We start from the raw sequence: 52,500 nt of genomic DNA, 5'->3' as shown, positions 1-52,500 counted from the left end.
TTGGGGGCCCATGTTTAATTTCCCCACGGCACACCTGACCATGTCTCATGGCACACTAGTCGAAAAACACTGCTCCAGAGGATGCTTCAATTAATAACCTGCCCCTCAAAAATGTCCACGGAGGGCTGAAAAACTTAACATTTAAACTTCTTTATGTCCCCCCCAAAAAACAAGCATTGAACAAAACAAAAGTGGGGGGGACATGATCAAAACATTTAAATATATCAAAGGGTTAAATAAGGTTCAGGAGGGAAGTGTTTTTAATAGGAAAGTGAACACAAGAACAAGGGGACACAATCTGAAGTTAGTTGAGGGAAAGATCAAAAGCAACGTGAGAAAATATTATTTTACTGAAAGAGTAGTAGATGCTTGGAACAAACTTCCAGCAGACGTGGTTGGTAAATCCACAGCAACTGAATTTAAACATGCCTGGGATAAACATATATCCATCCTAAGATAAAATACAGAAAATAGTATAAGGGCAGACTAGATAGACCATGAGGTCTTTTTCTGCCGTCAGTCTTCTATGTTTCTAAGTGTAGAAAATTGTATTGAATTGAATATGTACTTTATTTAACCAAGGATGATTAGATACACATGGGATTTGTCTCTGGTACAAAAGCCATCTGGTTTCCTTTTCCCATTTGATTATATTTTGTTAAAACTAATCGATCTGCAACACCAGGTTGCATTACAAATATCACACGTGCCTGGCCTATAGGCAAATAGCCCAGGTAGTTGTTTGCTGTGTTTCTATACTGTAAAACACATAATGAGGCTACTGGATTGGTTGAATACAGGGGTGGGTTGCTGCTACTGGGGCTCTGTGCATGCAGCAATGGCAGGCAGCAGCCGGTGTGCCCAGGTGTGTGGCTCCAGTAGGTTTCGCAACCGGCGAGATAGCCACATTTTTTGCCATTTTTTGCTTCTGCATTAGCAAAGAAATAGGGGGAAATCACCCAAATTTCACGTGCACGAGCGTCCTCATGCGAGCAAGATTTGGGCAAAAATCGCTGGATTTTTTGCTTCTGCGCATGCCTGGAAGCAAAAAGGCAGCAATTTTCACCCAAATCCCGCTTGCACGAGGATGGTTGCGTGAGATTTCAGTTGCAGTCGTTTTTCGCGGGGGATGTGTTCCAAGACCACCCGGGAAAAATGAATTTAAATATGTCAAAGGGTTAAATAGGGTTCAGGAGGGAAGTGTTTTTAATAGGAAAGTGAACACAAGAACAAGGGGACACAATCTGAGATTAGTTGGGGGAAAGATCAAGGGCAACATGAGAAAATATTATTTTACTGAAAGAGTAGTAGATCCTTGGAACAAACTTCCAGCAGATGTGGTCGGTAAATCCACAGTAACCGAATTTAAACATGCCTGGGATAAACATATATCCATTGTAAGATAAAATACAGGAAATAGTATAAGGGCAGACTAGATGGACCATGAGGTCTTTTTCTGCCGTCAGTCTTCTATGTTTCTATATCTTTTTATGTTCTTTCTTTAATAGAGTACAGTAGTACTGTAGAAGAATTTTATGACTTTTTAATGGATTTAAAATTTTTAATAGATTTAATCTCCTTTTGAAAACCTGTGAAGTAGCGAATCTGTGAAAGATGAACCGCGAAGTAGCGATGGATTACTGTATGTATTGTTTTTGTAACCAAAAGAATCCCTTTCTCTTTTAAACCAACAGAGGAGATTATTACTCCAAAATACATCAAAAACTCTTTCAGGCTGAACATACAGGTAAAACTCAAAAAATTAGAATATCGTGCAAAAATTCGTTTATTTCAGTAATGCAACTTAAAAGGTGAAACTAATATATGAAGGAGACTCATTACATGCAAAGCAAGATAGTTCAAGCTGTGATTTTTCATAATTGTGATGATTATGGGGTACAGCTGGTCCCAATCCCATGTCAGGAGTTAGTACCTCCTGAGATAATATTACAATGCAGGAAAAATGGTCTGTAACTATGGCAATGGCTGATGTAAGCAATATTTAGTGTGTAACCATAGGTTTCCCAATTGAGTTGCAACTTGATTGGTTGAGAATTATATAAAAGAAAGAAACACCTTTGCATGTGTTCTGTCTGGGTGCCCCCAGACTTCAACACCAACTGGAAAAAGCAGCCAGACACGCTGGTAAAAGCAAAAGCACTTTATAGTTTGAAAAATAAACACAGAGAAAAACCTGTTCTTCCCAACAGGCAGGCTATGAGGCTTCACAGCAAAGTCCTGACGGCCAGACAATACAGCAGACTTCTTGCTGGCACACACACCACTGTAGAGAATAAGCCCCCACGCCTTTTTCCCCAAGGTTTCAGCCTTCAAGGCCACAAGTCAGAATCAGAGACGCCAAAGATCACAGCCAGGTCCCAGGACTCCCAAAGATAATACTCCACAATACAGGAAGGGTGGGTCTGCCTTTTCAGCCTTTCTGGGGAGAACCACACCCAAACCCAGCTGTTACCTATTTAGGACTGGAAGTACCTGGCTAATTGTCCCCTTCGTTGTTCTGCTCTTCTCTGCCTGTGATCGATGATGGCTTGAGCATTTTCATCTAAGGACTCCAGGCTGCTTGCTGGGGAGAGCTCCACCCCGGGGGACTCTGGCTGTTCTCCCTCTCCCTCGGCCTGATATTCCTCCTCCCCTTCTGCCTGGGCCTCCTCCTCCTCCTCCTGTTCCTCATCCTCCCCCTCTGAGCAGGGAGCCGGCAGAGGTTCAGCCGTTCCCTGAGGAGCCTCAGACGGAATCACAACAGTATGGGTGTGATAGATGTGGTCATTGTAGTGGTTGTGGACGTTATGTAGTACAGTAGTTACATATAGTTGTATGATAGTGTTGAAGATGGTTTGTTATATTGGTTAATAGCTAAAGAGTTTGTAACATCGAGTAAAACTGATAGTTTATTTAAAGAAACATTTTTGCTAAAAAGAAAAGTAAAATATATTTCTTACAAGAAAGCCTGTTGCAGTGTTTTCTTTCTTTGAAGAATTCAGTTACTTATAGTTTTTAATCTGTGGCTAGTTGGCTACCATCCGCGTTCGTAACACTTAACATCCCAATCTCAGAAAATTAGAATATTGTGAACCGGTCCTCAAAGTATCCCACTCTAATCAGCTAATTAAGCCATAATACCTGCAAAGGGTTCCTGGGCCTTTAAATAATCTTTCAGTCTGTTTCAGTAGGAATCACAATCATGGGAAAGACTGCTGACCTAACAGTTGTGCAGAAAACCATCATTGACACTCTCCGAAGCCTCAAAAGGTACTTGCAAACAAAGCTGGATGTTCCCAAAGTGCTGTATCAAAGCACATCAATAGAAAGTTGTGTGGAAGGGAAAAGTGTGGAAGAAAAAGGTGCACAAGCAGCAGGGATGACCGCAGCCTGGAGAGGATTGTCAAGAATAGGCCATTCAAAAGTGTTGGGGACTTTCACAAGGAGTGGACTGAGGCTGAAGTCAGTGCATCAAGAGCCACCACAAACAGACAAATCCTGGACATGGGCTTCAAATGATGTATTCCTTTTCTCAAGCCAACAAACAACGTCAGAAGCTTCTTACCTGGGCTAAAGAAACACATAGAAACATAGAAGATTGACGGCAGAAAAAGACCTCATGAATGATCCATCTAGTCTGCCCTTATACTATTTTTTGTATTTTATTTTAGGATGGATATATGTTTATCCCAGGCATGTTTAAATTCAGTTACTGTGGATTTACCAACCACGTCTGCTGGAAGTTTGTTCCAAGGATCTACTACTCTTTCAGTAAGATAATATTTTCTCATGTTGCTTTTGATCTTTCCCCCAACTAACTTCAGACTGTGTCCCCTTGCTCTTGTGTTCACTTTCCTATTAAAAACACTTCCCTCCTGGACCTTATTTAACCCTTTATGAGTCTCAATGTTTGTTGTTCTCCTCAAAGATGAGAGAACCCATTGAGTTTCCACTCAATTGTGGGGAAAGACTCCAGAAAGCAAAAAAACTCTGATATATTTATCACACAAAATGATTTCCAAATATATATTGTTTTGGCTTTGGCTTGTGCAGGTGCGTCATTAAAGCAACATAACTGATTTGAAAACATGTTGAGGGAGCGATACACAGCTATACACAGTCACAATGAAAATATGTACAGAATCCACTGCCCTCATGATTCATGTACAGTATATTTATATAGTAACATCAATGAAACATAACGTATTATGTTAAGAGAATAAGCATCTGATTTCTTTTGTTTATATCTTGCTTTATTCCTGTGTAGGAGGCACGCATAAAGTTCCCACCTCCTATTTTCTCTACAACGGCAGCCCTGTAATCTTAATCTTAAAGCTGTCAAGGTTGAGAAGCTAGCATTTCTGAATCTTCACACCTTGAAGTTGCATGGGCCAACTCCCCAAATTCCTCAGCCAGCATGCCAGGTAGGGAATTCTGGGAGTTGCAGTCCACACAATGTAAAGTTGCTGAGTGAAACACTGGGCTTGAAGACTTGCCCCAAGGCAGTGATGGCGAACCTTTTTTTCTTGGGTGTCGAAAGAGCGTGCGCGGGTGCTATCGTGCATGCGAGAGAACCCATACTCATAATTCAATGCCTGGGGAGGGCAAAAACAGCTTCCCCTACCCTCCAGAGGCCCTCTGGAGGCCAGAAATGGCCTGTTTTCCAATTTCTGGTAGGCTCGTGTTTCACCCTCCTCACGCTCTAAAAGCTTCCCTGGAGCCGGGGAAAGGGTAGAAGCGTCCTCCCCCATCCCCCTGGAGGTTTCTGGAAGCCAAAAAAGCACTCCTAGAGCCTCTGTGGGAGCCAAAAATCAGCTGACCAGCACACACACGCACGTTGGAACTGAGCTAGGGCAACGGCTTGCGTGCCAACAGATATGGCTCCATGTGCTACCTGTGGCACTTTCTTTTTCTTTCTTTCTTTCTTTCTTTCTTTCTTTCTTTCTTTCTTTCTTTACTTACTTACTTACTTACTTACTTACTTACTTACTTACTTACTAATTTATCTATCTATCTATCTATCTATCTATCTATCTATCTATCTATCTATCTATCTATCTATCTATCTATCTATCTATTTATTGGATTTGTATGCTGCCCCTCTCCGAAGACTCGGGGCGGCTAACAACAATGATAAAAACAGCATGTAACAATCTAATCCAATAGTAAAATAACTAAAAACAACCTTATTATAAAAAGCAAACATACATACAGACATACCATGCATAAAATTGTAAAGGCCTAGGGGGAAAGAATTTCTCAGTTCCCCCATGCCTGACAGCAGAGGTGGGTTTTAAGAAGTTTACGAAAGGCAAGGAGGGTGGGGGCAATTCTGATCTCTGGGGGGAGTTGGTTCCAAAGGGCCGGGGCCGCCACAGAGAAGGCTCTTCCCCTGGGTCCCGCCCAACGACATTGTTTAGTTGACGGGACCCGGAGAAGGCTCACTCTGTGGGACCTAACTGGTCGCTGGGATTCATGCAGCAGAAGGCGGTCCCTGAGATAATCTGGTCCGGTGCCATGAAGGGCTTTATAGGTCAAAACCAACACTTTGAATTGTGACTGGAAACTGATCGGCAGCCGATGCAGACTGCGGAGTTTTGGTGTAACATGGACATATTTGGGGAAGCCCATGATTGCTCTCGCAGCTGCATTCTGCACGATCTGAAGTTTCCGAACACTTTTCAAAGGTAGCCCCATGTAGAGAGCGTTACAGTAGTCGAGCCTCGAGGTGATGAGGGCATGAGTGACTGTGAGCAGTGACTCCTGGTCCAAATATGGCTGCAACTGGTGCACCAGGCGAACCTGGGCAAACGCCGCCCTCGCCAAAGCTGAAAGATGTTTCTCTAATGTGAGCTGTGGATCGAGGAGGACGCCCAAGTTGCGGACCCTCTCTGAGGGAGTCAATGACTCCCCCCCCCCAGGGTGATGGACGCCATAGGTTCGCCATCACTGCCCTAAGCCATAATTTTCTGTCCTTGTCTGGGAATTAAGGTATTCACACATCTTAAAGCTGTCAAGGTTGAGAAACAGTCCTCTCAGCAAAACATGGGTGTTCGAAAGGAGCCATATTGCCAGCACTTGTAGAAGGCCTGTGAGAGTCAGATGGCAGACCCACAACGGCACTCTGGGCAACTGGAGCAGGAGGGCAGGTAGTGGGGGAAATATGTATGAGCCAATCATGCAAAGCCAGAATCACGTGGTTGCCCAAACAAAGTCTTGGCTCCAAACCAACTGCTCCTAGAGCCAATCTTATATTAAGCTACAGGTAATCCTTATGAACCCAACTGGGACCAGACTTTCCATTGCTAAACAAGACGATTGTAACATAAGCCATATCCAATTTTTAATGACTTTTTTTGGTCACAGTTGTTAAGAGAATCATCGTAGTTGTTTGGCGAATCACAGTTGCTAAGTGCCTGACGTTTGATCACACAACCACAGCAGGGGTAGATTGCTTGTACCACTGCTACTGGTGCGCTCTGCGCGTAAGTTTGAGTGTCCTGTGTGCATGCCCCAGCGTGCTTTGGCTTTTGCGTCTGTGCATGCGCAGGAAGCAAAATTTCACCAAGAGATGTGTGCACAAATGAGATTTTGGGGATTTTTATGCTTCCACATGTGCGCAGAAGCAAAAATATCAGCAAAATCTCACATGCATGCGCGTCCCCCGTAAGACTTTGCTTCCTGCGCATGTGCAGAAGCAAAAACATGCTGGGACTTTTTTTGCTTCTGTGCATACACAGAAGCGAAACCTCATGTGGGAACATGTGCACAGGTGTCGGGCATGCACGCAGCCCAGCCAGCCTCCGAAACCCATTAAAAAGTCCTAACGGACTTTTGCACCAGGTATGAATGGGATTGGTGATCTGTTAGGACTTTTTAATGGGTTCCGGAGGCCGGCCGAGCTGCGTGCATGCCTGATACCTGTGCACATGTTCCCACACGAGGTTTCGCTTCTATGTATGTGCAGAAGCAAAAAAAGGGGCAAAAATTGCCGAAACCTCATCCGCGCAAGTGTCCTTGCATGAGATAACACTTTGGGCACATGCGCAGAAGCGAAATCTCATGTGAAGGTGTGCACACATGTGTCAGGTATGTACGTGCGCACGCCAGCCTCAGGATCCCATACCAGTAGAAAAAAGTAAATGGAGCCCTTTGCTGGGTGGGACGCACCTGGATGCGCCTTGCAAGACATACAAAGCTGCACAAGCAGCTCATCTTTTGCTACCAGTGTGGCGTCCTTTACCGGTAGGAATCCACTACTGATTAATCACAGAGATTCTGCAACTCTTAACGACCTCAGTAAGATGGAAGGCTGAGTCAATGTTGAGCCTGGTGAGATTTGAACTGTCAAATTGCAGGCAGCCAGCAGTCCACAGAAGTAGCCTGCAGTACCGCACTTTAACCACTGCACAACTGTGGCTCAGTAGGTTGTGAGTGTGCGTGGTGGGGGTATGATTGCCATGGAAAGACATAATAGAGATCCAATTAGGGGGCTGTTGGTGCATCTGTAGGTGTTATGAAGTTCAAGGGGTGAGATGAGGGCCAGGCACATCTGCAGAGGGTGGAGGAGGAGGAGGGGGCCCAGGTGGGGCAGGGGGAATGTGGTGGGTGTCATAGCGGCTCCCTTGGAAAGGCTCCTGGCGCTGCTCCTCTTGACTCTCAGATGGATCATGGCGCCAACGCTTGAAGCTGTCGAAAATAAAGAAACTGGCTTGAGTAGGGAAACAGCTGCATGTTAATTTATTTCTTTGATGGACCACCCTGAGTTTTCAGAAGCAAAAAATGGCCGAAATCTCTCTCCTGCGTGCATCCCCTCGCAACCATGTGCAGAAGCAAAAACATGCTGAGACATGGGCACATGCACGCAAGATAACCAAAACTGTGTGTGCAGCACATTGATTGCTACCAACAGTGTTCACTGTAACCTGCGCGTGCGCACACACGAACCCCAAAATACCCACCCATGCACCCTTTTCCACTGGCGCGCACTCCCCATCCCCATGCCAGCCCACAGGGGGGGGGCCCCCACCGGCAGTAGAAGGAAAGGGAGCCGCGGCCGCCCCAGCTTCCCCACCGTGCCTCCAGCCCCCTTGCGCCCCTGGCCTCTCGGCGCTGCCCCCCGCCTTCCCGATCCGCCCCCTCTCCTCCTCCAAAGAAAAGCGCGGAGGCTGCCTGCTTGAGCCTCTCGTTGCTGCATGCAGCTTCGCCCTGCCTGTCATCCTGGGCGAAGCGCTGTGTGAGGGAGTCAGGAAGGTCCTCCTGCCCCCCCCAGCCGAAAACACAATGGAGGTCTGCCACCACCAGCTTGAGCCTCCCGTTGCTCCACCCCGCTCCGCCCTGCCTGTCATCCTGGACCTCCATTGTGTTTTCAGGGGGGAGCGGCGGGAAAGCCCTCTGCCGGCCAGGAAAGCCGGCTTTCTGGGAAAGCAGCATGCCTTTCAGACACGCTGCTTTCCTGCACCTCTTTCCTGGGGGGGGAAGTGGCCTCCTTCCCCCTTCTGCCCAGGAAAGAGTTGCAGGAAAGCAGCGCATTTTAAAAGCGCGCTGCTTTCCCGGAAAGCCAGCTTTCCTGGCCGGCATAGGGCTTTCCCGGGCAGCTGGCTTGAGCCTGGTGCCGGTCAGCAAAGCCGGCTGCCCGCCGGAGATGTGGAGAGAAAGAAGGAGGGAGGGAGGGAAGGAAGGGAGGGAAAAGTGAACGAGAGGGAAAGAGAAAGGGAGGAAGAGAGGAAGGAAGGAAGAGATAAATATAAAGGGAGAGAGGAAGAAAGAGAGGGAGGGGAAGAGGGGAAGGAAGGAAAAGAGAGAGAGAAAGAGAAAAAAGTGGAAGGAAGAGAGAAGGAAAGAAAGGAAGAGAGAGAGAGAGAGAAGATAGGAAGGAAGAGAGAGAGAGTGAGAGAGCAAGAAAGAAAGAGTGAGAAAGAGGAGAGAGGAAGGAAGAGAGTGAGAGAGAGTGTGAGAGAGGAAGAAAGCAAGAGAGTGAGGAGTGGAAGGAAGAGAGAGAGAAATGATAGAATAAAGGGGAGAAAAAAAGAGAAATGAGAAAATGATTGAGGCAGAGAATTACAGGAAAGAGAGAGAAACAGAGAGAGAAGTGACTCTTGATTTAAAGCATATGGTAAAAGCAGTTAAATAATAACAGAGAAAAAAAAACCCAGCCCTCACCTGTTTTAATTAATAGTTATGTTTTTGGATTTGCTGGTTGTTTTAGTTTTAATAGTAATAGAGTTTTGTTTTTTTTATTATTACTTTCTTTTAATAAAAAGAAGGGATTTATTTATTTATTCATTCATCCATTTATTTATTTATTCATTCATTCATTCATTCATTCATTTATTTATTTATACTTCTATGCCACCCAGTCCCAAGGGGACTGCTGCTCAGACACTATACTTTTCCGCCCACCCCGAAAAAAAATTAGAGGGAACATTGGCTACCAATACACCATCCTTTACCATACCAGTAGCAGCCCACTACTGACCTGAGGGTAGAACAAGAAACAATGTATGGAAACTGTTAGTATACTGTATGTAACTATGTTGGGTGTTGCATATATAAAGGAGCCAACAAATGTCAGTTTAAAACTGTACCTTTAAGAAATATTTGCTGGTTGGCCATAAGAGGGAGCCAACGCCTTTCCTCTTAGTGGGAGTTCTTTACTAGAGAGAGAGATATTTACTTTGTTTATTTGGACTGTGTAACTACCATTGCTTGTTTTGCCTATCTGTAAATAATAATATTGTTCTATTTTGTACTAAGTCTGATTCATTGACTGACTAACCCACATTGCTACATTAACTCTACGTAAAGTTTGTTGAAGGTTTATTACCTAGACATTCTAACAGAAACTAATGAAAGAGAGAAGCGATCTAGAAGCAAGTAGCAACTTCCTGATAGAACCATTCATTGGTGAAATGGCTTGCCTCTAGTGGAGGCAACATTGGAGGTTTTTAAAGAAAGAATATTGAAAAGAAGGGTTTTTAGGAAAATATTGGACAACCATTTGTTTGAAACCGCATCAGGTCTGCTGCTTGAGCAGGGATTTTGGACTAGAACAGGGGTCTCCAACCTTGGCAATTTCAAGACTTGTGGACTTTAATTCCCATAATTCCTCAGCCAGCTTTGCTGGCTAAAGAATTCTGGGAGTTGCCATCCATAAGTGTTGGTTATGACCTATAAAGCCCTTCATGGCACCGGACTGCCTTCTGCCGCACGAATCCCAGCGACCAGTTAGGTCCCACAGAGTGGGCCTTCTCTGGGTTCCGTCAACTAAACAATGATGTTTGGTGGGACCCAAGGGAAGAGCCTTCTCTGTGGCGGCCCCGGCCCTTTGGAACCAACTCCCCCAGAGATTAGAATTGCCCCCATCCTCCTTGCCTTTCGTAAGCTTCTTAAAACCCACCTTTGCTCTCAGGCATGGGGGAACTGAGATATTCTTTCCCCTTAGGCCTTGCAATTTACGCATGGTATGTTTGTATGTATGTTTGGTTTTATAATAAGGTTTTTTTTAGTTGTTTAGTATTGGATTGTTACATGCTGTTTTTTATCACTGTTGTTAGCCGCCCCGAGTCTACGGAGAGGGATGGCATACAAATCCAATAAATAATAATAATAATAATAATAATAATAATAATAATAATAATAAGTCTTAAAGTTTCCAAAGTTGGAGACCCCTGGAGTAGAAGACTTGCAAGGTCACTTCCAGCTCGATTATTCTATTAAGCAAAGTCAGATAAGAGAAATCTCAGCCCACAACGAAGGAATTCAGGTGGAGAAAATGCTTCGGGCTTGACCCTCTGTAGTTCTCGTTATGATAAAGGAAGGAAGGGGAGAGATTTTCAAACTTGCAAGATTCTGCTATTGTAGAATAATAATAAAGGTAGCTTTAGTATTCATCCATTTAGTTTTTCAAACCTGATCTCCTTTCAAAGACTGATCTTTGGGCTTTCTGAAAAATTCAAAGTTTTCTGTATACAGGTATGTCTTTGCCACCATCTGGTGGTCAGCTGGATCTCTACAGCTCAGATATGTTGCCTTGCTCACATGAAAGGTGGGGAGGAAGGAAGGAGCCAGAAGAAAACAGCTCTCTGGGCTTCCCAGAGTGCTGGTGGACCTCCCCTGCCCTCATTATGTTTCTGTCAATGTTTTCAGCATCGTTTTTACCCTTCGGCCTTGCCTACTGTTTAAGGATTTCCTACACCTCATTTGTCTCTGGGTATTGATAGGATGATCACCTGTCCTTTGCCACACCAAGGTTCTAGGTGTGGGTTCTACTGTGGTTGGATTGCAGACAGGTCCTCTGGCAATAAACTTCGAGCCAGATGGACCGGATCCATCAGGGCATGGTCAGCCTGTGTGGCTGTCAGAGGACAATGAGGAGGAGGGAGAGATAGAATGTGAGAGTCCTGCAGAGGCTATAGAACAATGATGATGAACCTTTTTGTTCCTCCGGAGCCAAAAGAGCACCTGTGCACATGCCCACACTCATTATTCAATGCCTGAGAAGGGCAAAAACAGCTTCCCTTGCCCCCCGGAGGCCCGCTGGAGGCTGGAAACAGCCTGTTTTCCAGGGGGCCCAGTAGGCCTGTGTTTCACCCTCTCCAGACTCAAAGGCTTCCCTGGAGCCGGGGGGAGTAAAAATGCCCTCCCCCATCCTCCCTGGAGGCTCTCTACAAACCAAAAATGCCCTCCCAGAGCCTCTGTGTGAGCCAAAAATCAGCTGGCCAGCACGCACATGCACGTTGGAGCTGAGCTAGGGTGACTCGCACAGCAGATATGGCTCCGCATGCCATCGGTGGCACCCATGCCATAGGTTCGCCATCACTGCTATAGAACCCCCACTGGGGCTTTGGCTGGGTCTGACAAGGAAGAGGAGATGAGGGATCCTATCCTGGATACAGGAGTGAGAAGGATGCTGGGGAGGCAAGAGCAGTTGCGCAGACTCAGAAGGAGGAAGTGAGCACAGCTGGGCACAGTCTGTAATCCCAGGGTGTATATAAGGGGGAGGAGTTGGGAGGTCCCCTTTGCAGAAAGTCAACATTTGATCCTTCGAAGGAAAAGAGCATGTTCAGAGTTTTTGTCTGTTGTTCAAACCTACCTTGTGACAGTTCTGGACAATTCTAAGGTTAAAGTCTGCTGTGAATAATTCTGTTTTTGAAGCATCGCTTATCAACTCTGCCTCCCATTCTGAACTTTGGCAGTTGAAGGACATTCCTTTGTTATAATTTGTGTTTTGCAACAAACTATATTGTAAATAGACTCTTTCATTTTGAAACCTTGTGTCTGAGCCTTAATTGGAGGTTAATTAATGGTCGGTTGCTGTGTAAGACAAAACAGGTACTAGTGGTGGGTTGCTACCAGTTTGCACTGGTTTGGGTGAACTGGTAGCAGCAGCAGCAGTGGGAGGCTCTGCCCAGCTACCCCAATGCCATCACAGATGATCTGCGCATGCGCACACATAGTATAGCAAAGGTAAGTGAAAACCCATTACTGGTGGATACTTACCATTCATAACAGACGGTGCTCAGGAAGCCAATGGTGACGACTCCACAGAGAGCGGAAAGAATGACAGTGATGACAATCATGTCTCCACTACGTCGTCCAGGCCAAGTGTCTATTGTTTTCCAGACTTCAGCTGAGAAGAATGATAATATATAACACTATTCATTAATGATATCACTATCTGATATCTGGGGGAGGGGGAAGCAATAACATATGTCTGGACATAATTATGTAAAGGATCCAGATCGTGCAATATGCCTGGCACAAGTTACATAATCCGTGTATGTGAAGGCTGATGCATTGATGTGATCGTGGCTTTTATCTAACCAATGTACCTCTATTCAAACTATTGGTTTTATTTTCTTTCCAATTGGCTGTATTAGTTTGTTTGTTAGCTTAGGGCAGAGGTCCCCAACCTTTTTAGCACCAGGGACCGGCTTTAAGTTAGACGAGTTTTCCACGGCCCGGGGGGGGGGCTTTGGTCATATGGGGGTGGGGTTATGGAGGGGTGGAGCTTAGTGACGCAGCCCTCCACACTTCTCCACAGGGCGGGGAGAATCAGGAGGCTCCTTTGGCGGCTGGGGGCTGCCTGGCTTTGTGATTTTGGCTGGGGGGGGGGGGAGTTAGGAAGGTCCTACTTCTCCCCCCCCAGCCAAAAATTCAAAGCCTATCTGCTGGATACGGGCGATGAGTGGGACAGAGCGGCGCGGAAGCCTCTTGCAGCAGCTGCCACAGCCACCGGCTTCGGCGCCGTTCGTCCCGCCCATCGCCCGTATCCAGCAGAAGCTGCTGCCCGAGTGCTCTTGGCCGGCGGGATTTAAAGTGCTGGGGTGGGGGGTGTCCCAGCGGGAGGCGAAGCACTGGGGTGGGGGGGCTGTCAGGACACCCCCACCCCAGCACTTTGAATCCCGCCGGCCAAGAGCACTCGGGCAGCAGCTTCTGCTGGATACGGGCGATGGGCGGGACGAACGGCGCCGAAGCCGGTGGCTGTGGCAGCTGCTGCAAGAGGCTTCCGCGCCGCTCTGTCCCACTCATCGCCCGTATCCAGCAGATAGGCTTTGAATTTTTGGCTGGGGGGGGAGAAGTAGGACCTTCCTAACTCCCCCCCCAGCCAAAATCACAAAGCCAGGCAGCCCCCAGCCGCCAAAGGAGCCTCCTGATTCTCCCCGCCCTGTGGAGAAGTGTGGAGGGCTGCGTCACCGCCCGACGCCCCACCCCGTCCTGCATAATGTTCTCTGCCGGGAGGGCAGCGCCGCCGCGGACCGGCTGAAAACCCCCAACGGCCCGGTCCTGGTCCGCGGACCGGCGGTTGGGGACCTCTGGCTTAGGGTCTTCCTTTTGTTCCTGGGATCAGGTGGCTTACGTACATAAAACAGAATAGCTGTTTTAGCTTGGGTGAAAAATTTCAGCTGCAGTGAATGCCTGGCCGACTGGGAGCAAATTTGGACTAGAAATATTAAATTAACTAAATCAACAGCTTACAAAGAGAACCAATATTAAATGTTTTATTGGTGGAATTTGGCCCTAAAAAGATTGGCGAAAATATATCCAAATTGTAATCGGAAATATTGGAAATGTAAAAAAGAGCAGGACACCTTCTTCCATTTATGGTGGCTACATCCCAAAGTGAAAAAGTGTTGGCGGAAACTCCAAAAATAGCTACAGGAAATAATAGACACCGTAATTAAATTCATACCGGAATTCTTCTTGTTAGGCATTATTATAAAACCGTATTCTAAACATTTGAAATATTTAATATTACATATACTTTACTCCCTGTAGTAACAGCCGCAAGAATTGCCTACGCACAAAGATGGAAAGACCCACAGATACCCGTTGAAAAGGAGATGATTAAAAAAAATGACTGTGCAGAGATTGACCAATTAACGATGGAATTAAAGGATCAAAAGGACTCGGATGTCTACTCTAATTGGACAAAATGGTATAAATGGATACAAAAAAGAAATTAAAAACAGCAGTAAGAGATGGACGGAAAAAGAAAATATTAAAAAAGATTGTGTATATAATATATAAATATATAATATATTGATATGAATGTAAATATAGGGATGCCAACTCACTTGAAAATATTAAGATGTAAATGTTTAAAAAATTCAATAAAACGTGCGCACATACTAGATAAATGGTCAAAGCAATGGAAACTGCAGTTTAATGTTTCCAAATGTAAAATAATGCACTTGGGGAAAAGGAATCCACAATCTGAGTATTGTATTGGCAGTTAGCAAATACTTCAGAAGAAAAGGATTTAGGAGTAGTGATTTCTGACAGTCTCAAAATGGGTGAACAGTGCAGTCAGGCAGTAGGGAAAGCAAGTAGGATGCTTGGCTGCATAGCTAGAGGTATAACAAGCAGGAAGAGGGAGATTATGATCCCGCTATATAGAATGCTGGTGACACCACATTTGGAATACAGTGGTCCCTCGACTTGCGCGTTCTCGATTAGCGCGAAACGCTGCAACGCGGTTTTTCAAAAAATATTATTTAAAAAATAAAATATTAAAATATTATTTAAAAAAAAAAATTTTTTTTTTAAATTTTTTTTTATTCTGTTCCCTGAATGGAGACCGCCGGCCGCTCAATCGGGCCGGCAGGGAACAGAATGGAGCCTTCCGCGGCGGGGCTGGTAAGGGGGGGAGCCGAGGGGGGAGCCGAGCCCAGCCCCGTGGCATTCGCTTTCCTCCCGCCGGCAGCCGACTGATCGTGGGCTCCTTCGCAACCTCGGAGAGCTTCCTGGTTTTCGTGAGCTTTCATGCCCCGGAAGCTCTCCGAGGTTGCGAAGGAGCCCACAATCAGTCTCGGCTGCGGGTGGGAGGAAGGCGAATCCCCCGTGGGCTCCGTTACATTTTCCGCTGCCAGCCAGGCCATGCTGGCGGCAGCGGAACAATCGCTGGGTGGAAGGCGTGCTCGGCTCTGCCGCTCCAGCCGCTTTCGGCCGAGCCTCCCCGGCCAAGCAGCCAGGGAAGTCGAGCCAGGCGTGGCGGCGGCAGCGCTGCTTCTCCGGTCGCCCGGTCCTCTCCTGCCTCCTGCGCCGATGTTCCCCGCTGCGACGGAAGGCAGTCGCTTGGCTAGGGAGGCTCGGCCGAAAGCGGCTGGAGCGGCAGAGCCGAGCACGCCTTCCACCCAGGGAGTCCTGCCCTTTCATCCCCGCCGACCACAGGGGCGAGGGGTGGGGATGAAGGGGCAGGACTTCCCGGGCGGAAGGCGTGCTCGGCTCTGCCGCTCCAGCCGCTTTCGGCCGAGCCTCCCTAGCCAAGCGACTGCCTTCCGTCGCAGCGGGGAACATCGGCGCAGGAGGCAGAAGAGGACCGGGCGACCGGAGAAGCAGCGCTGCCGCCGCCACGCCTGGCTCGACTTCCCTGGCTGCTCGGCCGAAAGGGGCTGGAGCGGCAGAGCCGAGCATGCCTTCCGCCCGGGAAGTCCTGCCCCTTCATCCCCACCCCTCGCCCCTGTGGCCGGCTCATCCAGGGGGGCGTGTGTGGACTGGCAAGCGGCAAGCGGGAAGACCAAGGGAAGGTTCCTTCAGCCGCCCAACACCTGATCCGCTCCGCAGCGCGGCAGCAGCGAGGAGCCGAAGATGGGGTTTCCCCTTTGCCTTTACCCCATCTTCGGCTCCTCGCTGCTTCCGCGCTGCGGAGCAGATCAGCTGTTGGGCGGCTGAAGGAATCTTCCCTTGGTCTTCCCCACCGCCCACACGCAAACTCCACCATCTGCGCATGTGCGGCCATGAAAAAAATGGCGCACATGCGCAGATGGTGGTTTTACTTCCGCATCCAATATAACGCGGAAATCGGTTAGCGCGGGAGGTCTTGGAACGTAACCCCCGCGCTAACCGAGAGATCACTGTACTGTGTTCAGTTCTGGAGACCTCACCTACAAAAAGATATTGACAAAATTGAATAGGTCCAAAGACAGGCTACAAGAATGGTGGAAGGTCTTAAGCATAAAACAGATCAGGAAAGACTTAATGAACTCAATCTGTATAGTCTGGAGGACAGAAGGAAAAGGGGGGACATGATCGAAACATTTAAATATATTAAAGGGTTAAATAAGGTCCAGGAGGGAAGTGTTTTTAATAGGAAAGTGAACACAAGAACAAGGGGACACAATCTGTAGTTAGTTGGGGGAAAGATCAAAAGCAACATGAGAAAATATTATTTTACTGAAAGAGTAGTACAGTGATCCCCCGCTCGTTGCGAGGGTTCCGTTCCAGGACCCCCCGCAACGAGCGGGTTTTCGCGAAGTAGCGCTGCGGAAGTAAAAACAGCATCTGCGCATGTGCAGATGGTGTTTTTACTTCCGCAGCGCTAGCGAGGAGCCGAAGATTGGGGGCGGCGCGGGTGTTTTAAAACGTCCCCGCCGACATGGAGGGCTCGCTAGCACCCCCCTAACCCGGGTTGGGGGTTCGGGGGTGTGCTAGCGAGCCCCCCATGTCGGCGGGGACGTTTTAAAACACCCGCGCGACTTTCCAATGGGTCCCGAAGACAACGCGTTTGTTTTCGGGACTCATTGGAAAGTCACGCGGGTGTTTTAAAACGTCCCCGCCGGCATGGGGGGCTTCCTAGCAGCCCCCCAAACCTGGGTTGGGGGTCCGGGGGGTGCTGTCAAGCCCCCCATGCCGGTGGCGACGTTTTAAAACAGCCGTGCCGCCCCCTATCTTCGGCTCCTCGCTAGCGGGCAGGCAGGCGGCTCCTCGCTAGCGGGCAGGCAGGTGAGAGCTAGCGCCAGCGAACGGCTTGTCCGCGCTCGCTCTGGCCGCTTTCGAGCTGAGTCCTGAAGCGAATTCGCTTCAGGACTCAGCTCCAAAGCGGCGAGAATGAACGGTGTGGGCGGGTGAAGGGCGGGCGGCAGCGAGGAGTTTGCGTGGGCGGTGGGGAAACTCCTTGCTGATGCCCGCTGCTCGCCCTCCCGCCAGCAAGAGGGGGAAGACCCAGGGAAGCCGCCCAGCAGCTGATCTGCCGGGCACCATCTACGCATGCGTGCCCATAGAAAAAAGGGCACGCATGCGCAGATGGTGTTTTGACTTCCGGGTTGAAAAATCGCGAATTACCCTGTTCGCAATGGTCGGGGACGCAATAACCGGGGGATCACTGTAGATCCTTGGAACAAACTTCCAGCAGACATGGTAGATAAATCCACAGTAACTGAATTTAAACATGCCTGGGATAAACATATATCCATCCTAAGATAAAATACAGAAAATAGTATAAGGGCAGACTAGATGGACCATGAGGTCTTTTTCTGCCGTCAGTCTTCTATGTTTCTATGTTTCTATAAAACAGAATAACTGGCCATGATGACAAAAAATGAACAGAGTGCATGTGGTGATTTCACAGTTCAAACCCCGCCCCACCCCTCCCAGGAGTCCCCACATGGCCCATTTTGGATGCAGGTAGGGGCAGGGGCAGAGGCTCAGGGAGGGAGAAAAACAGGCCTACTGTAAATTCCGGAAGGCCTGAAATGGGCCCATTTCCAGCCTCCAGAGCCTGGGGAGGCCATTTTCACCCTCCTGGAAGTTCAAGGAAATCCTCCAGAACTTGGGCAAGGCAAAAATGACCTGCCCATTCTGCTGCAGGAGGCCAACTAGGCAGTGTTGGTTATGACCTATAAAGCCCTTCATGGCACCGGGCCAGAATATCTCAGGGACCGCCTTCTGCCGCACGAATCCCATCGACCAGTTAGGTCCCACAGAGTGGGTCTTCTCCGGGTCCCGTCAACCAAACAATGTCACTTGGCGGGACCCAGAGGAAGAGCCTTCTCTGTGGCGGCCCCGACCCTCTGGAACCAACTCCCCCCAGAGATTAGAATTGCCCCCGCCCTCCTTGCCTTTCGTAAGCTGCTTAAAACCCACCTCTGCCGCCAGGCATGGGGGAACTAAGATACACTTTCCCTCTAGGCCTTCACAATTTTATGTATGGTATGTTTGTATGTATGATTGGTTTTTATATAATGGGTTTTTAACTGTTTTTTTAGTATTGGATTTTGTTGTACTGTTTTACTGCTGTTGTTAGCCGCCCCAGTCTGCGGAGAGGGGCGGCATACAAATCCAATTAATAATAATAATAATAATAATAATAATAATAATAATAATAATGCTCATCATGACCACACCCATCCAACAACCGGGCAGAAAACCCCTTGCTAACATTTTTGAAGCCCACCCCTCGTTTCCCAGGTCCACAAAACGTTACAATACCATACATTTCTCAGCTTCTTAATGGCAGCCAAGTTCCTCTTCTTGCATACCTTTAGTCAGCCAGATTGGAGAAGACCACCTTGTTTCTGCTTTTGAACCCGAGGAGTTCATGGCGAGGAATTTTACTCTGAAAAATATAAAGTGAAATTAAAATACAGGAGGAAGGAATGGAAAGAAATATCAAATCGAATAGAATAGAATTTTATTGGCCAAGTGTGATTGGACACACAGGGAATTTGTCTTGGTGCACATGCTCTCAGTGTACATAAAAGAAAAAGATACATTTGTCAAGAATCATTTGGAACAACACTTAAAATGATTGTCATAGGGGTCAAATAAGCAATGAAGAAACAATCAATATTATTAAAAATCTTAGGATACAAGCAACAAGTTACAGTCATACAGTCCTAAGTGGGAGGAAAAGGGTGATAGGAATGATGAGAAAAACTAGTAGAATAGAAGTGCAGATTTAGTAAAAAGTCTGACAGTGTTGAGGGAATGTTTTTTTAGTAGAGTGATAGCGTTTGGGGAAAAACTGTTCTTGTGTCTAGTTGTCTTGGTGTGCAGTGCTCTGTAGCAACGTTTTAAGGGTAGGAGTCAAAACAGTTTGTGTCCAGGATGCGAGGGGTCAGTAAATATTTTCCCCACCCTCTTTTTGACTCGTGCAGTATACAGGTCCTCAATGGAAGGCAGGTTGGCAGCAACACTCCGCAATCTGCATTGGTTGCCGATCAGTTTCCGGTCACAATTCAAAGTGTTGGTTATGACCTATAAAGCCCTTCATGGCACCGGACCAGATTACATCAGGGACTGCCTTCTGCTGCACGAATCCCAGCGACCAGTTAGGTCCCACAGAGTGGATCTTCTCCGGGTCCCGTCAACTAAACAATGTCGCCTGGCGGGACCCAGGGGAAGAGCCTTCTCTGTGGCAGCCCCGACCCTCTGGAACCAACTCCCCCCAGAGATTAGAACTGCCCCCACCCTCCTTGCCTTTCGTAAACAACTTAAAACCCACCTCTGCCGCCAGGCATGGGGGAATTGAGATCCTCTTTCCCCCTAGGCCTTTACAATTCTATGCATGGTATGTATGTATGTATGTATGTATGTTTGGTTTTTATATTAATTGATTTTTAATCATCAATACCAAATTACTATTGTACACTGTTTTATTGTCGCTGTTAGCCGCCCCGAGTCTCTGGAGAGGGGCGGCATACAAATCCAATAAATAAATAAATAAAATAAATAAATTGTTTTTTCTGCAGTTCTGATTCTCCTCTGAAGTCTGTGTCGGTCCTGTTGGGTTCAAGCACCAAACCAGACAGTTATAGAGGTGCAGATGACAGTGACATTGTCAGTGCCTTTCAGCTCAATTAATGATCGGGTGTATCCTCACAGTTTAGTCTGTGAAGATGTTGGACATAATGGTGAATGAACAAAACAGGGAGGTTCCGATAGCTCCAGAAAGAGAACAGGTGACCAATCTATTTTGGGCTGCTTTGATTGTGACCATCATGAATGAAAAGGTGCAAAATCTTCTTTAAGCTATCAGCTTAATATTAATAAAGTTAATGATAATTTCAATAATAACAATAACAATAACAATAACAATTAGATAGATAGATAGGTAGGTAGGTAGGTAGGTGATAGGTAGGTAGGTAGGTAGATGGTAGATAGGTAGGTAGGTAGGTACGTACGTACGTAGGTAGGTAGATGATAGATAGATTAGATAGGTAGGTAGGTAGGTAAGTAGGTAGGTAGATGATAGATAGATTAGATAGATAGGTAGGTAGGTAGGTAGGTAAGTAGGTAGGTAGATGATAGATAGATTAGATAGGTAGGTAGGTAAGTAGGTAGGTAGATGATAGATAGATTAGATAGATAGGTAGGTAGGTAGGTAGGTAGGTAGATGATAGATAGATTAGATAGGTAGGTAGGTAGGTAAGTAGGTAGGTAGATGATAGATAGATTAGATAGGTAGGTAGGTAGGTAAGTAGGTAGATGATAGATAGATAGATTGGTAGGTAGGTAGGTAGATGATAGGTAGATAGATAGATAGATAGATAGATAGATAGATAGATAGGTAGGTAGGTAAGTAGGTAGATGATAGATAGATTGGTAGGTAGGTAGGTAGATGATAGGTAGGTAGATAGATAGATAGATAGATAGATAGATAGATAGATAGATAGATAGATAGATAGATAGATAGATAGATAGATAGATAGAGAAACAAAACAAAACAAGATTTTGGAACTCAATACACCTCACGATTGAGGAAAAGAAAAAAGTGTGGATCATTGATGTTGACATACCAGGTGACAATCAAATTGATGAAATCAAGAAAAACCTAGCTGATAGCAGGATCATAAAATCGAACTACAACAACTCTGGCATAAACCAGTATAGGTGGTCCCAATAGTAATCAGCACATTGGGTGCTGTGCCAAAACACCTCAGCTGGCATTTGAAAACAGTAAACATAGACAAAATCACAATCTGTCAGTTGCAAAAGGCCACCATACTTGGATCTGTGCGCATTATACGAAACTACATTACATAGTCCTAGATGTTTGTCAAGTGTTCGACTTGTGATATTGTGATATGAAATACAGCATATAAATCTCGTTTGTTGTGTATTACTTTTTTTGGTGAAAATAATAATAATAATAATAATAATAATAATAATAACAACAACAACAACAACAATAATAATAATAACAACAACAACAACAACAATAAATAATTGCAGTAAATATTTTACAATCTTTATTCAACAATGGAATTGTTCTGTAAGTCTTGCTTGAAGGCAAATCTTGTCCTTTTGGAAGTACAGTAAAGTAATATTGGCCCCTTTCCAAGATTCTGATCGAATGATTGATTCATAAAGGTGAGACTACGTTAACACATCATGTGTGTATTTCAAAATTCTTCCATGATTTTATTTGAATTTGTATGAAAAACATAGAAAGTCTCCTTGGAAAAGATTGATGGATATTTAAAAAAAAAAAAAAGGAATGTACCCAAACTTTCATAATGTCAAACAAAACATAAATAGTCCAAAAACAACTTTTGAAATATCAAGAAGTCTTTGTCCCATTTACGGATGTCATGTCATCTTTTCGGATTCCGGGGAAGGAACCAGAGCAAAAAAAAAAACATGTGTGCAAACACCACTTGCCCTCTTAGGCTACAAGCCCATCTACAAACCCATCATTATCTGATTGCAACTTCTTTTTTGTATTATTCAAGCCTGAGAAGCCTTTCTGGCTTGGACTTCATTCCTTTCTCTTACGCAGGGTGGAAAGTCTGGTTGAATGGGTCTGCATTCCTGTTTTCTCAACACCCCGAGTGTTGAAAACTGGCTATACCTCCAACTTCAGAATCAATAGGGTGGTTGTTGTTTTCCTTCTTTTGTCTTTTTTCCAGAATTGTGACATTTGGTTTCATTCTTCCTTCATTTCTAAGGGCAGTGTGTCTCAGGGTCTCAAAACAAGTCAAAATGGCAGCTGTAACTGTGCAATCCGAGATGCGTGTAAAAAAGGGCGTGGCTTGGATTGCACAGTTATGGCTTCATTTTTTGACATGGCTAAAAGGGGGCGGGGCTTCAATCGGTGACTTGTGGCCATCAACTTGATATTTTTTTCAATGCCCTTCCGTCTAAAGATGTTTTTAGAGAAGTGGCTGCTCACCCCAAATATTTATTTCTCTCCAATTGGAAATTTACAGAAAAAAAGATCAATGAATGAAGTTGGTTAAGAAAATTGGCTATGCGGAGCAGGGAGTGAAGGGCTGCAAAAATTTTTACTACCAGACTGTGGGTGTGGCCTATTTTGTGGGTGTGGTTTGCCAGCCATGTGACCAGTTGGGAGTGGCTTGGCAATCATGTGGCCCAGGGGCTTAAAGGTCATGTGACTGTTTAACGGTGGCCATCTTGACATCACTCACGTCAAGGGTTTAGGTTAGGGTAAGGGTCCCTGGCTTCTCCTCACCTCAAAGAGATACAATTTCTCTATCTATTTACTATTACTGAACATCCAAAATATACCATTTAATTCGATATTGAAGATTCGGAACTCGGAAGCAAGGTGTTGGAACAAACTGCTTTAATTGTCAAAGACCAGACAAGTCAAACGGAACACAAGCAAAATATATACAGTACTTTCGGTCACTGACAGGAGAGCCAATACAGTAACCATACTTTTCCCGCCAAAAGTGGTGATACAGTAACGGAGCTTATACCCAATCAGGATAGCAGTCAGCTGGTGACCAATAGGAAACTGTTTCCATGCAGAATGGCTCCCGCTGGAACTAGGCAGATATATAGCAGATATCATTCTTTGATTTACATCTTGCCTATCAGTCCAGTAATCAAGGAAACTTCCCTGCTTTTTAATTGATATATAAACAAACAAAAGCCTGAAAAACTGATCATCCTCACTCTCATAATGACTTTATATAATTATATTATATTTAATGACATAATGCCAATGACTACTTCAGCTTCAACCACAACAACACACGAGCACACAACAGATACAAACTTAATGTAAATCGCTCCAAACTCAACTGCAGGAAATACGACTTCAGTATCCAAGTAGCTGTTGCATGGATCTCACTATGAGACTCTGTAGTATCATCACCTAACTCACCCCAAACTTTACCCTTAGACTATCCACTGTTGACCTCTTCCAATTCCCAAGAGGTCAGTCAGGGGCATGCATAAGTGCACCAGCCTGCCTTCCGTCCCCTGTCCTAATTTTTCTTTTTAATTGTTTTTTACTAGTATCATGTATATGAATATTATTATATCTTTACAGACCCCCAATATGTACTTGACAAAACAAATAAATGAAAATAAAATATGCCTCCCCCTTCTTTCCCCAAATAAATGCAGTGAGGTCCCCCAAATTTCCCAATGGTTTTTGTTTCTCTTCCCTCACGCCCCCCCCCAAAAAACAATTTCATGGTCACTCAGACCCAACAGCTTCCAAGAGAATTTGAGAATGTATTTGCACTGCTCGCTTATCCATGCTTGTAAATGAAGACAGCCTTGCCAATGTGGTAAGCCATGTGTATCCATAAAAACAAACCTAATCAGGATTAAATTATGTTTAATGTGCCCTGCAGATTTGGGACTGGATGCAACCTGAGACACCGACAGGTCTGTTGGCTTAGATAACCAAGTGGAAAGGAGGAGATGTTCCTCCAATTTCAGTCTTGATTTCTTTTAGGATATTATTATTATGGTTGGTCACACAATCAGCCAGATGTTAAAATGGATTTGGCATTTCCCCCCGCCTATCGAGTCCTTCCTAAGGACCTGGAATAGGCAGACCTTGTGTTATTTTTAAAATTATTATTGGTATTATTGGTACAAGTGGATTCGACTTACATTCCCTACCGGTTTGCATCGCGGCGGAAGTGCACATCACGTCAGGGAATTTAATGCCTGTGTATGCGCAGAAGTCTTTGCGCATGTGCAGAGAGTTTTTTGCCAGGCACTTTCAAGAAGTGGCGACCAGAGAACTGATTCGGGGGTATGGACAGCCAGCTATCACTGGGGGGAAATTTCCGCCACCGTTTCAGGACAACTGGTCCAAATGGGCAGCATCAAACTCATTACCGGACTCCATAGTGTCATCCCCAAACCCCCAACACTTTACCCTTAGATTATCTATGGTTGACCTATCCAGATTCCTAAGAGGTCAGTAAGGGGCGAGTACAAGTGCACTAGAGTGCCTTCCGTCCCCTGTCCTATTGCTCTCCTATATCTCCTATTCCTTTCTTCTATTCCTATATCTCTTCTTCTGTTATTTTCATTGATATGTTCTATTAGTATATCTTCTTTTCTATTATTTCATAGATATATTTTACTATGAGTATCTCCTCTATAACCTTCATCATGTATTTTACTATATGTGTGTGTGTGTGTGTGTGTGTGCGTATATATATATATATATATATATATATATATATATATATATATATATATTGTTCTGAGTTCGGGTTTTGCCCTGTGTAATATTTTGCATGTTTATGCGACGTTTCGGTGAAATCACATCCACCATCATCAGGCTGAAGTTTCCAAGCTTCGTGCTGTTGTAAACAACAGCACGAAGCTTGGAAACTTCAGCCTGATGATGGTGGATGTGATTTCACCGAAACGTCGCATAAACATGCAAAATATTACACAGGGCAAAACCCGAACTCAGAACAATCTACATACATATACCCGTGAAAATTTACGAAAACAAATATATATATATACATATATATATATATATATATATATATATATATATATATATATACACACACACACACACACACACACACACACACACACACACAGCAGGGTGATTCGACACAACAAATATGTAACCTTTCCCTGGTGCAGAGCTGAAGGGATTGGATACTGTAGCCTAGAGGATAATTCTCTGGCTTACAAGGCAAAGGTTGCAGGTTCAAGTCCCAGTGGGTATGGCTAGCTGATGAGGCCAAAATAAGGCCGAAATAGATCTACAGTATTCTAGTCTCCCTTAATTTTCAAATTATATATATATATATCGAATCCCAGTAAAAGAAAGGGGTGTGGCTAGCTGATGAGGCCTAATAAGGCCGAAATGGGACCATCCTAGTCTCCCTTAATTTTAAAATTCCAGCTGAAAACATTTTAACATATATATATATATATATATATATATATATATATATATATATATATATATATATATATATATGTTTTTTCTTATGTCGGATCACCCTGGTATAAGGCCGAAATAGATCTATCCTGGTCTCCCTGAATGTTTGTCGGGTGGTGGATATAATTCACAAACACTTGTTTTATGCTGTGTGTATCTTTATATTATAAAAAATCAATAAAAATATTTTTTTAAATCATTATGCACTGTTGAGTCCTTCGGGATTGGGCGGCATAGAAGTCGAATAAATAAATAAATATTGATTATTTCCCAAGCAACTGAGATAGGCAGATTTTATTGTTGATAGCGTTAAAAGCAAGGGCAGATTGCCATTACTGCTACTACCAGCCTTGATTCTCTTGCATGTACATGCATGTGTTTTTTCTTCTGCGCAACACCGGAAGCAACATGTTGCAAGGGGATGCGCACGTGAGATTTTGGTGATTTTTTTCTTTTGCGCATGTGCAGAAGCAAAAAAATAGCCAAAATCTTTCTCAGTTGCACATCCCCTCGCAAGATTTTGCTTCTGCGTATACGCACAAAGAAAAAATACGCTTGGATGCAAATGCGTGCACGTAAGAGAATTTAAGCTGTGCATGCAGCACACCGTTTGTTACCAGCGTGCTGTCCTCTAGCACAGTGTTTCCCAACCTTGGCAACTTGAAGGTATTTGGACTTCAACTCCCAGAATTCCCCAGCCAGCAAATGCTGGCTGTGGAATTCTGGGAGTTGAAGTCCAGTTATCTTCAAGTTGCCATGGTTAGGAAACACTGCTCTACCATAGCAACCCACTATTGGTTAAAAGTATCATGAGGACCCAGATTGTTGGGGGCTATATGTTGACTCTGTAAACCATTTAGATAGGGATGTAAAGTCCTGTGAAGCTATAAATAAGTCTAAGTACTATGTGTTATTGCTATCATCACAGGATGTAAGCTGTTCCATTTTATATCCTGCCTTCAGAGGTGATTGCCGGTTTTTTTAAAAAAAGCCTCAAAATGGTGGCCACATCCATGCAATCAAAGCCCCGCCCCTTTTTGCTTGCATCATGACTGCCATTTTGATTTTTCTGACATCCTTTCCCTTATGGGTGCCCTCTCTCTACCTGCCAGGGTTTCCTCCCAACCAGTTCAGAGGGTCAAACCGAGGGCCATATATATATGCCATCCTCTCCTTACCTGTAAGGTCCATTAGAGGGCAGAGGGCCATTGCAGTGGGTCCTGCTGTCATCATTTTTGCAGGTGGATTCGTTGCCCACTCGGAGCACGTTCGTCTCTTTGCCTTTACCGGTAGTACACGGGAACTGGGAGAGGGTGGACTTCATTGTCATGAAGGCGTAAGAGGTATATAAATCTTCATACGGTGGAATTTGCTGTGGAGTTGTGGGATTCTGGAAGTTATTGGTGGCTGTGGGGAGAGCACATTTTAAAAACAAGGCAGGAGGAGTGATCTAGAAATGAGTTCATGTTATTTAAAAAAAAAAACCCTATGGTTTAACAGCTCATCCATCTCATAGGAATCCTGTGAGGCCCATGGTTTGGGGAACCTGCCATTTACCCAGCATATGGTTTCCAGCAATGGACAGCAGACGTGATAGATAAATCCACAGTAACTGAATTTAAACATTCCTGGGATAAACATATAGAAACATAGAAACATAGAAGACTGACGGCAGAAAAAGACCTCCTGGTCCATCTAGTCTGCCCTTATACTATTTTCTGTATTTTATCTTAGGATGGATATATGTTTATCCCAGGCCTGTTTAAATTCAGTTACTGTGGATTTATCTACCATGTCTGCTGGAAGTTTGTTCCAAGGATCTACTACTCTTTCAGTAAAATAATATTTTGTCATGTTGCTTTTGATCTTTCCCCCAACTAACTTCAGATTGTGTCCCCTTGTTCTTGTGTTCACTTTCCTATTAAAAACACTTCCCTCCTGGACCTTATTTAACCCTTTAATATATTTAAATGTTTCGATCATGTCCCCCCTTTTCCTTCTGTCCTCCAGACTATACAGATTGAGTTCATTAAGTCTTTCCTGATCCATTTTATACTTAAGACCTTCCACCATTCTTGCAGCCCGTCTTTGGACCCGTTCAATTTTGTCAATATCTTTTTGTAGGTGAGGTCTCCAGAACTGAACACAGTATTCCAAATGTGGTCTCACCAGCGTTCTATATAGCGGGATCATAATCTCCCTCTTCCTGCTTATTATACCTCTAGCTATGCAGCCAAGCATCCTACTTGCTTTCCCTACCGCCTGACTGCACTGTTCACCCATTTTGAGACTGTCAGAAATCACTACCCCTAAATCCTTTTCTTCTGCAGTTTTTGCTAACACAGAACTGCCAATACAATACTCAGATTGTGGATTCCTTTTCCCCAAGTGCATTATTTTACATTTGGAAACATTAAACTGCAGTTTCCATTGCTTTGACCATTTATCTAGTAAAGCTAAATCATTTACCATATTACAGACGCCTCCAGGAATATCAACCCTATTGCACACTTTAGAGTCATTGGCAAATAGGCAAACCTTCCCTACCAAACCTTCCCCTATGTCACTCACAAACATATTAAAAAGAATAGGACCCAGAACAGACCCTTGTGGCACACCTCTTGTAACCTGACTCTGCTCAGAATATATCCATCCTAAGATAAAATACAGAAAATAGTATAAGGGCAGACTAGATGGACCATGAGGTCTTATTCTGCCATCAATCTTCTATGTTTCTATGTTTCTATGTTTCTATCTCTCTCTCTCTCTCTCTCCCCTATCTATCTATCTATCTATCTATCTATCTATCTATCTATCTATCTATCTATCTATCTATCTATCTATCTATCTGGTTGGTTGATTGATAGATTGATAGATTGATTTCTATGCCGCCCTTCTCACAGCGACTCAGGGCGGCAATGTTAAAATTGTTCCTCCAGTGATTAATCCCCTGAGCGTTTTCATAAATCTATTTATGGAAACAGTTCAAATGTGCGCCTCACCTTCTGACTCTGTCAAACTATCTATTAACATGCCATAATTACTGCTTAGCATCTATCTGGATGAAGCAGTCTTTATCAGCTTTGACAACTTGCAGAAGGGTGGACTTCAATTTCCAGAATTCCTCGGTCAGCATGGATTCTGGGAATTGAAGTCCTCACTTCTTCAAGTTGCCAAGATTGAGAAACACTGGGATAAAATAAGGCACATCCACTTCTGGGAAACATGTCAACAACTAACATTCAGAAACAAGATTTTTAATTGCAAGTAAAACGCCATGGTGGTGCAGTGGTTAGAATGCAATATTGCAGGCTAATTTTGCTGACTGCCAGCAGTTTGATTCTCACCAGCTCAGGGTTAACTCAGCCTCACATCCTTCCAAGGTCAGTAAAATGAGGATCCATATTGTTGGGGGCAATACATGGCATTGGACCAGATTACTTGCGGGACCGCCTTCTGCTTCATAAATCCCAGTGACCAGTCAAGTCGCACAGAGTTGACTTTCTCCAGGTCGTATCAGGCAGGCAATGCCGCTTGGTGGGGTCTAGGGAAAGAGCCTTCTCTGTGGCAGCCCCGACCCTCTAGAATCAACCCCCCCCCCAAAAGATTCATACTGCCCCTACCTTCCTGATCTTTCATAAAGCTTTAAAAAAGTACTTCTGCTGACAGGCTTGGGGACTTTGAATTTTAAGAGCTACTCTGGTCTATGAGTGAATGACACATGGATGATTGTTTTTTTTTAAATGAATTAAGGATTTTAGAACATAATTCTTGCTAGATTTTTATGTGATTTTAGATGTGGTGTTTCTTAGTATTTTAAATATTATATTTCTCACACATTTTGTATTTGGACAAGGAGTCACTGCTCACAGTTGTTCATGCCCTCATCACCTCGAGGTTCAATTACTGCAACGCTCTATACATGGGGCTACCTCTGAAAAGTGTTAGGAAACTTCAGATCGTGCAGAACACGGCCGCGAGAGCCATCGTGGGGCTTCCTAGATTTGCCCACATTTCTGCAACACTCCGTGGCCTGCATTGGCTGCCGATCAGTTTCCGGTCACAATTCAAAGTGTTGGTTATGACCTTTAAAGCCCTGCATGGCATTGGAGTAGAGTACCTCCGAAACCGCCTGCTACCGCACGAATCCCAGCAACTGATAAGGTCCCACAGAGTTGGCCTTCTCCGGGTCCCATTGACCAAACAATGTTGTTCGGCGGGCCCCACGGGAAGAGCCTTCTCTGTGGCAGCCCCGGCCCTCTGGAATCAACTCCCCCCGGAGATTATAACTGCCCCCACACTCCTTGTCTTTCGTAAATTACTCAAGACCCGTCTATGCTGCCAGGCATGGGGGAGTTGAGACACCTTTCCCCCAGGCTTTTTTATATTTATGTTTGGGTATGTATATGTAGTTTGCTTTTTAAAAATATGATAGGGTTTTATGTGCTTTTTAATATTAGATTTGTTTTCGCTGGAATATTGTTTTTATTATTGTTGTGAGCCGCCCTGAGTCTTCGGAGAGGGGCGGCATACAAATCTAATAAATTGAATTGAATTGAATTGAATTTGTCTTGTGGTAAGCCACCCTGAGTCTCAGGAGAAGGGTGGCATGGAAATCAATCAATCAATCAATCAAACAAACAAATAAATAAATAAATAAGCAAGCAAACAAAAAAATAATAATAATAAATAAATAAATAAATACGCTGATATTGTAAAATTACTTAGAGAGGGCTGTAAAGCACTGTGATGTGATATATACTATAAGTCTAAGTGCTAGTGCTATTACTGAAATTTGAATTAATTAAAATCTCTCATACACTCTGCCATCTGCTCAAATTTCCTTTCAAGTTTCAATTGGGCAGAAAAGCCATTTAATGCAGTGATTAAGGTGTTGGGCTAAGATTGGGAAGACTCAGGTTTTTGGAAGCGCAATGGGCTACTCTGGGCTAGTCGCTCTTTCTGAGCTCAACCTATACCTCACAGGCAGCAGCAACTGAAGCTGAGGCTGAATGACAAACGCAGCATTGCACCATACACCCCACCCGTCTTCTGTACACATTGGGAGATTGTGTGCAGCCTCAAAGGGGCAGGGCTTGTAGGACAATGCCACTTTCATAATTTCACTCAAAGCAGAAAGCTCTTGTGAATGTTCACCTTCACAAGAATAAAATAGAGGGAACCTCCTCCCTATGTTCCCAATCGAAAAATGAAAATAAAGGAGAATAATTGTAGCTCAGGGTTGAGCTACAACCTAGACAATGTAGGTTGGCGGAGCCACGTGAGAGGACCTTCTCTGTGGTGGCTCCAGCTCTATGGAACCAATTGCCTCCGTAGGTACATACCTCCCCCACCCTCCTAGCCTTTAGGAAAGAGCTGGCTTTGTCGGGGCCGTTGAGTTGTACCATCCAGTTCCGGCCAAGTAGAATTAATGTTTCTTTTATATTCTGGGTTTTTTACATTTTGATTGTTGTACGCCACCCAGAGGCCACAAGGAGTTGGGCAGCTTAGAAATTTAAATAACAAATAAATAATAATAAATAAATGAGAGGTCTGCTCTCTGAGCTTGGCGGTTTTCTTGCAGATCCAAACTTTATCCAAAGTATTTCCTAATGAAATTGTCAACTCGCAAAGCATCCTTGGCCTGCTCTCAAGTTGCCATAGGCCAGAGGGGAATAGGAAACTGGCGAAACAACATGGTAGCCAAAGACAGAGGCACACTCCATGCTTATCTCTCTCAAGGTTGCATCCATAGGTTACCTACAACAGCCAGAGGAGAGTGGCCTCTACAATGAAAGAGTGCTCTGCTGGCGAAATTTTTTACTACCACACTGTGGCCGTGGTTTATTTTATGGGTGTGGCCTGCTGGCCATGTGAACAGGTGGGAGTGGCTTGATGATCATGTGACTGGAAGGTGGCTTAAAGGTCATGTGACTGGCTTAAAGGTGGCCATCTTGATGTCACTCACGTCAAGGGTTTGGGTTAGGGTGCCTGGCTTCTCCTCGCCTCAAAGAGATACAATTTCCATATCTATTTACTATTACTGAACATCCAAAACATACTCTTTAATTCTATGTATATATCCCATACATATTACATACAGCATATTACATTACATGTCTACGGAGAGGGGCGGCATACAAATCTAATAAACATAATCATTACATACATACATATTGCACAGGCACACAAAAATATACATTATCTACTATCTAAACTGTATGTACACACACACACAAAATTCTAAAATTATACACATTCAACCTCATTTACTGCGATAGGAAAAACATAACCAGAGCCCAAAAGGGGGGAAAAAGAAAAAAAAATCAAAACCTTTTACCGGTTCTGCATACCTGACTGTACCCGTAGGAGCCCATCCCTGCCTGGGGGAAGGTGGGAAAACAGTGTCATAATTGGGGTGTAAATTATTTAGGATCAGAGCCAGCTTCACTTGGGAGTGTGCCAACATGATGCGCCTAATAAATAACTGGATTTTTTTGAGGCTTGGCTGGAATCTCATGCTTTAGTTAGGGCATCCTTGAGAATCCTAACAGAAATATCTTTAAGAAAACCACCAAGGTCAAAGAGCACCAAAGCCCCCTCAGAGGTGATAATAATAAAAGAACAGAAATGGCCTGGAAGGGAATATTCACAAGCTGTAACAGAAACAATGAAGGAAGAAGTGTGTTTTAAGGCGTGGGAAAGGGGGTAGCATTAGTAAGAGACAGGCTGGTTCCTTTTGATTCATTGGAATACAATATGACAAAGAGAGAGGGAGGTTACTCCGACTTGCAAGATTCAGCTACTATAGCCTCTTTCAATAAAGTTGAGTTATAGTTTTCCAGGGAAATTGGTTTCTTTGATCAGATCTATCTTCTAGAGCTAACAGATAGAAATCCAACGAATAAAATAAAATGTTTAGGGATGTTGACTATTCACTCACCATTAGCGAAGGTGATTACCAACCAGATGTTGTCGGAGACATTGACGAATGAGTCAAAGACACACTTTGGCGATTCTAAAGAAAAGGTACTAACGGTGATTTTTCCGGCCATGTCCACATTTGAGACTCGAGGAGTGTAGGGGACCACCTCTGAAAATACAGCAAGAAGCCATCAACATCAGAACATTGGGCGATGGTAAAATGCAAGAACTGATGATGCTTCTAATCAAATGCAAGCACAGGTCAGAACGTTTCTCACAAACAAAAACAGCATTCTTATTCGCCCCCCACCTGTGCTTTCTGGATCTAAAGTGGACACTATAGCCTATACCCCTTGACCTGAAACCCTGAGAGCTTCTGAAGCTAGATATTGTTGTGGTTAGCTCTGGCCCAGCTCCTGCCCCAAGGACTGTGGATGTGGGGTAGACATCCACATGCTGCAGGCCTGTTTTGCTCCCGGTGGAATCTGCTGATGAAGGCTCCTCTGACCAAGAAGACATGAGTGACAGGAAGGAGGAGAGTGTGGCAGACAGCTCAGAAGGAGATCAATTATCTAGCTCCTCCTTGGATTCGGAACAAAAGTTAATGATACAGCCATGCATGCGGAGAGCGATGCATAGGCAGCAACAACTGAGAGATTATTATCAAAGAAAATGAGGCCACCTGTGGTTGGGTGGGGCTGTGGTAATTAGTGAGGCAGTTATAAAGAGCAGCCTGTGGGTTTGGCCATTGTGGAGGATTATCTGATCGTTGTGTTTCGTGCCTGCCTTGCTGACTTCGACCTTTGCAGGCTGCTTTTTCCCTGCTTTGAAACTGAACCAGAGCCAAGTGTGTTTTCCTTTCTGCAAGAAGAAGGACTGTGAATTGCCTCACAGCTGCAAGCTAAGTATCTCAGAACTGATAAGGGACTTGTACAAATTACAAGTTTGTTTGGAGACAAGTGCTCTTTGCTATACAAAAAGAGTGATTAGTTTATTTGCATTTTCGGTATAAAGAACATTGTTTTGAATTTTCAAACGTGTGGGTCTGAAATTTGTATCTGAATTTTCGGGAGGATTCTGCCAGAGAGCTCGACAGAACAGATATAAAAGGCAAAAAGGCAGTATGTTTTCAGGACTTTTCTTGATGATGTGAGGATGTTATCTCCATGTTCCTTGGCAATGTTAATAAACAAATAATATATGCCCTATATGAGTGATGGTGAACCTATGGCATGGCCGCTCTGAGTCTCCGAAGAGGGGCTACATACAAATCAAATAAATAAATAAATAAATGGGTGCCACAGGTGGCATGTGGAGCCATATTGGCCAGCATGCGTTGCCCTAGCTCAGCTCCAGCGTGCACACTGGCCAGCTGATTTTTGGCTCTCACAGAGACTTTGGGAGGGCATTTTCAACTTCCGGAGGGCATTTTTGCCTCTGGAGCTTGGAGAGGCTGAAAAATGGGGCTGCCAGGCCCCCAATAAGTGGGAAAAAAGGGTGTTTTTGGCCCCCAGAGGGCCTCCAGGGGGACAGGGGAGGCAATTTTCGCCCTCCCCAGGCATTGAATAATGGGTGTGAGCACTCACGCAGGTGCGATAATGTGTGCACTTGCACTTTTGGTACCCGAGAGAAAAAAGGTTCGTCATCACTGCCCTATATCAAGGGTCACCAGCAGCCTTTTGGACCTCAGGGACCACTAAATTCATAATTTTAAATCCCGTGGTCTTCTAATATGATCTGCCTAATGACCAGCTGGGTGGGCGTGGCTAGGTGGTCACGTGACTGGGTGGGCGTGACCAAATCTCTGTCACTCCCTTCCCTCCCAGCCACTCCTTGCCTTCCCCCCTCGGGCTGCTTAGGGCCCCAACAGATCAAGGAGAAATAGAATATTATAAAGTCTGGGATGATTGGTTAGATAAAAGATCAAGGAATAGTGAATAAACAATTTAAAGTATAAATATGTAAATAGTAAATAGTTATAAGTGTGCAGACTGCTAATAGTAAATAATTGCCAAATGGTAATAATAGAAATATAAGAATATGTATGTTTGCATGAAATTGTATGTAAAACTTTACTCCAAAAACTTCTGATAAGAGCGGGGCAGTAAAAGCCCCAATATATGTTCTATGTTTGTTGGTGTCTTGTCTGATAAATTTATAGATGTGAATTTATCTCTTCTTTCTTTCTTCTTCTTTTAATTTTTTTATTTTTCCTCTTCTCTTTCATTCCCCCTCTTCTCTTTTTTTAGCCTTATTTTCTTCTATATATGTGTGTGTGTATTTTGATTTATAACTGTACACTATAAATTCATATACATTTGTACCAATATTTGCATAGTCCTTTTGCTTTATATATCTTTATGCTTTATGTATAATCTTTATCTTCAATAAAGATTATATTTTCTTAAAAAATAAAAAAAATGAATATTATTTAAAAGAAAGACTTGGGAATGTCAACTCCCAGAATTCTCCAGCCAGCATGGAGAATTCTGGGAGTTGAAGTCCACCAGTCTTAAAGTTGCCAAGTTTGGGGACCCCTGGACTGCATTATTTGAGTCTCCATTTGAATACCCACCCTCCCTCCCTTCTTCCAGCCTATAAGAAGATTAAGCCAACAGTCTCATCTCTCCAGAGCTGACACGGAAGTGGAATATCGTTTGGGAATGAAAGAGAGCTAATCTTCTGCACATTTCCTCGAATTCATTTTATACTATTGATATTTGTACTTAAACACAATCCATTTAACCGTTGCAAGTAAAACCCTAAGCTAGGTTAATATGGTCCAAGCCCAGCCTGGGTTCCTCCCAACCCCATTTATGAATAAATGTGTTTGTGAATACAGAAAATAGATTAACTCAGGAAGCAGGTTCACAATGTTATGTGACTATAGCCACCCTGCATTATAGAATAGAATAGAATAGAATTCTTTATTGGCCAAATGTGATTGGACACACAAGGAATTTGTCTTGGTGCATATGCTCTCAGTGTACAAAAAAGAAAATATATATTTGTTATGAGCTACAACACTTAATGATTGTCATATGGATCAAATAAGCAATCAGGGAACAATCAATATTAATATAAATTACAAGGATGCAAGCAACAAGTTACAGTCATAGTCATAAGTGGGAGGAGATGAAGGATAGGAACGATGAGAAAAACTAATAGTAATAGCAATGCAGCCTTAGTGAATAGTCTGACAGTGGTGAGGGAATTATTTGTTTAGAAAAGTGATGGCATTCGGAGAAAAAGCTATTTTTATTTATACTTCTTTACTTAGCCCAGATTATTGGAAAATATTCCTTTTTTTTTTTGCTATCTAATCACAAAAAAAGATTACCGCCAAACATTTACATCTAAACGTCTGCTAATGCCCAGAGCAAAAGAGACAGGATCCTTATCCTGGAAAGTTTAATTCAAAATGGTAGATGATACACTTAATTTAAGAAAGGACAACAATGATTTGAGAGAGAAGCAAGGAAAAGTGACATTTTAGGCAATTTCCCCCAAGTCATCCTACAGAGAGGTGAGATGTCGCATCATTTCTAATCATACAAATAACGATTTGAGTTGTCTTTGAAAGATGGCACCATCAACCCATTGAGATAGATCTTTCGTTTTGTCAAAGAATACTAGAAATCATTGAGTTGCTCCAAATAACCCCCTTCCAAGTATGATTTTATGATTCTATAAAATAATAGTCACCTAAAGCCGTGGTCTTGCAAGCAATTAGGAACAGAAGTAGAAGGGAAGCAGCCATTGTTACGGAAGTTGGTTATTCGTCTCAAGGACTTTCTGCATGCTATGGTAGAAGATGTTCCAAGCTGACCAAAGGATGTTCCTCGAAGTCCAAGGTTCAAATTAAGACAGGGTTAGTAAGGAAAATCATCCTTTTCTACCCTACCGGCCAATTCCTTATCACGTGGTCTTCGGCAGCTGCCCCTGTTCCACCCGTTGCCAACTTTCCACATTCTTCCCTTCCCTTGTAAGGATCTTGACCCCTGATAGCAAACAAGTTTGGCTTGTTCTTTCTCAAGAGGATAGAAAACAGCCACTAACTGGACAATTTAAGTGGGCATCATGGGGCTGCAGGATGAGGAGACGTGACACCGAAAGGTAAAAAGCCGGAAAATATCAGTAAAATCAAGTACAGTGGTACCTCTATCTACAAACGCCTCTACTTATGAACTTTTTAAGGTAAGAACTGGGTGTTCAAGATTTTTTTGCCTCTTCTCAAGAACTATTTTCCACTTACAAACAGGAGCCTCCGAAACTGTAACCGGAAAAGGCAGGGAGAAGCCTATGCCATAGGAATTTCCTGGGAGGAAACAGGGCCAGAAAAGGCGGGAAGAAACTTCTGTGGGGCCACTCTAGAAATCTACTGGGAGGAAACAGTGCCGGAAAAGGCAGGGAGAAGCCTCTGTGGGGCCATTTAAGAATCTCCTGGGAGGAAACAGGGCCTCCACCCTCCCTGTGGTTTCCCCAATCGCACGCATTATTTGCTTTTACATTGATTCCTATGGGAAAAATTGCTTCTTGTTACAAACCTTTCTACTTAAGAACCTGGTCACGGAACGATTAAGTTCATAAGTAGAGTACTGCTGTATAGTGCAAGAATTAGACTTTAGGATTAAGACTATAGAAACAAATTTTCACTCATTAACAAAAATATGAATGAGGAGCACTGCCACGCAAGGTGCGATAGCTCTGTGTGCCTGGAGAAATGGCTCTGCGCACCACTTCCGGCACGAATTCCAGCGACCAGTTAGGTCTCACAGAGTTGGCCTTCTCCAGGTCCCGTCAACTAAACAATGTCATTTGGTGGGACCCAGGGGAAGAGCCTTCTCTGTGGTGGCCCCGACCCTTTGGAACCAACTCCCCCCCAGATATCAGAGTTGCCCCCACCCTCCTTGCCTTTTGTAAGCTCCTTAAAACTCACCTCTGTCGTCAGGCATGGGGGAATTGAGACTTTCCCTTCCCCCTAGGCTTATAAAGTTTATGCATGGTATGTCTGTATGTATGATTGGTTTCTTAAATTGGGGTTTTAAAATTAACTTAAATATTAGATTTGTTTACATTGTCTTATTATTGTTGTTAGCTGCCCTGAGTCTACGGAGAGGGGCGGCATACAAATCTGATAAATAAATAAACAAACAAACAAACAAACAAATAAATAAAAATGTGCCATTGGTTCATTTTCATGGTCCTACACCATTTCTGACAAATGGCAGTCCAGTCTCTCCTTAAAAGCCTCCTGTGATGAAGCTCTCACAACCTTTGAAGGCAAGCTGATCATTGGTTGATTATTCTCATTTTTAGAAAATTTCTCATTTATAGATTGAATCTCTCCTTGGTCAATTTCCATTGATTATTCCTTGTGTGACCTCCTGGTGCCTTGGAAAATAGCCTGACCCCCTCTTCTCTGTGGCAGCCCCTCAAATATTGGAACACGGATATCAATGTCTCCCCTGGTCCGTCTCTTCATTAAACTAGCCATGCCCAGTTCCTGTAACCATTCTTCATATGTTTTAGTCTCCAGTCACCTCATCATCTTGCTTGTTCTTCTCTGCACTTTTTATATAATAATGTTTCTTATATAATCCTTAACATGAATTTATGTCAGGACCATGTTATATATTGATCTGTTATCAAAATCAGGTATCTTATCAGGTCATCAGTCACTTTATCCAGTGCTGTAGTAACTTTGAAGGGTCACTAAATGAAGAGTTGTAAATTGAGCACTACATACCGGTATATGTACGTATAAAGATCTATATTATATTAGAATGTTAGAATGCTTGGTTGCATAACTAGAGGTATAACAAGCAGGGAGAGGGAGATTGTGATCCCGCTGTATAGAGCGCTGGTGAGACCCCATTTGGAATATTGTGTTCAGTTCTGGAGACCTCACCTACAAAAAGATATTGATAAAATTAAACAGGTCCAAAGACGGGCTACAGGAATGGTGGAAGGTCTTAAGCATAAAACATATCAGGAAAGACTTCATGCACTCAATCTGTATAGTCTGGAAGACAGAAGGAAAAAGGGGGGACATGATCGAAACATTTAAGTATGTTAAAGGGTTAAATAAGGTTCAGGAGGGAAGTGTTTTTAATAGGAAAGTGAACACAAAAACAAGGGGAAACAATCTGAAGTTAGTTGGGGGAAAGATCAGAAGCAACATGAGAAAATATTATTTTACTGAAAGAGTAGTAGATGCTTGGAACAAACTTCCAGCAGACGTGATTGGTAAATCTACAGTAACTGACTTTAAACATGCCTGGGATAAACATATATCCATCGTAAGATAAAATACAAGAAATAGTATAAGGGCAGACAAGATGGACCATGAGGTCTTTTTCTGCTGTCAATCTTCTATGTTTCTATATAGTTATCAAAATATAAATTATCAAAATCAGCTGGTGTGTATGGGGTGCTCAGGGAGGGGTAGCACCTCTGGAATAGGGGCATGTTGTGTCCTTTTATGACAGCTCATTTTAGGGAGGTTTTTAGGGCAGCTTTTTCACCTTAGGTCTTCACCTATCATGCAGTTATCACCTGTGGCTCCCAGTAGCTGTAGCATGTGCAGCGGCCACACCCTGGGCAACAGCTTCGACAGGCTGGTCAAACCAGGCTGAGAGTAATCGATGGGTCATTGACCTTCGGTGAGATAGGGACTTGTCTATCCCGAGCATGTGAAGACAGATTCCAGTGGACTGAGTGGATGAAACCTACTAGAATAGGTCAAAGCTCTCTTGGGAGAATTGGTGCTAGACTTATGGTTGGGGTTCATCACAACACAAGGAACTGTATTAAGGGGTCGCGGCATTAGAAAGGTTGAGAACCACTAAACTAAACCTAAGTTTAACTTCATTTGAGTTTTTCTATGCCACGGTCCCTCAAACCTGCTTTGGAACTTTCAGTTTTATGGAACCATCAAATACCCCTGTTGGCCAATAGAACTTGGAAAGCCCCAGAAAAAGCAAAGTGAGATAGGAGAATAAAAATGTGGAAAATGCCAATAAACAGGCACGGGAAATAGTTGTAGCCACATTAGCTACCAGACCAGTTACAATCAAGTAAAGCAGGTAAGGCAGGTAACTTTGGACAGTTATGCTGTGGTGGGACAGGTCTTTGGGGGGGAGAGGGTTGCAACCTTTCCCACACCCTGTGCATTCCCAAAAAGAGATACAACTAAAAACGGAAAGCACATCACACGCAGAAGTTAAACAATCCCCACCCCGCTCAGGAACCATAACCAACCCACCACAACCAAAGTATCAAGCCGAAGCCAGAATGCTTGAGGTTTTGGCCTGACACATTATGCTATGTTCCCTTGGAATGTTTCTTGCTGTGGGAAATTGGGGTGAGGATGGCTGCATGCCATGACACATTCCTTTTAGGTTCTCAAGGTCAGCCATTGTTCAGCATCTGGCCGGAAGTTGCTGGGAGTTGCAGGGTAGGCTGGCAAAAGATGTATGGATCATGTGATGGGCTTGTGGGAGGAGATGCAAGGAAACCTTCGGAACCGCCTGCTACCGCACGAATCCCAGCGACCAATAAGGTCCCACAGAGTTGGTCCCGTCGACTAAACAATGTCGTTTGGCGGGCCCCAGGGGAAGAGCCTTCTCTGTGGCGGCCCCGGCCCTCTGGAACCAACTCCCCCCGGAGATTAGAACTGTCCCCACCCTCCTTGTCTTTTGTAAACTACTCAAGACTCACTTATACCACCAGGCATGGGGGAGTTGAGACACCTTTCCCACAGGCTTTTTTATACTTTGTTTTATGTTTGATATGAATGTGCTGTTTGGTTTTTAAAATAATGATAGGGTTTTATATGTTTTTTAATATTAGATTTGTTCCATTACTATTTTGTTTTTTATTACTGTTGTGAGCCGCCCTGAGTCTTCGGAGAGGGGCGGCATACAAATCTAATAAATAATAAATAATAATATAAAATGAACTCTAATCCAGGTGGAGATACCCTTGTAACTTTAGATTCGGGTTTCTCCAGTCGTGCTAACATGGCTCTGTTAATAAACTGGAACTTTGAAGAAGGCGAAGCCTTGGACTCCGATTTTATTTCTCAGAAGCTATTTGGAAGGGTGACACAAAGGATGGGTGTGGTTACATCTTTGGAAGATTTATTTTCATGGCCTTTCTTCCTTTTAGCCATTTTTGGGGAGAGGGTGCAGGGTCCAGAATTATCAGCCAGATTTCCTCCATGGATTCATATCTCCCAGAATTTCCAGCATAGAATCCCTAAAATTCTAAGGGATCTTTTGGGCCTTTCAATTAATCAGTTTCCTCTGTGCATGAATCCAAATTAAAGCATTGTGGATTATTATTATTATTTATTAGATTTGTATGCCGCCTCCTTCTCCGAAGACTCGGGGCAGCTCACAACAGTAATACAAAAACAATATAACAGTGAGACAAATATAATATTAAAATAAAACATATCTAAAACCCCAACAATTTAAAACAATACAACACATACATACCAAACATAAAATATAAAAGCCTGGGGGAGGATGTCTCAGTTCCCCCATGCCTGGCGATAAAGGTGGGTCTTGAGTAATTTGCGAAAGACAAAGAGGGTGGGGGCCGTTCTAATCTCTGGGGGGAGTTGATTCCAGAGGGCCGGGGCCACCACAGAGAAGGCTCTTCCCCTGGGGCCCACCAAACGACATTGTTTGGTCGATGGGACGTGGAGAAGGCCAACTCTGTGGGACCTTATCGGCTGCTGGGATTCGTGCGGGAGAAGGATGGATGGCAGCTTAAGCACATCTGAAAAAAAGGTTGCTGTCAGGTCCCATAGATCCAGTGATGGGCTCCTATGGGTACGGTCAGGTACACAGAACCGGTAGAAAATTTTTGAATTTTTTTCTTTTTCCCCCTCCTCTAGGTGTTTTTCCTATCTCAGTAAATGAGGTTGAATGTGTATAATTTTAGAAGAGCTCTGCATACATACAATTTATGTAGTAGATATTTTTGTGTGCCTGTGTGTAATATGTATGTACACATATGGCATATATACATAGAATTAAATAGTATATTTTGGATATTCAGGAATAGTAAATAAATAGTGAAATTGTATCTCTTTGCAGTGAGGAGAGGCCAGGCACCTTAACCCAAACCCTTGACGTGAGTGATGTCAATTCGGCCACCTTTAAGCCAGTCACATGACCTTTAAGCCACACCCAGTCACATGACCTTTAAGCCACTCCCACCTGGTCAGCCAGCAAGCCATGCCCACAAAATAAGCCACGCCCACAGTGTGCTATCAGGATGCTGCCATTCTGGTGAGGATGACAGAATATTCACTGACCTATTGCCACTTACTTTGAGGAAGAAACTCTTTTGAGAGGCATCTCACATGCATGTAGGTACTGCTTATCTTTGTTATGTTACAATTGAAATGGTTTTTCTTCCACCTTTCTTGACCATTCTAATTCATTGTACAGTGGTACCTCAAGATACGAACCCCTCGTCTTACGAACAACTCGTGATACGAACCCGGGGTTCAGAAAAATTTTGCCTCTTCTTACGACCTTTTTTCGAGTTACGAACCGGCGTTCGGAGACTGCTGGGAAGCCGCGCGGCTGTTTTAAAAGGTCGCAGCCGGCCTGGGGGGCTTCCCAGCACCCCCCGAACCCCGAACCCGGGTTCGGGGGGTGCTGGGAAGCCCCCCAGGCCGGCTGTCACCTTTTAAAACAGCCGCGCGGCTTCCCAGCAGTCGCCGAAAGCCGTTTTTTTGCGGGGGTTTTTTGGTTGCACGGATTAATTGACTTTACATTGTTTCCTATGGAAAACAATGTTTCGTCTTACGAACCTTTCGTCATACGAACCTCCTCCTTGCACCAATTAAGTTCGTATCATGAGGTATTACTGTACTTTTTGTTGTGTGAGCAAGCTTGTGTTTTCCATTTTAAAAATGCATTTAACTCCCATTTTGTTATTTTGATTTACTGAAAGATGTAGAAGGTACTTAACCCCACCCCCCCACCATTAACAAAATGTTAGTTTCCAGAGATAGAATTACCATGACAAAAAGCACCAGGAGGGAAAAGTGGAAACTAAAACTCAATTTAGAGTTTGCCAAAAGGTTTATTTCTAAAAACTGTCCCCAAATGCAAACTTCGCACTGGAATGTGTTCCAAGAGGAAGATTTAGGAGGTATTTTCAGAAATTAGAGTTGCCAAAACTAAAAAAAATCCACCCAGAATTCCAGAGGTGTTTGGACCAGTTTAACCTGAAAGGACAGCAACCTGCTGGTGATGTCACAATAATGTCACAGAACGGTTTGGTTGGTGCCAATCCGTGGATGCCATCTTTTTTTGGGGGGGTGGGGGGGGGATTTTCCTGGGTTTTTTTCCTTCTGCGTATTTATTTATTATTTATTTATTTATTGGATTTATATGCCACCCCTCTCCAAAGACTCGGGGGCGGCTAACAGCAATCATAAAACAGCGTACAATAATAATCCAATATTAAAAACGATTAAAAACCCCTTAATATAAAAAACCAAACATACATACAGAAATACCATGCATACAATTGTAAAGGCCTAGGGGGAAAGGGGAATCTTAATTCTCCCATGACTGGCGGCAGAGGTGGGTTTTAAGTAGCTTACGAAAGGCAAGGAGGGTGGGGGCTATTCTAATCTCTGGGGGGAGTTGGTTCCAGAGGGCCGGGGTCGCCACAGAGAAGGCTCTTCCCCTGGGTCCCGCCAAGCGGCATTGTTTAGTTGATGGGACCCGGAGAAGACCCACTCTGTGGGACCTAACTGGTTGCTGGGATTTGTGCAGCAGAAGGCGGTCCCTGAGATAATCTGGTCCGGTGCCATGAAGGGCTTTATAGGGTCATAACCAACACTTTGAATTGTGACCGGAAATTGATCGGCAACCAATGCAGACTGCGGAGTGTTGGTGTAACATGGGCATGCCTCGGGAAGCCCATGATTGCTCTCGCAGCTGCATTCTGCACGATCTGAAGTTTCCGAACAGTCTTCAGAGGTAGCCCCATGTAGAGAGTGTTACAGTAGTCGAGCCTCGAGGTGATGAGGGCATGAGTGACTGTGAGCAGTGACTCCCTGTCCAAATAGGGCCGCAACTGGTGTACCAGAGCGAACCTGGGCGAAGCTAAGTTTTTTGGCATTGAGCATGCATTGCCATCTTATTTTTGAGTTTTTGGGGGGGATGTTATTTTTTGCCACTGTGCATGCATGCAGGCACCCCATGAAGTGCACCCACAAGGTGCGAGGTAATTTACAACCCATCCCTGCAGGATTCTCTCCTGCTTGGTAAATGGGATCCTTTATTTTTGAATACTGTAATATTAAATCCCATGCAGGACCGATCAGATTTCCCATCTGTGTGACTCTTTAACTCCCTCTAATGGTCAGCTCTGGTAAAACAGCTTTTTGTTTTCAATGCCTTATTTATTTATTTATGGCATATAAATCCAATACATAAATAAACAAACTGGCATGCAATTATGATGGTCTCAGGGGGCTCCAACAAGCAAAGTCAATAGGGGAAGCTGGGTATGTGATTTATTTAATGATGGTAAAAAGGCTGCAACGTTGCATGCCACTCACCTGAGGACTGCATTGCTTAATGGCTGAAGTTCAAGTCAAGGAGCATCTGTATCACCCTATAACAGCGATGGCGAACCTTTTTCTTCCCGCATGCTAAAAATGAGTGTGTGCGCATTGGCTACCCCACAACCTCCCATGCGTGCCACTCTTGAGCATGTGCCCCCACCCTTGGCTGGGCCATTTTTCACCCTCTGGCTTCTCTGAAGACTCCAGAGTTCAAAAAGCGACTCAATGGGCCAACCAGAAGACTTCTGGTTGGCCCATTGGGCCGTTTTTCCATACTCCAGAGGCTCCAGGGAAGCTTCCTGAAGCCTCCGGGGGCAAAAACGGCCTTTCTCAAGACCGAAAATCAGCTGGCCAGTGCGTGCATTTGCACTGGAGTTGACATAGAATACTGCCTTGTGTTCCTCAGATATGGTTCCGCAGGCCACGTGTGGCCCACATACCACAGGTTTGCCATTACAGGCTATAATTCTGTAACCAAAACATAGAAACATAGAAGACTGACGGCAGAAAAAGACCTCATGGTCCATCTAGTCTGCCCTTATATTATTTCCTGTATTTTATCTTACAATGGATTTATCCCAGGCATGTTTAAATTCAGTTACTGTGGATTTACCAACCGCGTCTGCTGGAAGTTTGTTCCAAGGATCTACTACTCTTTCAGTGAAATATTTTCTCACGTTGCTTTTGATCTTTCCCCCAACTAACTTCAGATTATGTCCCCTTGTTCTTGTGTTCACTTTCCCTCCTGAACCTTATTTAACCCTGTAACATATTTAAATGTTTCGATCATGTCCCCCCTCTTTCCTTCTGTCCTCCAGACTATACAGATTGAGTTCATTAAGTCTTTCCTGATAGTTTTATGCTTAAGACCTTCCACCATTCTTGTAGCCCGTCTTTGGACCTGTTCAATTTGTCAATATCTTTTTGTAGGTGAGGTCTGCAGAACTGAACACAGTATTCCAAATGTGGTCTCACCAGCACTCTATATAAGGGGATCACAATCTCCCTCTTCCCTGCTTGTTATACCTCTAGCCATGCACCCAAGCATCCTACTTGCTTTGCCTACTGCCCGACCACACTGCTCACCACCATTTTGAGACTGTCAGAAATCACTATCCCTAGTATATAATATGGCACACTGGTCACCAAGTTCAGATTTCTGAGAACCTTAATTTTCCAGAGGTTTCCCAGACGTTTCTCCTGGTTACATAGAGCTATGACAAAATACTTCCGAACAAACAAAAGCACACAACTGAAATCCCAAATGAAACTTTATAAAGTGTATTACAGGCCTCTGTCCCAATCTTTACTTTACTCCATGTTGAACAAAATAAGCAGCAGTGGGTTAAGTAAAATAAAGGTATCCAATATGAAGAATTTATACAACTTACAGAATTCAGTTTTTGCTGCTGATACAATTAAAAAAAAAAGTTATCCAGTTACACAAAGCAGAAACTGCAGCAAGCAGCCCCTAAATTTAAGTATATACCCAAGTGTGATATTGACTCTGCACACTCAAAATATTTGTAAAATGAGAATACTGAAAAGTTATTTTTACAGGGCCTGGATGTAACAGAAAAATAACCGATACTTGAAAAAATTCTGGAATTCTGGGCAATGCCTTGTTGGGGAAAACGTTCTCAAGTTTGGTATCAGAACCAAAGAATAGCAAAAAGAAAAATCATCACAAATTGAAGTGTTTACCAAACTATGAGATTCACAAAAATTCAGGGCAGAACGCCCAATGGTTTGCATGAGAGTGGAAGGCTCACGTGGCTGTATTTATATATTTTTTTAAATTAATTTTCGAATGTTATTTGGGGAACTGTAGCTACCAGCTAGAATGACTGCAAAATGCCTGGCTTCTGCCATTCCTTGGCATAAAAAAGTGACAATTCTTCCCCCATCGGTCTTCCAAACTGATGTCTTTTGGTAGAATAGGTGGCTAGAGCATTCTGGGAATTGAAGTCCACAACAGAGGTGGGCTGTTAAGGTGGAATGGTGACGTGTGCTCGTCCCCATGGCTCGGAGTGCTAGCGGGAGTCCAGCAAAATTATGCTACTACACCTGGGCAGGTAGCGAGATCTCAAGCAATTTTTCCTTAATGCAAGGTTTTTAGACTAAAAATCCCTTTCCTTCAATTTTTAAAATAACCAATTAAACAAAAATGGGGAAGGGCGGGGCCCAGATAACTAATCAGTTTGTCATCTTTTTCAATTTCACGGAGCAAAATGCTCCAAGCAAGGGACTTAAAGAGTTTTCAGGCTGCTTTTCAAAAGTAAATTCAAAGCATAGAACTGATATGTAAAGCTCAGGAAATGTGGTGATCCTGAGTATCCGTGCACGATTTTGCTACCTGCCCAGGTGCAATAGCATAATTGCGCTGGACTCCGCTAGCACGCAGAGCCACGGGGGGTTTGCCATTATGTCGCTGTTTCCACCTTAGCAGCCCACCTTTGGTCCACAAGTCTTAAAAGTTGCCAAGATCTCTGCCCTAGCCTCTTATGCAAGCATAAATCATTCGGCTTTTTTTTTTTTAATCCAAGTTGCTATGTGCCCACCGCCCCACTGTGATACTATTTAGAGTAGTCATAGCCATAACCATATTCTATCACACTTTGACAGCAAGTTGTAGGAAGCTGCCATGTATCTTCAGATTCAAATACTGATTTCCTTGCTAAACAACATGATTTTGTTAATGCACTGAAGAAGGGAAACCTCATCTCTCGGTACCAAAAGATCTGATTCTTGATAGATGGAAAGAACGAACAAATAGTGTGTTCCTTCATTTCCAGCTACTTCAACCCTTGTGCAACCATATGGAGGATTAAGCCACCATCCTTTTGTATGTTTTATCGAGTGAAGGGAGATTCATTGTAGATGACCAACCTGTGTCAGGACTGTAAATGCCGTTTATAATATCTTTTTTATATATATATCACTCTCCTTATAGTCATACTGGCCAATCCCAGTTATTGCTCAGCAAAAGGGCAACGAAACGTAAGGCAACAGAGGTGGGGATTTGTAGCTGCCATCCTCAACGGAGAGGCACACACAGTCATGGAGAAGACACGCTCCATTTTTGACTGCAGCTCCAGCCCAAGACGGAGGCTAAACCTAGGAACTCAGGCAATCTTCTGTGACACCTTGGGCTGCCAGTTCCGCGAGCACATTGTCAAGATAGTTGGGGTCTGGGTAGCCATGGCCTGAGACATTGGAGGCCATCTCTGTCTTGTGGTGGATCTCATTCCACACCACGGGTGTTGCTCTCCCCCAGTTGTGCTAGATGTTCCTATGGTGAAGATCAAGCGCCTTCTCCAAGCCAGCCTTAAAAGTTCCAGCACCTAGAGAGAAAAGAGACTAAGATGAATTATACACAAGAACAGTTTTTTCCCCGAATGCCATCACTCTGCTAAACAAATAATTCCCTCAACACGGTCAAACTTTTTACTAAATCTGCACTTATATTTCTACTAGTTTTTTCTCATCATTCCTATCATCCTTTTTATTATTATTATTATTTATTGGATTTGTATGCCGCCCCTCTCCGTAGACTCGGGGCGGCTAACAACAATGATAAAAACAGCATGTAATAATCCAATACTAAAACAACTAAAAACACCCTTATTATAAAACCAAACATACACACAAACATACCATGCATAAATTGTAATGGCCTAGGGGGGAAGGAATATCTCAACTCCCCCATGCCTGGCGGTATAAGTGAGTCTTGAGTAGTTTACGAAAGACAGGGAGTGTGGGGGCAGTTCTAATCTCCGGGGGGGAGTTGGTTCCAGAGGGCCGGGGCCACCCACAGAGAAGGCTCTTCCCCCTGGGGCCCGCCAGACGACATTGTTTAGTCGACGGGACCAGGAGAAGGCCAACTCTGTGGGACCTTATCGGGATTTGGGCGGTAGCACGCGGTTCCAGAGGTAATCTGGTCCAATGCCACTTAGGACCCGTATTACTGTAATTTGTTGCTTGTATCCTAAGATTTTTATTAATATTGATTGTTTCTTCATTGCTTATTTGACCCCTGTGACAATCATTAAGTGTTGCACACCACATGATTCTTGACAAATGTATCTTTTTCTTTTATGTACGCTGAGAGCATATGCACCAAGACAAATTCCTTGTGTGTCCAATCACACTTGGCCAAAAAAGAATTCAATTCAATTCTATTTTAACCTCAGATTGTGCCCCCTTGTTATGTTCACTTTCCTATTAAAAAACACTTCCCTCTTGAACCTTATTTAACCCTATAACATATTTAAATATTTTGATCATGTCCCCCCCCTATTCTATTCCATTCTATTAAGCGTCTCACATCTCACAAACAGGAGACTGCCAGCAGTTTGGCAGATCAAATCTCAGTAGGTTCAAGGTTGACTCAGCCTTCCATCCTTCCAAGGTGGGTAAAATGAGGACCCAGATTGTTGGGGGCAATATGCTGACTCTCTGTAAACCGCTTAGAGAGGGCTGTAAAGCATTGTGAATCGGTATATAAGTCTATTATCTCAGGGACCGGCCTTCTGCTGCACGAATCCCAGCGACCAGTTAGGTCCCACAGAGTGGGCCATCTCCGGGTCCCGTCAACTAAACAATGTCGTTTGGCTGGACCCAGGGGAAGAGCCTTCTCTGTGGCGGCCCCGGCCCTCTGGAACCAACTCCCCCCAGAGATTAGAATTGCCCCCACCCTCCTCGCCTTTCGTAAGCTCCTTAAAACCCACCTCTGTCGTCAGGCATGGGGGAACTGAGATACTCTTTTCCCCTAGGCATTTACAATTTACGCATGGTATGTTTGGTATGTATGTTTGGTTTTATAATAAGGGGTTTTTTTTAGTTGTTTTAATATTTGATTGTTACATGCTGTTTTTCATCACTGCTGTTAGCCGCCCTGAGTCTACGGAGAGGGGCGGCATACAAATCCAATAAATGAAGAATGAATGAATGAATGAATAAATAAATGCTATTGCTATTAGGCACTCTGTAGGATTTCTCCAACATCTGCTTGCATAAGGAAACTCTCTACCTCCCCAATAACTGGCACTATTACTGAATTGTTATTACTAAGAAGTTCAGTCAGAAGAATTGGATTTATAAGCTGTATTTTCAATGGTGAAAAATTCAAATTCTTTTATAAACAGCTAAACAATCGTATCAGAATAGAGGCGGAAGGGGACCTTGGAGGTCTTCTAGCCCAGCCTCTTGCTCAAGCAGGAGATTTTATACTAGTCATGTGTTTTAGTCTCCAGGCCTTTAATCATTTTAGTTGCTCTTCTTTGCATTTTTTCCTAAAGTCCCAACATCTTTTTTGTAAGGTGGTGAACAGTACAGGATACAGTATTCCAGATGTGGTCTTTACTAATGCTTTATAAAGCGGGTACTAATACTTCACATGACTTTGACTCATTCATTTTGATCATTAATACACTTCGTTTAGTTAAGCCGCCAATTGGGCAGAAAAAGAAGAATTAACTTCAGATTCTTTATTCTATCGCAATACATCAACTCAGGCAAGATCTTAGAATCACTGTACCTTTCGTCCCTTCTCATTATCGGGTAGATAACAATATCGTGGGAACCCTCTTGCAGTGTATGGCAACCCTGGGCTGGGATGCTCTGGACCCTGAAAAAAATAAAAGGCAGAGAACATATATAAATGCAGATCAACTCATTTATACACACTGTCTTGGAGACCGTAATAGACTTCATTTAGCTGTTGAATTAATCAACGTTCTGGATTCACATAATTTGTTGAACCACACTCTAGTAAAAAAGCAGGATCTGTACAACACATTAAGGCAGTGGTTCTCAACTTAAGACCATGGGAAGAGACCAAGAGCCCAAGACCAAGAGCCCAAGACCATGGGAAAAGACAAATTTCCCATAGTGTTAGGAATTAAAGCTTCTATTCTGGCGCCTTGGAATGTATTTTTACAATCCGACCAATCAGGCGTTTACAGTGGGGGTGTCCCTCTGACCTTCCTGCCAATCAGCTAAAAGTTCTGTTGGGAGAACTGGTGCTAGACTTATGGTTGGGAGTCACCACAACATGAGGAACTGTATTAAGGGGTTGCGGCATTAGAAAAGTTGAGAACCACTGCACTAAGGCATTAAAAGCAAGCCAAGTTTCAAACTAAATTAGTTCAACACATTGTACAATTAAATGCTGATCAATTATTACAGGTTAAGTTTGGAGTGCAAACCTGACCATTGGGTACCAACTGTGCTGGTTAATATCTCCTTATCCTTTTTAGGACCATTGGAAACATTCCAAACATTGGACTACTGTTTCAGACTGACATAAATAAACTGCTTGGAGAATAATAAAAATCTTTAAATGTACTTAATTTGTTTTTGTGGGAAAGAGCAACTCTATAAATTTATCTGGAAAAGATTTGGGAGAAACAACTAAGCCATTAAAAACCTGAAGTTGGGAACTTCCGGTGACGCCTCTGTAAGATCAACACAGGGGAGTGATGCTCCCAACCCAAATCCTCTTCATTGGAGGGCCCACCAAGGGGCTAAAGTCACCCTGTAGGGGTGACTCACAAGGAGGGGACATTCTGCAGGTTGCCGAAGACGAGGCAGCCATCGTGGCGGCATGAAGCAGAGGTAGCCAAAAAAACTAAGACTGTGCAGGAGCGGTGTGAGTGGACAGAGACAGGAGCTGGGTGAGGGTGAATTTTAATTTTTGCTTAAGATTTGATCCAAAAAGAAAATCCGGGAAAAGAGATTATCTGGAAGCAGCAATTAAAGAAAGGCAGAGAGAAACTGCACCCCGACAGGAAATAAGTAAAAGTTATAAAAGACTGGAAGTACAGTATGTTACTAGCATGACTTTGAACAGACATTTTAAAATGCTGGACATTTGTCTGTTTATTGAATATTTTGCTTGAATCAATTTGAAATAAATAACTGGCAGAATAGTTTTAAAGTGGATTTTTAACTTTGATTTTTAAGCTGAAGGTGCCATCTCTTGGTGAATAGATACACAGTATGCCATACTCCTAGAATAATAAAGAAACTTTGGAAAAATTTGGTAAGAGAAGAACAAAACTTGGAGGCCTGCTGTATTATCTACTGTTCTATACTTATCTACCTTGCTTAAAAGTCTGTGCTGACCAATTGGCCCCCATCTTCACCCAAATCTTCAACAAATCACTAGAGTTGTGCTATGTTCCTTCCTGCTTCAAACGCTCGACTATCATCCCAGTGCCAAAGAAGCCCTCCATCAAGGAACTGAATAACTACAGACCAGTTGCTCTAACATCTGTAGTTATGAAAACCTTTGAAAGGCTAGTGATGTTCCATTTGAGAGCCATCACGGATCCACTGTTAGACCCCCTGCAAATTGCATACCGAGCAAATAGATCAACAGATGATGCTGTTAATATGGCTCTACACTACATCCTTCAACATCTTGAATCTCCAATGACCTACGCCAGGGTCCTCTTTGTGGACTTCAGTTCAGCATTCAATACCATTGTACCGGACATTCTCTTAACCAAACTAAATCAGCTAGCGGTACCTGAACACACTTGTAAGTGGATCACAAGCTTCCTAACAGACAGGAAGCAGCAGGTGAAGCTAGGAAAAATCACATCAGATATATGTACAATTAGCACAGGTGCCCCCCAAGGCTGTGTACTCTCACCCACCCACCTCCACAACACGGCTGCCACACCACCATCACCACTTCTCTTCTCTCTATACACTAATGACTGCATCTCATACGATCCATCTGTTAAACTACTGAAGTTTGCAGATGATACAACAGTGATCGGACTCATTCGAGACAATGATGAATCCGCATACAGACGGGAAGTTGAACAACTATCCTTGTGGTGTGACCAGAACAATCTAGAACTGAACACACTCAAAACTGTAGAAATGGTGGTAGACTTTAAGAGAAACCCTTCCACCCTTCCACCTCTCACAATACTAGACAACACAGTATCAACAGTAGAGACCTTCAAATTTCTAGGTTCTATCATATCTCAAGACCTAAAATGGTCACCTAACATCAAAAACATCATCAAAAAAGCACAACAAAGAATGTTCTTTCTGCGCCAGCTCAGGAAGCTCAAACTGCCCAAGGAGCTGCTGATTCAGTTCTACAGAGGAATCATTGAGTCTGTCATCTGCACCTCTATAACTGTCTGGTTGGTGCTGCAACCCAACAGGACCGACACAGACTTCAGAGGATAATCAGAATTGCAGAAAAAACAATTGCTGCCAATCTGCCTTCCATTGAGGACCTGTATACTGCACGAGTCAAAAAGAGGGCGGGTAAAATATTTACTGACCCCTCGCATCCTGGACACAAATTGTTTCAACTCCTACCCTCAAAACGTCGCTACAGAGCACTGCACACCAAGACAACTAGACACAAGAACAGTTTTTTCCCGAACGCCATCACTCTACTAAACAAATAATTCCCTCAAAACTGTCAGACTTTCTACTAAATCTGCACTTCTATTCTACTAGTTTTTCTCATCATTCCTATCACCCATTTCCTCCCATGTTGACTGTATGACTGTAACTTGTTGCTTAT

At 43.8% G+C, this 52,500-nt stretch overlaps 2 protein-coding genes across 2 annotated transcripts in view; both read right to left on the bottom strand.

Moving 5' to 3' along the window:
* Positions 1 to 7,506: 7,506 nt before the first annotated feature.
* LOC139162240 (uroplakin-3b-like) lies at positions 7,507 to 36,092 on the bottom strand. Its single transcript, XM_070742387.1, has 6 exons — positions 36,038 to 36,092; positions 32,352 to 32,501; positions 26,587 to 26,815; positions 18,762 to 18,838; positions 12,502 to 12,631; positions 7,507 to 7,689 (listed from the first exon to the last, which is right to left on the bottom strand). Exons 1-6 carry the CDS (start codon positions 36,090 to 36,092, stop codon positions 7,524 to 7,526), a joined length of 807 nt encoding a protein of 268 aa, XP_070598488.1. The 3' UTR covers positions 7,507 to 7,523.
* A 9,106-nt stretch (positions 36,093 to 45,198) lies between these two features.
* Positions 45,199 to 52,500, bottom strand: part of DTX2 (deltex E3 ubiquitin ligase 2) — a 30,052-nt gene continuing 22,750 nt past the window's right edge. The window contains 3 exon segments of the mRNA XM_070730462.1: positions 45,199 to 47,213; positions 47,216 to 47,284; positions 49,480 to 49,569. Coding sequence (XP_070586563.1) covers positions 47,058 to 47,213; positions 47,216 to 47,284; positions 49,480 to 49,569 — 315 coding nt within the window. The 3' untranslated portion in view covers positions 45,199 to 47,057.

The sequence above is a fragment of the Erythrolamprus reginae genome, chromosome 1, assembly GCF_031021105.1.
Source record: "Erythrolamprus reginae isolate rEryReg1 chromosome 1, rEryReg1.hap1, whole genome shotgun sequence".
In the NCBI taxonomy this organism is placed as follows: Eukaryota; Metazoa; Chordata; class Lepidosauria; order Squamata; family Dipsadidae; genus Erythrolamprus; species Erythrolamprus reginae.
The sequence above is the reverse complement of the archived record's forward strand: the minus strand, read 5'-3'. Positions and strand labels throughout refer to the sequence as shown.

Coding starts and splice junctions, on each gene's coding strand:
- LOC139162240 (XM_070742387.1), bottom strand. CDS start 36,092: ATGGCTGCTTCCCTTCTACTTCTGTTCCTAATTGCTTGCAAGACCACG. Junction 32,502..36,037: donor TTGCAAGACCACGGCTTTAG/GTGACTATTATT, acceptor CTGTATTTTCAG/AGGTGGTCCCCTACACTCCT. Junction 18,839..26,586: donor CCCTCTAATGGACCTTACAG/GTAAGGAGAGGA, acceptor TATATTTTTCAG/AGTAAAATTCCTCGCCATGA.